Genomic DNA, 53,205 nt, shown 5'->3' with positions numbered 1-53,205 from the left:
ACCTCACACTGCTCTTCCTGTTAGGTTATATATGAACTTCATATAATAATATGACTGTGTGTTATGAAGTTCTCTAAGTTTCTATACTTGGTTGGGTGAAAATATTCTTTCAGTTGACACTCTTAACCCACTTTTACAGCTCCCAGGTGTCTGTTATGCAATAGTACAGATCCTCTCTTCACTGATAATATCTTCCCTAAATTTCTGCTTCCTTTTTTGGATGGTTTTCAAGATGCATTTCCCCATTTGCTCTGCACTGAATCCACTTGATAGCTAATTTTCTTTTGAAAACCTTTAGACATCTGCTGGTACTTTGGGTGAATTTCTGGTTTATGTTTATGCTCCCAGGAGCAGCCCTCACAGTGAGGACTTCACAGGTTTCTTATTAAGTGCATAATGCCTTGTGCAGGTAACTTCCCCTGCTCATCCTGATGAATGCTGCTCTTCCTGTGCCATCCTCCTGTGCCAGTGATGTGTGTACTGTATGTTGCAGTAAAAACCTCTTTTTTCTACAATACAAGACAGGCTTTTCCTCTTTTGTCCCACCTTACTTGCAATATGTCTCAGAAAAGCTGCATCACCAGGTAAATATTCACCTCTGACACCAGAGGTGTCACACAGATGATGCTCCTGCTGCATCTGGGCACATCCTGTGTCATAAAGAAATCAATGACAATCTCGAATGGAAGAGAGGAGAGGAAGCCTCCTAGTTCCCATCCTGGCTTTTGCTTTACACTCCTGTGTTCAGACCAACTGTCCATGTTGCACTGTGATAGGAAGCTTTGCTGAGAATTACTTTGGCTGGCAAAGCACAAACACTTCAAAGTGGCTGACAGAAAGACTGCCTCATGCAGCCCCAAAGTCCATGAAGCTCAAACTGAGTGGGTTTTGCTTGTTGGTATGTGATTTCATAATTATTTTACAGTAAAAATCTGGTCCCCATATGATCTTCCACATAAAAAGCCAGCTTGTGCCAGAATTTAGGTGTTCCAGTAAATAGTTTTTCAAAGACCCTGTTTCACAAGAAAAGCTGTGCTGACATGTCCTTTTTCATACACATATGCACATTTTAGAACCTGGTTTATGTAACGTGTTTCTCCTACTAACACTGATCACATCTGTCTGGGAACAGTCAAACCTTTTGGCTTTTCAGTGTATTGATATTGGTTCTGAAGTATTTCATGATTATTGATCAAGAAGTTTTTCAACAGAGTACACACCTAATTCCTGTTCTCCTTCACGACAGTGTTTTCCCTGAATTTGGAGATGCCTCTGTAACATCAGGAACTCCTAAGGCAAGGAAAGAGGATCCTCAGCTAGGATGCTCTGATACCAAGTGTATCACATACATTACTGTCATCTGAAATCTCTGGATAAACTCAGGGGTGTTAGAAAATGCAGATGGGATTAAACAGCAATTCTGCCAACTTCAAACCATTCCAAACCCATAACTCTGACAGAAGGACTGACTGGAGTCATGAGAGTTTAGAAGATTGCTGTTTGGGGAAGGTTATACTCACTCTGTGGTTTCTGCCACAATTGCCTTGGCTCTTATATTAATCTTCCCCTTTGCCATGATACCTAAAACTGTGCCTATAGTTACCCATTTGTCTCAGGGACCTGGGGCTTAAACCACCCCAAGCACTGCTGGCATTTGTGGCACAGTGTTATGAAAGAACTCCAGATCATCTCTGGGTTCCCATCTTTGTTTCTAACTGATTTTCTTTCTCATGGTTGTTTCTTTTATTGCTCCTCACCCAACTTGTTTGCTGCAGCCTGGTCTAGTTTTCTAGGAAGAAACAATCTGTGATACACAAGGTTGGAAAGAACAATTTCCAAAAGCAGAGCTGGCCTGTAGTTTGTGAGGCATTGATACAGAGATTTCTGTAGCTCAGAAGAGAACAATACAATTTGCAAATGGCTTGTGATGATTGTCACCATTCCAGAAGAATAAATTACAGTAGTCCACAAGGGCATGTAAGTCCCCATGTAATGGGAAAGGAAACGTTGTCCCTAGCAGGAAATATATCCATTAAAACATGTGTTCAAAGTAAAGGAGGATTCTGGGGTGATCTTTAGACTATCTGAATTATCCTGGCCTTGGATAAGGAAATGTTTTGACAGATTTAGCAAACCTTCCCTGTCTTCAAAATGTTTGTTTTCCTGCCTTCAGAATATGATTTTCCCCTGATTAGATGTAAAAAAGTAACTGCAGAGTCATCTCATATGAGATGTTGAAAAGGGCAGAGGTTTCACTGATGGGGAAGGAGATAAGATTCAGAACCATTTTCATCAGTTCTTCATTTAGTCCAGCAGCCCCTCACTAATGATTAGAGACACAGTGATTTTCTTAAAGCTTGTTCTCACTGACCCTGTGCCATTGAGACAACCCAACACCAGTAATTTCCCAAACTTGCACACAGACTGGCAGGAGCCTTTTCCTCCCACTATACTAAATCCTGTCATGGGAGGGATGATTTCATCCCACCTAACCTTAAATCCTTTAACTGAGGTATCCAAAGTACACAGCCTCCCTTCATAATCCATGGAGATGAACAGACACCTCCATTACATGATTCAACACACCTGCAATTGGAACTGTCCTCAAGAAATGCCTCTTTCTCTTCACTGATCAGAAAAGGAGCCCCAGGCCTCCCAACTTCCACACCTCAGCAAATGCCTGTTGTTACTTGTGGTAAATCCAGATCATAGGAGTTAGAAGGCATTTATATAATACAGTTAATGGAACAAGTGTTAGAACATTCTTCCAGAAACCATGAAGATGTGCATTTTCATTTCCTTAACTGAAATCCCAAAGCCACTCGAGTTATTTATGGGAATCCTATAAAGCAGCAAATAACCAACGCAATTATCCCAAATACAGGATAGAGAAAGGTAAGCTGTGGCCTTTCTAGAGTGGGAAGACTTGTATTCCCTGTATTAATTTCTCACTTTTCCTGCTATATCTCTCTAGGCAAAGAACTTGAACCGTCTGGGTATCGTTGAGGAGCACACACTGCTCAGGCTGATCACAGATGGGCTGCCAGTGTTGGGGGATTCCCAGCTCTGCATCAAAGATCTGCATTTTGATGGGGTGCCCGTGAGGATTTACCTCCCAAGAGAAGCATCTGCAGGCAAACGGAGAGGGGTCATCCTCTTCCATGGAGGATGCGGGATTTTCGGAAGCATCAGTAAGGAACTGAAAGAGAAAATATGGTTATTTAGGGTTGTTAACTGCATATTTTTAAAAACTCTCCCGAACCTAAGAAGTGACCGAAGCTTAATCTGAGAGAGTGAGAGATAGAAAGCACTTAATGTTTATTCTGCCTTTTTAAACTCTCTAATCTGCACTTACTTGGAATTTAAATTATTTTTATAGGATATAGCACTTTTTATCGTAGAACCATAGGATCAAAAAATGGTTGGGGTTGGAAAGTACCTTAAAGATCATCTTGTTCCACCCCCTGCCATGGACAGGGACACCTTCCACTAGCCCAGGTTGCTCCAAGCCCCCTCCAACCTGGCCTTGGACACTTCCAGGGATGGGGCAGCCACAGCTTCTCTGGGCAACCTGTGTCAGGGCCTCCCCACCTTCATTGTAAAAAATGTTTTTCCTTACATCCAAACTGATTTCTGCCCTCTCTGTTTAAAACCATTGCTCATTCTCTAATAGTAATGATGATAAATCCTTATTTTCCTCATAGATCAACACTCTCCCTAAATATATGAACCTCACAGTATGTGCTGATGACCAAAGGTCTGGATTATTTTTATCCTAGCAAAAATTTGGGTACTCCCTAAATAGGCAAAGGGCCCACACTCCCTCACGGCAATAAGTCATAAAAAAATAGGGGATGGTGCTGACTGAAGTTTTCTAAGATATTAATTACATCAACAACATTTCTTCCTCAGGAAGCCATGAAAGAGTCTGCCGGTACATAGCCAAAAAATCTGATTCAGTGGTTGTGTCTGTTGGGTAAGTGAGCTCCTCCCAGTGCTAATCCCAGAACTGGAGAACTCTGCTGCTTTCCCCCTGCTCCCCACACAGCCCTGAACTTACATTTCTTTGAATGTAAGAACAGAAACTAAGTGTTGTCCACCCCACACTGCTGATGTGTGGGAGCAAGCACATGCCCTGGGATGGCAATGGGAAATACCTGATCCAGGGGCAGAGTTACAGAAGGAATTTGTTTGCCAGCTCTCTTCAGAAGAACGAAGAGATTTTTTTGGTTTACATTGCTATCACCACCTTTGTTTGATAATAAGGAATTATAAGGCCAATGCCAGGTTTTAATATTTAAGGGGGATATTTAAAATCCCCTGGGGGTGATTTTAAGGAGTAAATAATGAGTCTAAGATCTTTTAAAACCAGCATGGACCACTGCTGCCTTTTAAAGGTGTTTTGCTTGTGGGAAATAGCTGGTGGTAGAAAGAAACTTCAGTTTTTTCCAACAAATTCTTCCGTGAAAAGATTCATTACTAAAGGATTTTATTAAGCTGGGAGGAATTGGTTTTGAGAAGGAAAGGGAGGGGAAGCTGTCCTGGTTTGCTTCAGCATGTGAAACTTTAAACGAGGTAAGTAATACTGGTTTGGGGGAGTTTTTGCAACTGCATGGGATGTATTTAAGACGAGACTCTTAACAATGTGTAACAGCAGCTGTATTTTCTGCCTCTCAGGTATCATTTATCACCTGAGTACAAGTACCCAGCCCAGACTCTGGAATGTCTCGCAGTTACCGTGCACTTCTTGCAGACTGCACACGCCCACGGGGTGGATCCCGCTCGGGTTATTGTTTGTGGGGACAGTGTAGGGGGCACGTACGCTGCCAGTGTTTGCCAGGAACTGGTGCCCAGGACAGATCTGCCAAAGATCCGTGCCCAGGTGCTCATCTCTCCCTTTCTCCAAGCCCTGAACTTCAATCTGCCCTCTCACCACAAAAACGCTTTCGCTGCCTTCCTGTCCCGGGAGCGCACGGTCCGCTACATCCTCAAGTACCTGGGTAAGGATTGCTCCCTGGAGGAACCCATCCTGGCAGGTTCTCATGTCCCTGAGAGTATGAATTTGAAATACAGGAAATGGATAAACCCCGATCTTATCCCGGAGGAGTTTAAACTGGGCTATAAAGCACCGCCCCCCGCTTCATTCTTACCCCGAGTCCACGAGGAGGTCCCAGAGCTGTTTAAGTGCAGGGTTTCCCCTCTGCTGGCAGAGGATGCTGTTGTTTGTCACCTCCCTGACACCTGTATTGTCACCTGCGAGCACGATGTGCTCAGGGACGAGGGGCTGTTGTTCAAGAAACGCTTGGAGGACAACAATGTAAGAGTCACCTGGCACCACGTGGAAAAAGGCTTCCACTGCACAATAGGATTTTTTGGATATGGCATTTTCTCTTTTCCATCATCAACTACAGTGGTGAATCACACTGTAGACTTCATAAAAGGCTATTAAAATATTTTCTTTCATACTGCTATGCAAAGAGAGTGTGTTTCAATTAACTATTTACTAGTTATTCGTACATTAGAACCTAGGCAAGAAATTCTGACGTTAGCATGGTCTGCTCAGTTCTGATTTTTACTGCTATAACTTAGCAACATCGTGTATTTTTATTCTTTATTCTTTATTTTTTTAAGCTTGCTTTGCTGTTCTCTTCTTGCATTGTAAGGATTTGTGTTCTCTTCATGTGTCAAAGAATAAAAACTCACCATATCAAAAAAAACATTCTAAAGCAAGCAGTGTGTGAGTAATCAGCAGCGTGCACACCCATGCCCCCAGAGAGCAAAATCCCCCAAAATCAGCATGGCAGCACAGGGAAGTGCCCCCCAACACCTCTGGAGAGTGAAAATACCTTCACTACTTCAACTGGCTTACCTGGATTTTGGGGAGATAATATGTAAACAGCGTGGGAGCTGCCAAAATAATTCCAAAAAGAGGAAGGAAAAGAAAAATCTGAGCTCAGTTGTTATATTGTTATTAGGACAGATCCAGCTTTGGTAACCACAGATGCCAAGATAATTGCCATTGCATGGCAGCCCTGCTGGGCACGCAGTGCCTCAGCATTGTAAAATATTTGACATTGTGCAACCACCCTGCACCTGTAATATCCATGCATGCACAGCTGTGGAGAGAGGTTGGTAATGTCTGTTCTCTCCCAGGCAAACTGTGAGTAGGAAGAAGATGGTGGGTTAAATTAAATATGGTGACAGGTGGGCTGGTGCAGATTTCTGCAGCAACAAGTCGCTGCTTGTGAATGCTCCTTCTCCAGTCCCTCTCAGCAAAATGAAATTGTATTTCTTCATGTTCTGTTGGCACAACAGAGGGTTTATCTGGTTCATTTTTCCTATTGCAGGTAGTAGCAATTTGCTCTTCAAAGAAATTCTTCCAGGAGTAAATAATGTGATAAGAGTTCCAAATGTTCCACTGTTGGAGGATTTCAGGATTTTCCTTGGTTATGCAAGGGCATGATGTGAAGCTGGGGATTCATTTTGGTTTCTGCTCTCAAGATGTGGCTCAGCAGCTCACAGGTTGGGAGCTGAAGCCAGTCCAGCAGTTGGTGTGTGCTCAAAAGCCATGTGAAAAGCTGGAGAATATTGGAGCAGTTAATCCCTGTCTGTCCCCCCATGGCTGTGCTGTTACCTGGGCTGGAGCAGGATGGCCTAGAGGTAGTTTGGGTGAGACCACATGAACTGCAGTCCAGCCTGTGGGAGTTGTTAGGCTTATCTTTATTCAGATGATTTTCACTCCTGTCTCTCTGTTTGCACCTTCCATAGCAGGCCTGGTTTTTTATGACTCTTGGCAGGTACAGAGAAGGTTGGAAGTGCTGGAAATAAGGATGTCTGTACAATTGCACCTTGGATTTTAAAAGTTATGAGATGGTTACAGATCTCATGCTATTTTACACTCAATCCTTCAGTGCAGTATTATACTCCTTGTCAGTTCAGCAATACTTGTTTTCTTTCCTTTATCCAATTTCTGGACTTACCCCTCATTTATGGGCCAATGTTCAAACTCTGCACTGATCTATTCCTGAGATTCTTCCACAGTCCTTTATCTGTCAGTCGTTAATTTACCACAAAAAATACCAAATTTACCTTTATAATATGGCAGCAGCATTATTAGCTCTCTTGAACACACACATTTTAATCAAGGGTTATAACCATGGAGTGCAGATGGGTAAGCAGAGAACAGCAAGTGCTGAAATAATGTATTCCTTGTTTAGTCACGACTCCCTTATTTTCTAAACTTTAGAAAGTCACAAGATGTAATTGTCTCCATGGAACTTCCTGTCCTCTAATTTATTTTAATTAATTACAGATCTGCTGTGTGTCGTGCTTTGCTAGGATAAGATGTTTGGAGACAGTTTTATAATTTCCAGAACGTGGAACTTTCAAGTACCTAAAACACAGTGAGTGACAATCAACGTGACAATCAGTGACACCTACGGAATTATGCACACCAGTGTCCTTCCAAAAGGAGTGAATACAGGGAAATACACTCGGATACAAGTGTGCACAGGAGTTATGGCACAAAAGAAGCCGTTAACAGCCCTTGTCAGAGCAATCAAGCTCCCGGCTCAGACCAGGCTGGCTCAGGTCTCAAGTTCAGGCTTCCAGCACCAGATGGCTCTCACGCTCTGCAGAACTCAACAGGAGCTTCTTGGCTTGCACAGCACCTTCTCTGAAAGGTTTCCCAGTATCCCAGTACAGGCACCCATTCACAGGGAGTTCCTGGTGCCACCTAATCAGCACCAAGATCCAGAGGGAGAATCCCTGGGACTGCCTGGAGATGAGGTGAGGGAATGTTTCATGTCTGTTACACCCGGCTCAGTCTCTGTGTCCCCCTTGCATGTGCAGCCACAGAACAGAAAAAAATCTTAAGGATTGACAAGATTTCAGGCCCTGACATTTAATTCCTCACTGGAAATTAGTAAGAAAGGTAGTTCCTGGGGTAGGAGAAAACGGGACTTTGGCGTGGTCTATCCTCTGGTCAGTCTCACAGGAGCAAGAGAGAAGGTTAATTAATTCTCAGAAGCTGGAGAGGGCATACATTTGGAAGATTATTTAGGGAATGGTTCTCCACCCTGGGCCTCAAGCTTGTAAATTGCTGAGTCTCAGCTTATAAAACATTAAGTATGACTTTGTGCACCTGCGATGCCCAAAGCAAAAAAACCACATTATTACTTCAGGAACAAACTAGTTTGTTTCTTGTACAGTTTGTACCACATTCCAGCACATCAGGTCTTTGTGTGGAGCCCCTGGGCTTGGTGTGGGGGGAGGATGTGCTGTGATGTCTGGATCTAGTTAACGTGCCTGGAAGAGTCCAAGACCTGCCAGCTGTTGGTGAACTGGCACCAAAAAGATTAAGAACAAAGAAGAACCACAGGTGCTAAGAACCTTAGCACAAAGGATCTGTCACAGGTGTCAGAAGGCTTCTTCTTAGATCCCCAGAGGGGCCAGATCTGATAAGTGTACTCAGACCACACCTAAGTCATTGGCACAGCAGGGTTTAGCCGATTAATTGCTGTCACTACTAAAGAGGGGAGCTGCAATCACGTTTTGTGTAACAGTGTTTCCCAATGCTCTTGTCTGAGCGATAGGAAAGCTGAACCCTCTGTGCACCTCAGTCCTGAGTGGTTTGACTGCACCACTGCCATTGCCCAAGAGCAAAGAGCCTTTCACCAGCATCCCTTATCAAGCTGGGCATCAAATGCCGCCGAGGAGGATAAACCAAAAAGAACCTGATTTTATAATTAGCATGTGAATAAGCTTCTGGCAGTGGAGGGAGGGGCAGGGGGGACACTGGGAAGTGAAAGTCCACAGAGGGTTGTTGGATAAAATGAAGAATCAGTTTGGGCAGAGGGAATCGGCTGCTTCTCAGAAATCACCAGATATGAAGTTTCATCCTGTTTATTCTAAACAGTTAAGAAACAGTTTCTAAAGTCAGGAATCATACCTGAGGTCTTTCATTTGCAGGTCATGGATTATGCACTCTAAAGCTCTGGGGTTCTCTGTGTTGAGTTTCATTTTAATACACAGTTCAAGAGCAGCTCATCCCTTGTATTATTTTTTTATTATTATTTAAGGAAAGAAAAAACCACAGTCATTTTACCCACACTGCTACTTTTCAGAATGAGAATCTGCTGCCTTCACAGTCTGAGCAGACTGCTAAAAAACCACACTGTTCCCAAAGGTGACATCACAGGAGCTGAAAACCTTTGCTTTACAGATCTTTTTGTTTCAGGTTAAATCTTACCACTAATTATTTTTGCATGGAAAAATATGTTAGTTCCAGAGGAAGGCACAGATCCTAAAGCTCTCCACAGAAAGAGTGAGCTCCTGATGTCTAGTCAGTGCCAGTAGCCCTGAAACCATGAAGTCCAAGTGTAGTTTCCATCAGCTGGAATCATATTTGTACCTGGAATGACACCTGTGTGTAATATATCCCAGGGGAGACAGAGACTGCAGCACTGCGAGGCTCAGCCAAGAGGCTGCTAAAAAACCAAACACAAACCAACTAAACACAACAGTTGGTGCAGGAGAAGAGCCTTCAAGGATGAGGCAAGACACAGCCCTCCCAGCAGGCTGCAGGTGCTGCTGGCTCCACTGGACTCAGAGATGCAATGGCACAGCAGCGTCCAAAATCTGTCATCACGGGTGATGAAACGTGTTTGCAACACTGAACCCTGATTTCAATGAAAGTCTGAGGAGGTAAGGCATGGAGGCACAATAAAGCAGCAAACTGAGCAGCTCTGAAGGTGCTCACCAAGAAGGGCTGTTGCTTGGGGACTCACAGGTAACACAGATCTGCCCCTAATCAGGGAACAGGGAGAGACAGGACAAGTTTTTGTCTTCTAAACTTACACTGATCCATCCAGTGGTGGTTCTGCTGTGATGGGCACGGCCTCAAAACACAGCCCTGTGTAGCTGTGAATATGAAAAACTGCTTGTGCAAGTCTCTCCCGTGACTAATTGCTACTGTCTGTTTAATTGTGTGGTTGGGTTGCCACATGTTTTCATCTTCCTATTGGCATTTTTAAGAGCTGGATTATGAGCTGTGAAGGGAACTGCTAATCCCATGCCTTTACCTTCAGGAATCCAAAAGCCTGAAAAAGGGGAGGGAGCCCACAGCTGGTTCCTCCCTGGGCTCCTACCAGCACAGAGATGGAACTCCTCCTGGCCATTTTTCTCTCTGCTTTGACTGTTTTTGTGGCAATAGCATTCTATTATGGACATGACAAGGCAGAAGTTCCTCATGAATTCAGTGAGCGAAGAAAGCTTTATGTTCTTCATTACTTGCTGAACTTTGCATTTGGTATGGTGAGTAAAACTTGATTAAAGCTGGAGTTTTTAATTTAATTTCTGTTCGAGGAATAATGGTTAGAATAAATGTTCGAATATAATCAGCTGGATTAATTTGGTGATGTGAGCAGATGGTGCTATCCAGCACCAAAGGAAATGTGGAAAATGAAATTCTGTGCAATTTCCAGGTTTTTTCTGACAGCCTGTGTTTTAGCTTGTTGTTCCTGTTGCCTCAAGACGGTGCTGGAAGGCTTGGAAGGGAAGTGCACGGGGTATGTGGAATTTCTGCTCTGTATCGCCCCGTGCTGACTTACAGAGGGAGCAATCAGATGATGTCTGTGACCTCCTCTACAGCCCTGTCACTCTGCTCCCGGGCCGCCTGAGAGAGCTGCCACATTCGCAGTCTTTTGCCTTTCAAAGAGCCTAAACGACTTTCTTTTTTGAGCACATAATATATACATTGACTTTCACTGTCGTTGTTTTTGGCACGTTTTGGATCCTCCCTTGCTTTACATCCTTGCTTCTCTTCAAAGCTAGAACAGGACTTGTCTTTCTGTTTCATCAATCATCCTGTCCTGAATTAATTGTTGCCTCTCTCATCTTAAAAACACTTCTCCTGTGATACCTAAACCAAGCTTCTTTTCTTTTACTTGTCTCTTTGGCTTGTGCATTACATTTCACTTCAGTTCTGTGTTCTAATGTTATTAATTCTTCTTTCCTTTCTCTGCTCCATTGCTCATTAAGTTTTGTTTGCAGTCAGGCAGAGAGCTCCCGAGGAGGTGACTCACATCAGCTCTGGAGCCCTGCCCTACCCAGGCCCCAACACTGCTACGACAGCAAAGCACTAAAATAGGATAGTAATTGAAGTCAAATTTAATTTTCTTACCACTGACATACAACATGTGAACTTCCAGATTTTCTAAAAGCTGTGTGTTTACCCTTTATCCATCGAAGTTTTGCCTTTGTGTGATTCATTTGTTAAACTGCAGAATTTAGAAATTTGCTGCTGGTTGATGTAGTTTTTAACTTCTGAACTTACAATTTTGTATCCCTTCTGCTGGCCAGGCACGAGCAACTCAAAGGAGCAGAAAGACAAGGATATTACTGTATAGTTAAACCAGAATTTAAATGCAAGTTCAAGTCGTGTAGCAACTCTTGCTTTTGCTGTTGGGCAAATTCCTTACGCCAAAGTAGCCAAATCCTTTCAAGGGCTGACAATCCATGATGTCAAAACTTCATGGAAAATTAAAGTTTACTAGTATATCCAGTCCCCAGCTGGGACGAAAGCCAACACTAAACACAGAGGAGAGAGAAGTGAGAAGGACTCCTAGGACTCCTATTTTTTTCAGTATTTCTAAGACAAAGAAGATCTCTATATTCTATACCAATAGGTTTAACCTTTGCTGTTACAAAGGTATTAGTGTGAGGAAAGAAGATTCCGGAGGGAGATGGAAGATTAAAGAAATCAAATTATTTTTCCACAGACATAAACCAGGAGTTCTGCAGAAGGATTCAGTTTGAGGCTAAAACTTTGCCATAGGACGATCCTTCCTGCATGTGGGATCAGCTCCTCAGGTGGCCTAAAATAGGATGCCTACACCAAATTTAACAGGACCACATCACTGAGCTGCCTGAGGTCTGTGAGGTGAAAGCCACGAGGGTGGGTTTTTAGGATCCACACAGACCTTTGCAAGGGAAATCCTCTTTGATCTAAGTGAATAACGGCAACACGACTAATTCCAGTGCTGGTTGGAGATGTCTGCTGTGGAAATCACACAAAACTGACTCCAGTGGAGTGGGGACACTGTGATTCCACCTCATCTTCTCCCGTTGAGCAGGAATAGAGCAGAGCAGCCTACAACTGAACCAGCTTAAAGCCATGGGATGCGATGAAGTCGACAAGCTCAGAGTGCCATAAGAACCTTAGCCCGAGTGTTTAATTAAGAATCAGTGAGCTGTGAGAAGATCAAGCCAGGGTTCACAGCTATTCTTGGTCAGGAGGACAGCTGTGGTAAATGCTATGGAATTTTTTTTTTTTTTTCTGCAAGTTTAAAAGTAGTGTGAGCTTGGGAAATGAAATATTGGCCAGGTTTCTTCATCCAAAGATAAAATGCTGTAACTATTCTCTCCTTATTTTGCTCTGAAACACCTGACAAAGTGAAGTATGTGACACCTTCTTCTATCTGCTCTTAATAGCTGCTTTTTTTTCCTACTGAATTAACCATGCAGCTTTAATTTTTTAATGATCAATCTCCAGTTTAGGTGGAAATTTGCACTAATTTTTGGTTTCTTTTATTAACAGGCAACGTTTTTGGACAAAGTAGGTATCGTCTCAGAGGTTCATTTCCTCAGGGCTACAATGGAGAATATACCACCACTGAAAGATAAACATCTTCTTATCAAGGACTTAAGATTTGAAAGGGTTAAAGTAAGAATTTACCAGTCCAAAACATCAAACACTAGCCAAAGAAGAGGAGTCCTTTATTTCCATGGAGGAGTTGGATGGTTGGGAAGCATCCGTAAGTAACCCAAATATAATATGAGCTCTGACTGCACACGAGTCACGGGGTGGGGGAGCCTGGGAGGGACCACAGTGGTCCCACCTTTCTGCTCCAGCAGGGTCATCCCAGAGCCCACGGCACAGGATTGTGTCCTGACAGGTCTGGAATATCTCCAGGGAGGGAGACTCCACACCCACCCTTCACAGAGTTTCTGATCTGATCTGGTATTTCATAAATTACAAGAAGAGTTAGTAGGTTAAGCACTACAAGTAACAAAATTAATTTCAGAACAGCAGAATCATTTGATTTCCATGCAGTAGGCATCATGTTAAATTGCCTTTCTTGTGTCTCTGGAATATTCTCTGATCATTTTTTTCCTTCTTCCTCATGCTTGTGAGGAGAGTTGAAAGTCTCATTAGAACTTTATTTCTAATTTTAAAGCACCCATTTTGTGTTCACACGTGTGTGCAGGCTTCTGTGTGTGTGTCCTGCTGTGGGTCTTTCTAGTGGCCAAACAAGAACAAGACACATTTTGGTGTTTGAAATGGAAATGCCTAAGAGATGAGATGGTGCCTCATGCACAAGAAAAATTCTTGTGCTGGATTTAGCAGGAGTTTTTGTTGGTTTGTTGGTTTTTTTTAAGCAACTTCTCGCTTTCAAAACCACTTTAGAAGTGGCAGCAGTGGTGCTGTCCATTAACTGACTTTTCAAAGAGGGGACCAAAGCAATGCATTGGTGTAAATTCCAGGTTTCTTGCTGGCAAGGAGATTCCCACAGATGCAAGGGAATAATGAGCAATGCCCAGATTAGACCGTGCCACGACGAGAGAATCACAGTGTGGCGTCGGTCACACCACAGAGATCAGGATCTCAGAACATCGAGTTGTTTTTAAAGCGAGTTACAATTCCATGGAAATGTTTTGTTTTCCAGGGGCCTACGAAAGGACGTGCCGCTACTTGGCCAGGAAGAGCAATTCCGTGGTGGTGTCTGTTGGGTGAGTGGAGTCAGACACACGCTGGGAGCAATCTGTGCCTCCTCCTGGCTCTGTAAACATTTAGCCCAGCTCCTTGTAAAGCACCTGCATTTAATGATCCCGTTTCACCAGCACTAATTTCTCTTGAGAAGAATTAGTCAACGAATCCCCACTTGTTTATTTGCAAATGAAATGCATTACAGTAATTTTGTAATTTGTTGCCACCCCTAGGAGCTGAGGATGTTTTTGTTTTCTAGAGCCATATGCAAACCACCTTAAGCTGAAAGCCTGAAGTGTTTCTGTTATAAGCACAGTTGCCCAGGCCACCAAATACTCATTTTAGTAGCTGAGAAAAACTGAAGGGATATCCACATTTAACTTGCAACCAACCTGAGATGAACATTAAAAGTATTTTCCCAATGAATTGTAATGAATTTTTAAGAGAACCAATTTATAAAAGTTCAGGAAAAGAGTTGATGTCTTGAAAATTGATTACAATTGCACTAAATGCTATTTGCAAGCTAAAATACTTGAAGAACCAATACCTCATTGATTCTGTTTAAAGAATTCACCTTACAGAACAGCGCTGTAAACCTTTCAGATTGTCATTATCAATCTTCTATGCTCATATTCTCTAACAATATGTTGGGAAATGGATCTGGAATTGCTGTAACCAACTCAGACACGCCTGCCATGGCAGCTAATTCCAAAAGAACTCTGCATATGCCTTTAGTCACCTAAAAGATAGATAGAGAAGTATTTTGTAAAGATAGAACAGTGTTCTGACTCTCCCAAACATGAATAGCAGCAAATAATACATCAGCAGCACTAATTGGGATCAGTTCCCTTGCTGTAATTATGATTTCAGGATATTCTCCTGTCTTCAGAGAGGAGATGAATGGCAAGAGGCCAAGGGGCCCATTCACTGGTTGTGACTCTGCTAAAACACTTCCACTCCTCTGAACAGGAGCCAGAGAGTGCCCAGGTGGCCAAGAAGGCCAATGGATCCTGGCCTGGCTCAGGAACAGGGTGGCCAACAGGACCAGGGAAGTGATTTTCCCCTGGACTCAGCACTGGTGAGGCCACCCCTGGAGTGCTGTGTCCAGCTCTGGGCCCTCAGCTCAGGAAGGACATTGAGGTCCTGGAGCAGGTCCAGAGAAGAGCAACGAGGCTGGGGAAGGGACTGGAGCACAAGTGCTGTGAGGAGAGGCTGAGGGAGCTGGGGCTGTTCAGCCTGGAGAAGAGGAGGCTCAGGGGAGACCTCCTCACTCTCTACAACTCCCTGACAGGAGGGGGGAACCAGGGGAGGGTTGGTCTCTTTTCCCAGGCAACCATCTTCAGCTGTGCCAGGGGAGGTTTAGGTTTCTTAGGAAAGAATTTTTTTCCAGAGAGGGTGCTCAGCCATTGGAATGGGCTGCCCAGGGAAGTGGTGGATTCTCCATCCCTGGAGGTTTTTAAGGTGAGACTGGATGTGGCATCAGTGCCATGGGCTGGGAACCACAGCGGGGTTGGATCAAGGGTTGGACTTGATGATCTCGGAGGTCCCTTCCAACCCAGCTGATTCTATGATTCTCTTTAGGTATCGTTTGGCTCCCGAGCACCCCTTCCCAGCCCAGTTTGAGGACTGTGTCACTGCCACCATCCACTTCCTGAGGACTGCCCAGGACCACGGCGTCGACCCTTCCCGTGTTGTCGTCTGTGGGGACAGCAGTGGGGGGACACTCGCTGCTGCTGTCGCCCAAGCCCTGGTGAACAGAAGGGATGTCCCAAAGCTGAGAGCACAAATCCTGATCTATCCTTTTCTCCAGTGTGTGGACTTTAATTTGCCTTCTTATCAGCAGAACGAGAGAATCCCCATTTTGTTAAAGGAACGAACTTTGGTTCTGGGCCTGAAGTACATGAATAAAGACTTGTCTGTCCTCCCAGAGCTATTTAAAGGTCGCCACGTTCCAGAAGACCTGAGGCCGAAGTATCAGAAATGGGTGAGTCCTGACTACATCCCTCAGGAGTTTAAAACAAGAGGTTACAAACCAAGTCCAACATATCCAGCCTCAGAAGAAATCTATGCACATACCAAGGCTATTTTTGACCCTGTTTTTTCACCACTGTTGGCTGAAGACAGTGTTGTTGCTCAGGTCCCTGAGACTTTCCTTCTGACCTGTGAATTTGATGTGCTCAGAGATGATGGACTGCTGTACAAGAAACGATTAGAGGATCATGGGATAAAAGTGACCTGGTGCCACCTGCAAGAGGGGTTCCATGGAACAGTGTTCTCAGCAACTTTGGGTGGGGGAGCAGCATTCAAATCTGGAATTAAAGGCCTGGATAAGGTAGTAAATTTTTTAAGATTGATGTAAAATTCACTTTCTTGCTTTCCTTTCCTGAGTCCTATCTTATTGCTTACAAAGATTTTTTTTAAAAAAAATCAATTTTCCTTAAGTCATCACCTTAGATTTCTGCATTGCATCTGTTCTTCTTTTTATCTGATAAGCTGAATTCACGATGGCTTTTGCTTAATTTTCTTCCAGGAGAGGCAAAATCAGGTGGACTTACATTTCCTTCCTCTACCAACTCTTCAGTTTTCTCTTGTAGCCATTAAAGATCCAGTCCACATAGCAAGGGGTTTGCAATGCAGTTTGGTTTAATGAAGTTCTGGTAATATTAAAACTCAAACCACGTTTGAGGACAACCTGGGGCAGGTAACAGGGCATGAAATCTGCAGGGTCAGTGTATAATGAGCACAGGCAATGGTTTAGGAAAGCCTGGTGAAAGCTGAATTTGAAACAAGCTTAAAAAGTTCTCTGTTCTGAATACAGGAGGAAAAATGTGAACATGGACATAAGTGAAAGGAGGGGAAGGAAAGGAAAGGAAAGGAGGAGACAAAAATGGTTAGGCCTGGAATTACAGATGTTATAAGAAGTATTGGTTAAGGAAAACAACACCTCCTAAAAAAAACCCATGCATATATATTTTATATATAGATAAAAGATATGTGGGAATATAAAGCAACATCAGTTCCTTTACAAAGAGCTTGTATTGTTTAGGCCTGCAGTGCCTGGGGCAGGAAGGACTTTTCCATAAAGGGACACTGTAAAGTGCCATCGCAGAGGAAGGACAATGAAGGAGAAAGGAAAAAGAACCAAATCAAAGTTCATGTCAGTCTTAAGCTGTTTACAACAAGAGATGTATGATAAGTAAAACTATACAAAATAAAATGGCATAACAAGGGTGTAAGGTGTTTTCTTAGAAATGTACTCAACATTGTCAATAAATGTCAGTAAATGTTTTAATGACGCTGTGCTGAGGTGAATTTATAACTGTAGAAGAGTGTAATTATTTCAGTTTCTATTATAGTCTTATATCCTGAATTATAATAATTTATCATGTCACTAGACTCTATTGTCCTGAATTCTTCAGTGAGTTATACTTGGAGGCATGATGCAAAAAGGCATGAAGCGGGGTGAGGATGCAATTTTACTTACAGTCAACACTTCTGACTGTCTTTGCTTAAATTAACACCTGGAACACTCCCCACACTAAAATCACCGTCCCTCTTGTCAGGGAAATTTCCAGTTCTGTCATTTACAAATAATATTCTCTGTACTTGATATTATTGTATATATTTCCTGCCCCCCACTGGCTTATTTAAGCTATGACCAAAAGCAAAGTGCTGCAGACAGCTCTGTGAGGAAGGTTATGTTCTGACACAAGACACCCCACAGCCAAGGGAAGGATGTTCTGCAGTGCTCTGCATGGCTGGGATTTATATTCAGCATAAGAGCAAATAAAGCCTGCCAGAACAACATGAGTGACATTTAGTCACACTCACATAGCACAGCCAGGGAAAGAGAGGAAATTTTACAGGGATCTTCCATGTGGCCTCTCCGAGTGAATACAGTGTGAATAAGGAAAAGACCCAGAAAATCTTTCCAATCTTTCCTGATTTCTAGGCACACATCTTCACTAACACTGCTGAATGCTGCCTGGTTTTCACATGGGCAACCCATGCCACTAATGCTGAGGTGACATCAGTGGCACTTTGTCCATGAAGGGATAGACCAGTATATTCCTGACATTGAAATACAGATCCAGTCAGGCTGAGACAAAGGCTGACAACTGGCAAACCTCTCATGGGTATTACAACCCAAAGATGACATGCTGAAGATAACACAGATTTTTATTTTTTTTTTAACCCAGAGAACTGCTGGGTTATCGAGGAGTCTTTACCTTGGAAGAGCTTAGGAAAATATGACCTTGAGAAATAAGTTTTCTTAGATGGGGCAGTTACTTCTCATCTTGACAGAAACAACCAGTTCCTTCCACAGGGGAAGGTGAGGTGCCCGAGGGGATGATTCCCTCTGGAGTTTGCACCCTGACTGAAGAGACAGCCCATGGCATGCTGCTCTCCAGGCAGGAATGGGTGTGGACAAGGCTCGTCCATCCAGAGGTATTAACCCCAAATAACGTGGAGACATGAGCCACATTTCTTATCTGGTCTCTAGACTTTGGCCCAAAGGCACTTACATCCCAAATAAGAGGATCCAGGAACAGATCAACACACTGCCAAGACCTGAAAACAAGTGAAACGCTGGAAAGCTCAGTGCAACTGGGAAGTCTTGACACCCTTTGAGCAGCTCTGTGTTACAGGAAGACGTTGAAGGAAACAGGGAGAGGGCCAGGGAAGGGCCCTGCACTGTTCCATCAGCAGGTGTCAGCACACACCTGGCTTTGCAGTTACCTGGCAAAGCTCCTTTGCCCTGGGCACACCGGGGGAGGGCCTGAAAGGCATCACTGAAGGGCAACCTGTGCTTTAGATTTAAATATTTTACTGAACCTCTCGTTGTGTCCTCATAGCCTGAAGCTGTCTGTTTAATAACAGAGCACATTTTAAGCCATAACAAGTTTAGATTACCTGTTCCAAACCAATCAAGTTTAGAGTGGTTTATTAAGAAGTCTACAACTGCAATTATGCTCTGCTTTGCTGTCTTCACATCACCTCTTTGCACCACTCTAGTTAAAAGTCACATACCACAGAAAGTACTTTTAAAACGAGGAGGGAATTAGCAAACATTCCAAATTTATTGGCTATATTATTTATAAATAATATTATTTACTTAAAAGCATTTAACACTATTTTCTGCCTATGATGCACATTGACTGTACTGCTCCTGAAATAAATAAGCATAATCTTGTAAACTATGGCTGCTTTTATTGGTGTCAGTCTTCCTACTCTGATTGCCCCTTACCTCAGTGATTCACCGTGCTGACAGTGAAGACACTGCTAAACTGAATATTTGGAGCTCTGAGACTCAAGACAAACCTGGCCATGGCAAAACAAGGGCAGTTGCAGTTGTTATATTTACATTCAAATTACCTGTGACTTAATAAAAATACATTTTGGTGTGGTGACCTGCCATGGAAGCCCAGGTGGATGTTCCAGGGCAGCATATTTGGAATTTATTTCCAATTTCTGTGGAGCAGAACTGATCCACTCTGAGGAACAGATCTGCACAGCTACAGAGACACAGACACCCAACAATCCTCCCAGATTTCTAAATGCTACCTACCAAAAACCTCCTGTTGAACCAGCATTTCAAAAATATGTCTGCTCTGAACTATACAGCACAAGATCTGAATTTCCACTGCTGAATGCTAATACACAACATTTGTCATATTTTAATTTTTTTTTTTTTATACAGTGCAGCTTTTTACTCCAGAATTTGTTAGCAGCTGTTTAGCCTATGAGTCATTTGGAAGACTTTCACTTCAAAGAATAACTCCAGAGGAAGAGAGGAAAGGCTAAAATAAAGATTTGTGGCAGACTTAAGTGAAAGATGGCTTTCAGTCGTGAGTAAGAGCAAAACACACAGGGAGTAACTACTAATTTGGGTGGGGAGATGGAGATAAGAAAAAGGGAGGACACCGAAAGGGAGGTGGGAGGCAGAGTAAATGAAGGACATGGATGAAGCAAATACACAGAACCTTTAAACACCAGTATGGCAGAGCATATGCTAAGCTGTAATTTCTTAAAGCTTCTTATTGTCACTGTAAAGGGCATATTAAATCCACCTCACAGATCAGAAGATTCAGGCTTGCACATATGGAGAGGTCTGAGATGCTTTCAGTTATTTGTTTATGTAAAACCAAGAAAAGAAATGTGAACTGAAGGGGGGCAAGTTCCTCACATGCTCTCCTTGGTAAAGCCAAAGTCAGTTAAATTACTCTACAGGGTCTAATTGTCCTACTAAATTACCTAGAGAAAATAATAATAATTTTAAAAAGCCAGACAAATTATATTTACCAGAGTGTTTCACTTTGAAATGAACATTAGAAAAACAAAGGACTGTATCAGAATCTAGTATTTCTGGTTGGTTTGTTTGGTTTTTTTTAATAAATTATTTTTTCCTGTTTCCTTCCAGTCAGTTATTAAGCCTGGCTGTGCCTGATGGAATCAATACCCCAGTCATCACAGTGACTCCTTTATTAGTTACTCACTGTAGGATTTCCTGTGTCACACAGAGAGCTCTGCAATAGTCACCTGACTGCAGGTCACTGTGAGAGGAAAGAGCCTGCAGCCAAAAGTGGAATGTTTTGCACTGTTCTGGAGAAAAACTTGACAAGGAAACCAGTAACACATGACAGTCCCAGGACTCAGCAGCTCCACTGACCCTTCTGCCTTCCTTGCTGTTGGCTTTGGCAGCTGCTGCCTCTGCTGCTGAAAACTGGGGGGAAGTTGATGAGTTTGACACATTCTCAGCCTACAAAGCTGGGTGTGATTCCACAGCTATGAAAGCCTTTGAAAATCCCATGGGTTGAGCCTGGGGAAAACCAGCAAATATGGCATTTCTTTGGATAGGTGGTGTTATTGTACTTCGCCTTCCCATCATTACTGGGACCATTAGAAATATGCTGAAAAATTAATAAGAGAAGGAAGTTTAGAATATCTCTCTACTGCCAGAAAGAGAAGAAGCCTTTCTGTTTGCAAAGATTTAAGGTACTCATTTCATGGAGTGGATTGAAAGGCAATAGAATATTTTTTTTTTGATAATTTAACATCTCAGAAACAATTCAGGGAAAAAAACCCACTGAAAACCTCAATGACTGTTTTATGACAATGTGAGAGACTGACAGTGGTCACAGATATTCCTACCCATCCATCTGCAGGTACAGGAATGGCTGACTGGAAATAGCTGAAATATCTGGAATATAAGGCACCAATAACATGACATAATTGTCAATATGAGCATCCTTAGGAGGAGCAAGCAGCTCTCAGATCATGGGATTTGCTTGATTGTGGACAAACATGGACATTGTAGTAACAGGGCAAACAGCACAGAGGTAGAACATGTTCTAACTGAGCATGCTCTCAGTATCCTCTAAGAGTAACACATTAAGAGATTTAGACATTAAGAATTATTCTGAAACATTACTTCACCACCATTTCTTTAGCAACAGAAAAGCTGTAATGCAGAGCTGAAAGATTTTTGTTCAGATTGCCACGACTGTACAACAGATTCTTACTGATGACAACTGCCAGGGCATAACACCAAAAAGCAAACAATCAAAACCAAACTGCCCCTTTGTAAATTTAATTTTAAATAAAAAAAGACACTCAAGCAGTGTTCCTTCCACTGTGTCAGATCCATTAAGGTTTCAAAACAGAGACGGTGTCTGTGAGGTGTTTTGGTTTTGATTAAAGGTGATTAACTACTGACTCACTGAAAAGGTGAAGAAAAGTCTTGCTGCCAACACGGTGTCAGCAAGAGCTCAGAGAGCCACAGCAGACAGACACGTGCTCTTTGATATGGAGCTTTCACAACGGGAACTGAGCCCTCCCAATATCAGGAGTTTAACCGGCTCTGGTTGCCTTTAGAAGTTTCATTTACTGCCAATGAAGTACTAAGTGCCTTGAGGAATTTATTGTTCTTGATTAGAGGTTCTTTTGAAAGCACAGAAATTGCCTCCTCTGAGGATTCAAATATAAGAAATCATCAAGAAGGCTGAAAGGCAGCCTTCAAAGGTGATCTCCATGTGGGAATTTATTTCAGGGTATTTGGGTTGATGGCACAGACATCAGCAATCAGCACTTAGTAAGATCTGTGCTGTTCTGACAGGAATATTTGGGAAAACAAATAACAGAAACCCACTGGCTGTGCTGTAATATCACAATATTTATATGATATAATGATATAAATATAATATAATATCACAAACTGTTTCTAGAACTAATAACCAGCAGCATCCCTGGGCTGCCCCAGCTGTGCTGCAGAGCCTGTGCAGAACAGCTGAGAGGTTTAGGACAGACTGAGCCCTGGCCACGGGGACCTGAGCTTGGCTTCAACATAACTACCCTAAATTTGTGTAAGGGAAAAGCCCCAGATGAACCAATCTCAGCACAGAAAAGGCCCTTCCTGTGAGCAGCTGATGACCTGCCTCTTTCCCAATATCCCACACATCCTTATCCCACACATTCTGATCTCCACAAGCCAGTGTTGTGCAAATCAGCTGTTGGTACTGCTTTGATTTAAATCAATACTTTGACTTAGCTAACAAAGCTAAGGACTAATTCAGTTTTCTGACTACAGTTCCACTTTAAAAGCCAGGACACTAAAAGGGTTTGTGAGCTGTAAATTTTAAGTAGTGTGGAAAAGGGAATTCTAGCAAGGAGAATACAAACCAGAAAAATTATTTCACCAAACAACTGCCACCAACTGTAATCATCCCTCACCAACACACCTGTATTCATAATGTCTCTACATTGTACTACAGACAAGAATTACAATGAATATAAAACTCTGAGGGTATAGTTAATAACAGTGGTTGGAATCTACAAACACACCACCGTGTGCCTGGAGAGACCTTTCTGTAGGTTAAGGCTTGCACTGATATTATACACTGAGCAAATGTACTCTTACACAAACCAGAATTAAAGCATGACTGAACCTGTGCATTCCCCTATGAAACAATTCATTAAAAAATGTGGATTTGAATATTTTTATTCTCAGAGAAGAATATATAGAGACCTTGATGAGAACTGCAGGTAGCCCCATGTCACTAAAATTTAACACTGCAACATTCATCCATAATGAATCCACAACAAACCAAACAGTCTGCAAATCAGGGCCCTCTAAATACTAATTTCATCTTGTTAGTGAAGAGCTTGTGGTATCAACCAATTCCATATGCCTTGAATCCCACCTTTTGTAAAGGGTACAACCCCCCCCCCCCTGCCCTCTCCTCCTTGTCAGGAAGTGTTGCCAATATTATCATTAGCAAAAGAAGGGTGGAGAAAATTGCATTGCATTGTATTGCAACATTAATAAACTTTATTCCTGCCTATGACCCGAGCTCTTAGTCTCCTGTGAAGACACCTCAGACACACTTGGAAACAAGGCTTGACACAGCAGAGATTTTTGAGATTTCGCTTCCACCGAAGTGCAATGGCATCTGTTTGCACGACTTTAGCAATTATAGGAATGCTTTATATTTCTCCTGTTCTGATACCAGCGCTGCTTTTGGTGGGGGTATTGTATGACCTTTTCAATTCAGAGCTGCCACCTGGGATTGACCAACCTCTAAAGCTCCGTTTTTTCCATGCCATGATGATTTCAGCCATGATCGCGGTAAGTCACCTTCCTTCACACTGGGGTTGCACTTGGATTTGGGAAGGACAGTTGGGAGCTGGAAGATAATGGCTTAAAAAAAATAAAAAAAAAAGGAAGCAATTCAGCCCCCCGAAGCCTGTAAGCACTGATATATGAACCAAACCATGTTAAATTAACTCATAAAACTGATATGACTAATCCTAAAAGCTTCTTTGGATTTTTCAGTCAAACTGCAGCCACTTTTTTCTGGAAAACTGTTTCATATGACAATTTAAAGCAAGGATTTAGATGTATCCTGTACCTATTGAAGTGCATGTACATATAATAATCCTGTCTGTTCAGGAACAAGCCAACATTACTCCTCTTCTTCCAAATTCTTTCTTTCCAACAGGGAAAGATATTGCAGAAAGTGGGGATCTGCAATGATTTCACTGTATTGCGAGTACTGCTCGATGGAATACCCCCCTGGAGAGACTCCAAACTGCTTATCAAAGATCTCAAAGTAGATGAGGTACCCCTGAGGATTTATCAGCCCAAAAACCCACCCACTGGCAAAAGAAGAGGAATTCTGTATTTTCACGGAGGCGCTGGCACATTTGGGAGCATTAGTAAGAAATGGGCAAGTTTTATTTTTCAAGTCAAATCCAAACCTCTACATTTTTACCTTCAGACATGTCAGTCAATGTGTGTGCCCTGTTCTTCCCAATGACACCTGTCTTTGCAGTCTCAGTGCTAGAAAGTGTTTGTGCTCAGTGCTGGAAAGTGTCTCATGTTAGGGGAAGTCACATCTCTGCTTCCTTTGGGCTACAGATCCCAGAGCCCCTCACTCAGCTGTCAGCAGAGGGACTCTGCTCTGCTCAGACTACTCTTCTCCTACATAAAATATATAACATGGGCCCAAGGAAGAATTTAAAGAATACATTTAAAAAAAAAGAATCTGTAAATATATTCCCATTCATGCAAACATGGAATCCAAATGAAGAGAAATACAAATAACGAATGAGCAGTTTGGGGAAGTTTGATTCTTGTGGTGACACAGGATCCTTGACATTTTTTCCCAGAAAGGGAGACAATCCTTGTTGTCTCAGTAGCTGAGAGCTCAGCTCCTGACTGCTCTGGATCCTTTTCTGAGCAACCAAGTCTACGAGTGCTTTGTCTGGAAACCAAGGCCCCTAATATGAAAATCTGGATTTCATTCCAGGGGGCAGATAGGGCAATTTTTAGGGTTCAAATCTTTTATTGTTTCAAAGGGCAGGTCTGCACTAGCACTATATTGGGCAGACTTCAGGTTCCTGGTTCCTTCAGCACCCTGCAGGAACAATGACCTAACTCCCAGTGCCTCAGGTTCCACTCTGCACTGGGCAGAAATAATCTCCCCTGGCTTCACTGCACGTGAGGCTGGGTGGTGTGTCAGGCTCTTTGTCTGGAGCTAGTTTGGGTGGCAGTGAGGACTCAAGAGATGAGCCCCTGTGATCTGAGTGAGAGGTGGATTCCTTTCACTTGGAGAAAAACACACACCACAGGTTGCACAGTGAGTGGTTGTTCACATGCCATGGCTGAATGTAGGAGCCATCCCCAGGCACTGAGTGTGGGACCTGGCCTTTGGCTTCAGTTCCCATTGGAACTCGATAACAGGAAAGCCACCAGCCTGATGACAAGCTTTCAAAAGGACCTGGGGAATCTCCAGCCCAGGAGGCCTGAAGTCTGCAACCAGCAAATTAGCAGAAGCTACAATGAGGAACAGAATCAATGGACAGATAAATATGGCTTATTCCTTAAAATCCATACAAATGGAAGTCATGCTTCATGCACAAACCATAGAATCCCAGAATGGTTTGGGTTGGAAGGGACCTTAAAGTTCATCCAGTGCCACCCCCTGCCATGGGCAGGGACACCTTCCACTAGCCCAGGTTGCTCCAAGCCCTGTCCAACCTGGTCTTGGACACTTCCAGGGATGGGGCAGCCACAGGTTCAGAGTTAATGTCCCCAAATGGAAGTGGTGAATGCCAGGCTCAAAAGGAGCAAATAGAAATGGCTCTTCACACCTTTGTGAGCAAGTGAGGGAACTCCTCCCTGCACAAAGCTGTTAATGTTAAAATCATGGGGTTGAGAAGTGGTTTGGGTAATTCAGAGCAGAAACATTAATTAAGGGAATTAGATGTAAAGACAGTTTCTGTCTCAGAGGGGTGCCCTGAGTCCTGTATGCACTCATAGCCTTGGTTGCTCAGAAGGGGATCCAGAGCAGTCAGGGGCTGAGCTCCCAGCTACTGAGACAACAAGGACTGTCTCCCTTTCTGGGAAAAAATGTCAAGGATCCTGTGTCACCACAAGAATCAAACTTCCCCAAACTGCTCATTCATTATTCCTGTATGCTCCTTATTACTTTATGTTTGTCCTCAGCTTGTGCTCTCCTCAGACAGCTTTTGTTGAGCTCTCACACCAGGTGAGGTGTGAGACCAGACAGATTTCTGGGTTTCCCCAGTATCACCATCCTTACCTGCTCTTGTGATGCCCTGACAGCCGCAGACCAGCAACCAGAGAACATGTTCACATGTAAAGACCACACTGCAGAGCAGAAGTAACTCGCTGGTCTATATTTTCATTTCAAAGGGGTATGTGATTTTCAAATCATCATTTCTGATAAACTTTCTCTTTAGGAGCCTTTGAAAGAATATGCCGCTATATGGCCAAAAAATGCAACTCAGTGGTTGTGTCTGTTGGGTAAGTGTTACTTTTCCATAGAAGTATTTATGGGAATACAGCTCTTAGTTGAAATATTTCTGAAAAATACGCTAAAAATATTTACTATTTTAGATCATGCTCCCTATTTTTCACTTAATTTAGAATTTATTTAATTTAGAAATGTGCTTATGGGCAAAAGAGCTGTAACACCAGTAATTTGGCTTTCCAATCTACACTAGTCAAAAGAATATAATCTTTAAAATCTAGGAAAAAAAGGCCTACATAACTATCACAGCAATCACAAGCATCACAAATTCAGTGTTTGTAACTCTGTTGACAATAACCACAATATCTTTGGCACTTCAGGTACCGTTTGGCTCCGGAACACCCATACCCAGGGCAGTACTTTGACTGTCTCAATGCCACCTTGTACTTCATGAGGAATTTAGAAGAGTACCACGTGGATCCTGCTCTCATCATCGTTAGTGGGGACAGCTGTGGAGCTAATTTTGCTACTGTTATTTGCCAAATACTGCTGAATAGTCAAGATCTGCCAAAAGTACGTGCTCAGGTCTTGCTCTACCCGGGGCTGCAGGGGCTGGATTTCCAGCTGCCCTCCTACCAGCAGAACGCTTCAGTGCCCATCTTGTATCGGAAGCTGGTTCTCTACTTCTGCTTTCGTTACCTTAACAAAGAACCCAAATTTTTGAACGATATCCTACACAACTGTCACGTTTGTGAGAGTGTGAGGTGCAAGTATAAAAAATGGGTGAGTGCTGACCTCGTTCCTGATGAATTTAAGATTAGAGGCTACGTACCCCCGACACCCCCGTCGTACAAACCTGAAGTCTACGAAACTATCAAGGAAGTTTTAGCACTGACATTTTCCCCACTTTTAGCTGAAGATTCTGTTATTTGCCAGCTCCCAGAGGCCTACATTGTGACCTGTGAGTTTGATGTGCTGAGGGATGATGGACTGCTATACAAGAAGAGACTAGAGGACAATGGTGTTCAAGTGACCTGGTATCACTCTGAGAGTGGCTTCCATGGAATTCTAGCCTTTTTTGGCTATGGGATTTTTTCCTTTTTTTCTGGAAAAAAGATAGTGGATAATCTGGTGAATTATATAAACAGTTTATAGAAGGATTTTTCAGAAGAGAGATGCAAGTCTGGCATTGTCCTTGATGAATTTACACTTGGCAAAGAATGTAAGCACTATTAATCTATGGTTTGGATTTTGACTGCATTTTGTACTTTCTAATTTCTGCTTCTGCAGTGACTCTCAAACAAAGGTTAAGATTATTTAAAGCACCACCATTCTAGAAAACACACCAGTAGGACTGAGATGCAAAGGTGAGGCACCTGGCCTCTCCTGTTTCACTAAAACAATTCCAGTATCTTTGCATGGCTGGCACTCACTGAAGGGAAGTGACAGGAATCTTCCTGGAGAGTCTTCAACTGCCCAGAAATGCTGAAGACAACAACTGAGGTCTGCTGTGGCCCTGGTGAGACAGGAGGTGTTTATGGTACCAGATGGAGAACTCAGGTTCTATGAAGTCTTATGGCAGACAGTGGAATTGCAGCCATGAATTTAATTGCTAGGGTTAATCTGCACAAAGACTGCTCTAGAAAAAGGGCAGTCAAAAGGAAGGCTCCTGTCTGGAGCAGAATTCTTAAACTGGAACTAGAATGAGTTTGATTTTGTCTGGAATCTGAAAAAAATAATGTTTCATTTTGGAACTTCATTCTTAAACTGGAATCCCTGAACTTCAGTGAGTGTGTACCTGTTAGGGAAGTGCAGAGCTGAGACTTTTCTTTTCTGTAGCCTTTGTTTTCCTTTCAGGATTATCTTGTGCTCAAGGCTACCTGTTATGCTGTTTGTTGAAAAAGTTCTGAGGGTCATGTAAGAAGGTAGAGAAGCACAACATTATATTATCTGTATTATCACTGTAATGCTGTGGGGATTCTGTGATGCTTTCAACAACAAAAAAATAAAAGCTAGAACTGCAAATATCTGTGTGACAAGAGTAAGAGTTACACTTGCTAAACACATAGTGACTGATAAACCTGACTGAGCCTTGTGGTGAAAGGAACCACAAAACACAGGCAGGCAGAGACAACAAGCTTGCTAATTCCACCTGGTCACATCAGTGCACAGTAATTGGCTAATTAGACAACTGGATATGATCACATAACTGTGGAAACATAACACAAACTGAAAGTCCAGGAACACTGCTGGGTGGACTATTATTTTTTTAGTGAACTTTTGCTGGGTTTAAACAAAATATTACCCTCTACTTCAGAATATTTTATCATGACCATGTGCCTTACTAAAAACACTCAACTTCTCACTGGGAGAAAAATATGAAATTAATTTTTTATAAAGTTTTGTAACTAAAATGACATGGTACTTTCCCCCCCATCACTTACAGTTTAAATTTAAAACAACAATAACAACAACATATAACAAATAGCAAAAACATTGCTGCCTACTAAAACTTAGATTCTTACATCTTTCCTTTCCCTGGGAATTTGCAATTCCAGTGTTCTGACATCCTAGTTGTTTGAAGAGTTGCAGACTTAGATTCACAATTGATTAATTAATTCATTATCAAGCATCATTTAAAGTACACCATCTCTACATTAGCACAATCCTCAGCAAGAACAAGTTAAAGTAGTTTGATTTGAAACTCTTTAATCACTATTATCTTTATTTTATGCTGCACCTGTAGCACGCTGAGTTACTGAAGGTTACCTCCTACGAGGTCGCCCAGTCATGAATCTGAACTTCCTGTGGCTTTTCTTAACCACAGACTTCTGCTAAAAGAAAACACAAACACTAAAAAGACCTGATACTGGGGAAATGACATAATTTTCTAAGTGCACCTTTCCAAAAGAGCACTGGGGTGGATCCATGTGGCCCTTTTGAGTGACAATCATCACAGGCAGGTTCCCAGCTCTGAGGGAACTCTCCTTCAGGTGGGTGTTTTACAGTGTCACAGACTCAAAGCACACAAATGCCCTGTGTCCATTTTCCACCTCCAACTAATTTGATATTAATGCAGTTCATTCTCCCACCTAGGGACTGGTTTCTTGCAAAAATTCCAAAATGGTGCTGGCATAGATCTGTTAATGAATCCAGGACTTGCACCAACTTATCTTTTGTGAGATAACAAGAGTGAGGGAGAAAGAAAGTGGGAGAGGGAAAGATACCTGCTAATGTATTTGTAAAGGGGAGGAGGGGGGGTTTTACCAGAGCAAACAAAGACTTAGGAAGTACTGAGCCAAATATACCTTGGAAAGTCAAATCAAAGACATCTCAGATCACTGCTGTTCAGCACAATGGCAGTGGTACTCACAGTGCTGGTGTTATTCTTAGCAGGTTTTGTTGCTGGATTTATACTGTTGGTCATGGGGGCGATTAATTTTGATTTTTCCAACTCAGAAATTCCTCCTGGAGTGAACCAGCCTGCAAAGCTCCGAATCATTCACATAATTTTAATAAGCACAGCTGTGGTGGTAAGTGAACCTGGTGTGATTTCTGGGGGAGGAACAGCGAACCTGTAGATTTTAAACTTAATGCAGTGCTAGAAGCCTGTCTGGAATTAATTTCCAGAGAGGAGAGCAGGGCTTTGCTGTCCTGCTGCACGTTGTATTTAGCTCAGTTTTGCTAAAGAAACTTTTACCAGACTTTTGACACTGCACTGCTCTAGTCCAGCCCTGCCCAGCTCTGCCTTAGGTGGTACCAAAATGCTGCCTGACACAAATGTGGGAAAGTCTGACTGTGCTTCTGCCATGGCTCGTGCTAACCATGGCAGAAGTTAGCACGAGCTAACTTGGTTTAACCAAGAATGTTTGATGAGGAGTTATGTATTGGTTTTGAACATAAAATGAGAAACTGAACGTTTCAAAATGGGTTTTGTGAAGGGGCAGTTTGTGTTGCACAAGGGACAAAATGAGGTAACGTTGCCCAAGAGGAGCTGAAGGAATTCTGTCTGCCCTAAATACATTTATGTAACTCCTGCAGCAACCAAGCAGGATTGTCTGATGGGAATGAGGGGCTCTGGCCAGCCCAGCTCTTCCAGGTGAACCAGCCTGGGTAGGTAACCAGTCCCCAAAAGCTGCACTGAACAGCTGGTGATCTCTGCTGACAGAGGAGCTCTCTGAATCATGGGTGATTCCATGTAGTGACAGATGTACAGCTGCTCTTGTGACAGGTGCTGTTAGACAGGAGATAGCAGAGGTTGTCCATATATTTAATTTAATTAATTTAATTAAACATCTCCAAGAGGGACAAACTATTTAAAATTTAAACAAGAAAAAAAGGGAAAAAAATTCTTTGTCAGAAATATTCTAGATTACAGTGGACCATAGGAAAGAATTCTAGACATATTTTCTCATGCTTTGGCAGCACAGAGCTTGTAATTAGAAAAAGATTACTTCACCTAAGCTGGAAAAGCCAGTTCTCTCTTGATCATCAATCCACTGCCCACTTCCCTAAACCAGCATTATATGCTGCAATATAAACAACACAGGGTGAAAGAAAACAAGCAAGAAGAATGTGAGAGTGAGAGCAGGCATGGAGAACAATATAAACAGCTGGAGTCACTGAAGAAAAGGCCTGTCATAGGTAAATATATGGAGTCATGACACTGTGCTGACAATCCATGCAAATGTGGATGTGTAGTAAGAAATATTCATAATAGAATATTGAATATTATGAACTTGATCCAAATCTTCCTCAGGAGCAAAGTACTGGTTTGGCATGGCTGCAGAATGTATTTCAAAACAGAGACTATGCCTTTCTTTTTGATTTATGCAAAGTTATGCTGGACCATATTTGATTTGTATTCTTTTCATCTCCCCCTGCCTGGCACGAATATCCCTGTGGCAGAAGAAGGGTCTTCTTGTCAGTACGTTGCACACACCAGTGAGACTTCTGAGATGAATCAAAAAGCAATTATCAAATATATTCTTAACTTAATTCTACTTTGGGCAAGTATCTGTACCATAAAAATCAGCACCGGAATGATCACTTCTGCTCTGGTTTCACATCTTCTGGGGGGCAAGGATAGAGTAACCCCTGAAAACCAATCTCACTTTCAATGTTAGGTAAAGGACCCACTGAGAAAGCAGAGATCTGTCTCACCAGTCTGTTAATGCTGCTCTGTCTGGGGTTCTGGTCCTTGATTCATGTAACTCTCTCATAACCTCTCCTGATGCTGCTGTTACTTGTTCAGCTGTACTTTACCTGTACAACCACTCTGTTAATTTATTACTGCCCTAAAATTCATGACTGAGATACCCTGAGTTTACTGTCCACACAGTTCCTTTACTTTGGAAAGCACAGAATCTTTTCAGTGAACTCTCTGTTCTCTTTGCCTTTGAACAGGGAAAGATTTTGGAAAACATTGGCATCTGCACCCAGGTGAGCTTTGTCCGGTACGTGCAAGGCAGAAAGACCCTGGGAGTGGACCCAAAGCTCTTCATCAAGGATCTGTGGTTTGAGAAAGTGCCTGTAAGGATTTACCAGCCTAAGGCTCTGTCTGCCAGCCAAAGGAGAGGTGTTATGTTTTTCCATGGAGGAGGATGGGTGTTTGGAAGTATTGGTAAGATATCTAACAGAAAACATACTGTAGTTTAGTTAAAGAAATACATACTTCATAAATAGTAAAGTTGGTTGTTGCTTGATCTGTGGCAGTTACAACCTTTGAGTATAACCACAATCTCCTCATTCTTGCTGCCAGAAGAAAGCATCTGCTGTGCTTCATGGAGCTTTTCTTACAGATAAGGACAATTATATGAAGGGAAAAAATAATGAATGAAGGGGTACAAAAGATCTGAGGAGCTGTGTAGGAAGGGGCAGAGAAAAACAGAGTATTTTCTTCTTGCAATTCTTTGACTTATGCAATAGGCAACATGAGTACTCTGGGGAAAAAACCCAACCCAAACCCCACCAACTCTGTTTCTTTCAGAGACCCACGAAAAGCTGTGTCGCTCCATTGCCAGAGACAGTGACTCCGTGGTTGTATCTGTGGGGTGAGTCTCTGCTCCTGCTGCTTTTGAGAAATTAGTTCCCAGCAAATATCACCTTCTGTGGCCCCAGTCATAGCAACAACCTTCCTTGGAGAAATGTCTCTGTGGGACTTGCCAGGGGTGTGATTTACAAATTCACTCTGCTCTTCTCTGGAGCCACTGAAGATTGACTCGGGCTGTTTTCACTGTCTGACTACACCACAAATAATGCTTTGGGATATCTAGCTGGAAAATGAAGGTTTGGATCAATGTTTTCAAATTCCAAACTCAAAAGTGATTGTAAATAGATAGTAAGCCATATGATCTCAATCCTTATTCAAGGAAAGCCTGCTTGATGCTTACAGAAGCATGACATGAATGACAAGCTAATACACCATCAAAATACTGGCATAATGATTCAAATTATGAGGATATAGTTACATAACTTTGCCTAACAAAGACATAAACCAGTAGTATTGCCACTTGTTCCTGACCCATGGAAAGCTAAAGTAGAAAATAACTAAATGATTGTCAGTAAAACCTGCATATAGTTGGCAGCTGAGTACTCCTGTGTTGTTAAAGACCTGAGAGATATCATGAACAAATGATGTGACAAAATAATCTGCACCACCCAGGCACAGTTTATTGATGATCAACCCGTGGAGACAAGGAACATTCTGGGGTGATCAGGGTACTGCTGGTTGCAGGAACGTTTAAAACGAGTGTTTCCTCCTGTTAATTTGTTGTCTCTCTGTGCCCCAGGTACCGCCTGGCCCCTGAGCACAAATACCCCGCTGCCTACGAAGACTGCCTGAACGCCACCCAGCACTTCCTGCACCACCTGGAGCACTACGGCGTGGACCCTGCCCGTGTCACTGTCTGTGGGGACAGTGCTGGGGGCAACCTGGCAGCTGCTGTGAGCCAGACCCTTGCAGGCAGGTCAGACCTCCCCAAACTGCGTGCTCAGATCCTGCTCTACCCGGCCCTTCAGGCCCTGGACTTCAATTTACCATCTTACCAACAGAATCGGGGAGTCCCTTTGTTATTCCGAGAACGTGCTGCTTTCTACGTATTACAGTATCTAAATGGGAATGCAACCAATCTGGAAGAGGTCTTGGAAGGTTCCCATATCCCTATAGACGTTAAATTAAACTACCAGAAGTGGGTGAGTCCAGACAACATCCCTGAGAAATTTAAGGTCAGAGGCTACAAACCACGCGTGCTGCTTGACTGTACAACTGAAGTTTTTGAGAAGGTGAAGAGGTTCTGTGAGCCCAACCTGTGCCCTCTGCTGGCTGAAGACACAATTCTTCAGCAGCTGCCAGAATCTTTCATCCTGACCTGTGAGTACGACGTGCTGCGGGACGACGGCTTGTTGTACAAGAGGAGGCTGGAGAGCAACGGTGTCCGGGTGACCTGGTGCCACCTCGAGGATGGATTCCATGGAATCATAAACCCCTTTGGTAGCGGCTGGTTGTCATTTCCGTCTGGAAAAAGGGGTCTTGACAACGTTATAAACTTTCTGAAAAGCTTGTAGCAACATTTTTCTTCCTTCCTGTAAGAATTGCCAAGTTCCTGTGGTCTTTTAGGCTTCTGAATTCCATATAAGAAGTTCAGATGGGGCAACTGGTTAAAAAGCAATTATGCCAGGATGAATAATGTAAAAGGTATTTCAGGAGTGCTATGAAAGTGTCTTTTAGTGCTGTTTGAAGTATTCCATGCACAGCCTGCCTATTCCAGTGATCTGTTTGGACTAGACACTTGCTATTCTCTCAGTAAATATAAAAAATGCAGTAAAATTTTAAGTCAACATCTGGTCTGACCTATTTTATTCAGTTGCAATTGATGGTTCCATTATTCCTAGAAGGGTGTGTTTTGGCAAAGGAGAGAGGCACTGGCACTGCAGAGCTGTAATGCAGAGCCTGTGCCCTATGCTACAAGTGGCACCCGAGTCTAAGATTCCCAGTCACTCACCTGCAGAAGATGTCTGTGGGTGGGTAACTGGTATTTTAGGCTCAAAAGAAATGAAGTCACAGCTGCAACTGCCCCCAACAGAGATACTCTATTGACAGCTTAGTTTAAATTACAGTGGAGGAAGTGTTGTGTTTTCCTATGTTTATCAAACATATGAGTATGCTGAAAAACTTGTGCTTAAGTAGAATCCTAGAATCAGGGAATGGTTTGGGTTGGAAGGAACACTGAAGCTCATTTCATTCCAAGCCCCTGCCATGGGCAGAGACACCTTCCACTAGACCAGGTTGCTCAAAACCTCAAATACTCTAACAAGAAAATAAGACTGATGCATTTACTTTTGCAGAGCACATTAGTTAGGTGCCCCCTCCCCCTGCACCCCCCCTGTTAGTTCCCATTCTCTTTTCTAAATATCCTTGTTAAAACCATATATTCCAAACTACTTAAAGCATGTCCACAATTCAGGAAGCACTATGTCGTGCCTGCAGATCAGCTGAACGAGACAATTCAACCTCCACATTCACTGGCTCTGCTTGTAAATACACGTCATAAACTAGAACTCCACGCAGGACTCAGCTGCTGCCTCTGAACACTCACTCTTAGCAGCCACACTCCAAGGACTCCCTATAGAATACCAGGCCCTTTATCAGTGCCACAATTACCATAAAGATAAACAGGATATTAAACACCTTGACTCTTTGCCAATGTGGTGAGTGCTGGCCCATTGCATAACACCTCCAAGGACTTTAAAGTGTGTGACACTTGCCAAGATCTCTTGGAACTGGGACAGCTCTAGGGCTTAGAGTTACCTGAGAAAGCCAAACCAAAGAAAGGCATGAAGACATATCATATTTGACTACATGAAATGGCATTTTTGAATCTACTGCCAGTGATACTGCTGGTGATTATTGTTGCTTCATTCATATTAGCAATCATGAGAACAATTCAAACTCAGTTTGCCCATCGCAGCATCCCTCCTGGAGTGAGCCATCCCGGACAACTTCGATTCCTCCTTGCTTTTATGATTGTTACAACTACTCTGGTGAGTAACTCTGCCATGATTTCTGCCAGAAACGTGGGTTAGGTGATATTTTTGTAAAGTTTTATGTGTAAATACCTGAGTCCTGCTGGCTGCATCAATGACTTTTATTTTTGGGGGGCTTACTTGAGAGGACAATTTTTTGTAAAATCATTTCTGTTAGACCTGAAATAGAGTTTCAGACAGATTTTTCCCTAATACACGGGATTAAATCAACCATAAGCACCCAAGCTTTATCAGCTGAGCTTCCTTAATTAAATTTAAAATTAAATATTTATAAAAAGTGAGATTACTTTGATTTCCACTTTAGCTAAGCACACATGATGTTTTTAGGCCATTCTTGGGGCTTTCCAGTAACAAGGACGGCTGGGTAATGGAAGTACCAGTAATGGAAGGCTGGGTGCTTTTTAAGGAGATGAAAACAGAAACCCAGGAAACCTTAGAGGGATGAGAGACACCTGGGCTGTAGGACTGGGGTGAAGCTGTCGGGCTTGATGAGGCAGAGATGGAAACTCCTTTTCCCTGCCCTGACAGAGGGAGTGGGACATGAGGCCCTACCTGCTCCGGGGCACCTGCTCACAGATCCTCTCCAGTTCCCTTCTGGTGGAGAACAACTCTGGTGGAACAGGGAGAGCCCTGCTAACGTGATGCCCTGGTGCCCCTCACCAGGTGCCCCCTCAGGGCTCTCCTGCACCCAGGGGCAGCAGGCGTGGGGTTTTCCCCCCTGCTTTGCCCAGCTCTCCTCCCTCTCCCAACACAGAGGTGGAGGGAGAGGGACAGAGATGATGTCAGAGATGAGATGATGATGAGACAGAGATGGAAACTCCCTGAGACATTTTGTTTGACAGAGGGAGTGGGACACGAGGGCCTACCTGCTCAGGGGCACCTGCTCACCGGGCACCTCATGGCTCCATCTCCTCCGGTGCCTTCTGGAGGGGACCCACTCTGGCAAAGCAGGAAGAACCTCAGCAACATACATGACACCCTGGTGCCCCTCACCAACTGCCCCTTTATCAGCTGCCTCTCACCAGCTGCCCCTCATTATCTGCTCCTCACCAGTTGCCTCTCACCAGCTGCCCCTCATTATCTGCCCCTCACCAGTTCCCCCTCACCATCTGCCCCTCACCAGGTGCCCCCTCAGGGCTCTCCGCCCGTTGGGGCGGCAGGCGCGGGGTCTCTCCCCCTCTCTTGCTCTTCCTGTCTCTCCTCCCTCTCCCCACAGGACAGGATTTTGGAGAAGTTGGGGCTATGCAGCCACTTGGCCATCAAAAGCTGGTCGATGTCAGCCAGGGGTGTGGCAGGAGAAGGCTCTGCCCTCGCCCCTCATCCCTCTTTCCCCCAGGCCGCCGCCTCCCCTCACAGCGCCGGTTCCCCAGGGAAGGTGGATGCGGAGGGTTGGGAAAGGCACGGGCAGGGCAAGGACAGGCAGCTCCCCCTGCCCTGCCCGCAGCACCTGCACACGGAGCGGGCAGCAAACCATCGTCCAGCGTGTTTCAGATACCCATAAAAGGGTCTGCCAGCACATTGCCGAGGAAAGCAGCTCGGTGATGGTGTCTGTGGGGTGACTTATGGCCGGGCTGCCCCCTGGAAGCCTTGTTGCTTCCTGTCACTTCTCAGCACCACGGGGATGCATGGCCTGTGGGAACGCTCCCCATCAGGGATCCATCCCACAGGATCCTCGGTGGCCAGGCAGAATTTCAAGGGGACTATTTTAATTTCTCCCCCTGCCTCATCATCTAACGGTGCACACAGAGCCCACAGTAAGGTCCATGTGTCTCCATGCTGGCACCACACAGAACCAAGGAATGCTTTCCTTAAGAGTGTTTCAGTGTGTTGAGAACTGACTAATAAATCAGCTTGTAAAGTGGTGATTCAGTGATCTGTTGAATTAGGTGTAATCACCCTATTTTGTTGTACAAGAAGAGTCTGGAGGACAATGGTGGTTGAGTGACCTGGTACCACCTCGAGGATGGATTCCACGGAATCATAAACTCATTTGATAGTGACTGGTTGTCATTTTCATCTGGAAAAAGGGCACTGGACAAAACTGTTGCATTCATAAAAAACCTGGAAAAACAACTCTCCCTCTTTTTTTCTCCCATTAACATCTCTGTTTAGGCTCCCAAACATCAGGTAGTGGTTGTCAGAAAAATGTGGCACTCTTTGATGTGTAAAATACTGATTCTGATGTCCATGAACTGCAAATTGCCACTGGAATTTCCTTATAAGACTCCTGACAGTTCACTCTTTAAGGGTTGAATACCTTCCATTTGTTGTGTTTTCTCTGAAATTGGCATCTGATTGATTCCAAAATTATTTACTTCTACATAAATAATCTATGTGGAATTATATGGATTAAATCCTGTAAATTATAGCGGATCAGGATCTTTGTGATGTCCATTTGATAAGCTTCAAAGTATGACTTCATTTAACTAAGAAGTACAAGCTAAGTAGATAGTGAGCTGAAGGGAAGAGTTGGAGGCAAACTGTGGATAAATAGGCAGAGATCAAGGTCTCAGTGAGGAGATTCATATATTCCATGGCTGCAAGAGTAGCAGTGTGAGGCCATAGTTGATTGGGGAAACCTTGGTGGAGGCAAGTAAGGGCTACCCTAACTTTGAAATAATTGTAGCTCTATAAACCCCTATTTAATGTTGGGATGTCTCCCCTATACCCACTTAGGGCAGGAAATACTGTTGAGATGAAATGCTGACAGCAGGTTTTAGAAAGACAGAAAGGATCAGTGATTTGGGCTCCTGAACTGTGTGTACTGAAAGGATCAGCTTAGAGACAAAATATGAAACAAAATGTTTTCGTGTTCTTCCAGATGGTGTTCCCCAGTATATTGTTATCTAGAATCTGTGCTGTGATTGTGTGCTAGAACCTGTGAATCTGTGCTTTCTCCATGGCTTGACAAGGCAGTGTATTCCTTGACATGATGCTTCATTACGCCCTGCTGATGAAAGCACGGAAGAACAGCAGGGAGCACACTCATAACAGCCAGGACACGGAAATCACGGAATCACAGAATTGTTAGGGTTGGAAGGGCCCTCTGGAGATCATTCAGTGCAAGCCCTGGTCACCTGGAGGTGACACAGGAACGCGCCCAGGTGGGTTTGGAATGTCTCCAGAGGGGGAGACTCCACACCCTCCCTGGGCAGCTGTTCCAGTGCTCTGCCACCCTCAACGTGCAGAAGTTGTTCCTCGCGTTTTAGTTTATGGCCATCGCCCCTTGTCCTAAGGAAAAAAAATCCCACAGGACCGAGGAAATCAGAACTTTCCACGAGAAACCCCAAGTGCCGCCTTCCCTTTCTGTTCACCGCGCACGGGGCAGCCCTTCCCCGAGCGAGGCCAGCCCTTCCCCGGGCAGCCTCCCGACGGAGCTGAGGCTCAGACCCGGGGGGCGGTGTCCCCGGGGGCCCCCCGGGCAGCGCAGCCCTTCCGTTCGCCGGGACCGCGCGCAGGTCACGCCGGGCCCTCCCTGAACCGAGATTACCCGGCCGGCGCCTCCGGCCGTTCCGCGCGGCTCCCCCCGGCCGCGGCCGCACCATGACCCCTGCGGCGGCTTTGCGGAGCGGCTGCACTCGGCCCGTGACGGGGCCGCGGCTCTGCCGAGCGGGGCGGGCGGCGCAGCCGGGGGAGCCCCGCGGGGCCGCGGCCGGGCCATGGCGCTGCTGCCCGCGCTGCTGCTGCTGCTCGTTCCCCTGGCGGCGCTGGCGGCGGCCGCGGTGCTGCTCGGCCTGCCCAGCTACGACATCCCGCCCGGGGTGAACCAGCCGGCCAAGCTGCGCCTGGTGCTCGCCGTCCTGCTGGGCACCGCCGCACTGGTGAGTCGCGCTTTGGGGGCAGCGGTTTGGGGGGACCCCGAGGCGCTGCGGGGGATTGGCGGGGGTGCAACGGCTGCGCTAAACGTGGAGAGCCCGGATCGGGACCGGCGGGACCCCGCCCGCTCCCTGGGATGCTGGAGGCGCCGCATCGCCGGGTGGTGCTGCGGGGAGCACCCCCGGGCGGGTCCTGCCCCGACCACCCCTCGTTGGGTTCTGCCTCGAGCATCCCCAGAGCACCCCCGAGCGGGTCTTGCCCCGACCACCCCTCGTTGGGTTCTGCCCAGAGCATCCCCGGAGCACCCCCGGGCGGGTCTTGCCCCGACCACCCCTCGTTGGGTTCTGCCTCGAGCATCCCCAGAGCACCCCCGGGCGGGTCCTGCCCCGGCCACCCCTCGTTGGGTTCTGCCCAGGTCCTGCTTGTCCTGGGCAACCCCGGCGGATTCTGCCCCACGCACCTCCCCTCGGGTTCTCCCCGGGCATCCCCACTCGAGAATGCTGCCCCGGCCATCCCGGTCGGGCTCTGCCTCACGCACCCCCCGTCGGGTTCTGCCCCGAGCATCCCCACTCGAGGATGCTGCCCCGGGCATCCCCACTCGAGGATGCTGCCCCGAGCATCCCCACTCGAGGATGCTTCCCCGAGCATCCCCACTCGAGGATGCTGCCCCGGGCATCCCCACTCGAGGATGCTGCCCCAGCCACCCCGGTCGGGTTCTGACCCGAGCATCCCCACTCGAGGATGCTGCCCCGGGCATCCCCGGCGCGGCGCTGCCCATGTCGCGGGCAGACGCCGTTCGGGAGCGCCGGGCTGTGTTAGCGGTGGTTGCCATTGCAGCCCCGATTTGAGGGCTGGGTGGGGGTTTGCCTGATAACTGCCCGCACCTTTAGGCGAGATCACCTTGCACAAGGAAAGCTGCAGCCCTTCAGCTGTTCCTGCCGTGGCTCTGACATTTATGGCACACAATCCGGTTAGGGCTGCTTTACTTAATCCCTGGACTCCCTTTGGCAGCATTGCATAAACGGCCTTAGAGCCCTCCTCAGCTCTGGCGCTGTCACTCTCTCTGTCTTTGAATTTCTTAAAATCTTCAGTTTCCTCCATCACTCCTTTTGCCACAACACCACCCCTGATATCACACAGACTTTGTTCTCCTCCACACAGGTTCTTAAACCATTTACATCCTCTTTAAATTTGCTGATAAAGCTGCCCAGCTCTCCTGAACCTCCACTATTTTTAATGCCCGGTGAGTCTGTCTTTATCCACTAGCAGGTGACAAGGGAGTTGATAAAGACAGACTCAGTGGGCATTTAAAATAGGGATCTTGTTTAGCCAGTGAACAGTGTAACAGTTTATGTGTTTGATCGCCAACTTCTTTCTTGTTTGTTCACTTATTACATCATATTTATATTCTAGCTTGCAAGAGCATTGCAAGAGCATTGGGAAAGCAAGCAGCTTCATTTTGTTCAGTAGATCTGTTGTGCAAATAAAAAGCAATAACTAACTTGCACAACACAGCTCAGCACTTTAGATTTGCAAATTCACTGAGTTTTATGGTCTAATTCATCAGTATCAGTTTCTGCATTGAAGAACTGGTTCTACATATGGCAGTTCATTGCTGTTACCAAGTGTAAATGAAACAAGAATGAGCACAAAGGTGTGCAGGACAATACTGACAGTTGAAATATATATTGCCAGACAACCAGTTTGGTTGACCTTCACAGAATTTCTGATGTGACATTACAGTGACATCGGAGTTGAGTTGTACAAGTAAATTTTTTTACAGACTGTAGGATGTGAGAACTTGGGAAAATTGTTGTGTTTTTGTTTTTTTTTTCCGAATCAGTGCTCTGTATAATTTCCCTCAAATACAGTTTGATGTAAGTATGATGCAGAGTTTTTATACCTTGCCTGACTCAAGACTTTTAAAGATGCCTTAATCTCTTTTACCTTTAACAGGGAAGGATTTTGGAGAAGACTGGGCTTTGCAGCCAAATCAGTTTTGGCCGATATGTGCGACAGGGACGGAAACTAGGGCTGGATCCAAAGCTCTTCATCCAGGATCTGCAGTTTAATGAAGTACCTGTGAGGGTTTATCAGCCTAAAGCTACCTCTGATGGGCGAAGGAGAGGCATCCTCTTTTTTCATGGAGGAGGCTGGGTATTTGGAAGCCTTGGTAAGATACTTGCTGGAGGAATTGTAGTAAAGTCTTATTACAAAATAGAAATAAGCATGTGATTTGGGAGGAAGTCGGAAGCCTTTCTGGAATGAGCATTCCCTAGGCTGTCTCAAAGATGAGGGCAATAGCAAAGCACTGATGACAGCATCTCTTTTCCAGATACCTATGAAAAGGTGTGTCGCTACCTCTCCAGGGAGAGTGACTCGGTGGTTGTGTCTGTGCAGTAAGTGAACCCTACCCAGTTCTGTTGTTGGGAGATTATTGTTGCTGTGGTGCCACAGCAGAGCTGCACTGGCTTTGGAGATGCTCTTTTTCGTCAGAGAAATTTCTGCAGAAGTCAGTGAAGCCCATAAAGAGACAAAGAGTGATAATGCAGATTTCACAGCCCTCAACTGCTCATGCCCAGAGATGCTCAGGAAAGATACATATGGGAATATTTGGCACATTAAGGAAATACATAAAAGCCAATCAAAAACTTGGATGAAAAACATCTTCCTTATGCTGAACATATGAACATGAAATAAGACCCTCCAAGCAATTGGGATCTATAGGAAAAGAGAGAATAATCACATGTATTCCTCCCATTTTAACATAGGAAGCAGAGGCACAAAATGTTTAATTTTCTTGGCAAGAGTACAGAGGAAGTTTTGAGTGTGACTAAGACTTTGCACAATTCCTTGGTCAGATCTTTAATCAGAGGCAATCCTACTTCAGTGAGTCCTTGTGACTGAATACACAATTTACAGCTTATGTGCAGTCACAGACTGAGGAGTGCCTGCTTAGGAGGCGATGTGGAACAAGGGCACCCCAAAATGATAGGGCTGAAGGACAGAAATATGACACCATTTCCTGATTACTACTGACAACATTTCCTTCTCTTACACTTGTCTCTCTGTGTCCCAGGTACCGTCTGGCCCCTGAGCACAAATACCCCGCTGCCTACGAAGACTGCCTGAACGCCACCCAGCACTTCCTGCACCACCTGGAGCACTACGGCGTGGACCCTGCCCGTGTCACTGTCTGTGGGGACAGTGCTGGGGGCAACCTGGCAGCTGCTGTGAGCCAGACCCTTGCAGGCAGGTCAGACTTCCCCAAACTGCGTGCTCAGATCCTGCTCTACCCGGGCCTTCAGGCCCTGGACTTCAATTTACCATCTTATCATCAAAACCGCGGAGTCCCCTTATTATTCCGAGAACGTGCTGCTTTCTTTGCTTTGCTGTACCTAAATGGAGATGCACTGCACATGCAAGAGGTCTTGGAGGGCTCTCATATTCCTCCAGACATGAGGGTGAAGTACACGAAGTGGGTGAGTCCAGACAACATCCCTGAGAAATTTAAGGTCAGAGGTGTGAGACCACTCAGGCCCACTGATTTCATAGCTGAAGTTTATGAGACGGTGAAGAGGTTCTGTGAGCCCAACCTGTGCCCTCTGTTGGCTGAAGACTCTGTTGTTCAGCAGCTGCCAGAATCTTTCATCCTGACCTGTGAGTACGACGTGCTGCGGGACGACGGCTTGTTGTACAAGAAGAGGCTGGAGGACAACGGTGTCCGGGTGACCTGGTACCACCTCGAGGATGGATTCCATGGAATCATAAGCCTCTATGATTATTGTGGCTTCTCATTTCCATCTGGGAAGAGGGGACTGGACAGCGTTGTTAACTTCCTGAAAAGCTTAGAGTAAACATCTTAGATTCCACGAGTCTGTTCATGCCTCAACCTAGGAAAATATCTTTTTAGGATATTTAATGTCAGGTGATGGGTAGTCAGTCAAGGGCAGCCAATTAAGAATGATAAACAAAGCTCATCAGAACCTCATTCCAGCTGTTAGTTGGAACATGGGATATGCAAACCTTATACAAGCCTGTACCATGCTGCAAGCCCTTATCTTTAGCTCTGCCAGTAAAGGAGAATGGTACTTTGAATGGACATCCTGGTCTGTACCAGCTGTTTAAAATAAAATGTGTGTGTATGAAGAGAAACTGTGTGTTAGCAGGTATGTGTGGTGTGCTGGTGCAGAGGTGTTCTGAACTCTGTTAGATCAAAAAAACCCACCTCAGCTGACTTTAGTGGGTTAGAAGCCACTGTTTTGGTCAACAATAAACATGATGCAACCTAAAATGTGGTCACTGTCACTGTGGGGATAACAAACAAACGGTTCCATGGTAGCTCCACACATCACCCACATTTCTCAGCACACAGGCAGGACTGGAGCCCCTTTCTGCCCCAGTTTTAGCACTGGACTACTGGGTAATGTTTAACCCACATAACTTGAAGGATGGTTCCAACAGCCAGGGAGGGTAGTGCTGGTGAGGCAAAGAAATATGTTTGCATCACAAAAAGGTGGATGGGATTGGTGGAAGATTGAACCCAAACACTCTGCTACAGTTCTCTTTGGAAACTGGCTGGAGAAGAGGACAAGAGGAAGGTTGGGAAAGAAAAAGGGGAAGATCAGGAAGGTGGGAGCAGGAACAGAGGGGTCAGAACCAGTGCTGTGGGGGTAGTACAGGGCTGCAGCCATCAACTGGAGTCCAGGCTCATCCCAGAGGAGTGATAAAAGGGAGAAGGATAAACATCTTGCTTGGCCTATATTAATTCTTTCTCTTTATGATCTGCCATTCCTCTCCCTAAGCCAGGGCAATTAAAAATGCTGTGGCCCCTCTTAGGGCAGTCACTTGAGGCTGCTGTACCACTTACATACAGCTGTTCAACAACACAGACAATACCAACATCATGCAGGAGAGGCTTCATTAATCCTCCAGAATTTTATACTTCTCATAACTTGTATCAGAGGATCTTTAATAACTTGGATATTGGTTTCATTTGCTTCTAGAAACAAGAGCATCTTTACTCTTAGCAGAGCTGCTCGGCAGATTTCATGCCCTGCCTAAGAGCTCAGCAAAATTTTGTCATTAGACATTTAACTTTGTCAAAACATGCCAGTTAGGTTCAATATTGGAGCTGTTCAGGCAAATCCTCCTGACTCTGCTAAAATTACTTCCCTTAGATTTTTTTTTTTTTCCTGGAGCAAAATGCCAGACTGTATTGCAGAGCCTGGCTGCTGCAGCAGAAATGGGAACAAAGGGGGGAAACCAAGTTAATTCATTCTTTTCAGATGGTGGTCCACATGGCAGGTGGAAGTATTTAACACCAAGCCATGGCCAATTTTTCAAGGACTGTACAGTATTTATACTTATATATTTATTAATAATTAACAATTATAAATAATAATTTATAATTAGCAATATTTTATATATCTTACATTTATACTAAGGAACCAATCTGGAATTTTACACTGGCTGATTATACCAGCTGAGACAAAGTTCAGAACCCAGACTTCTTCCCAAAAAAGTGGTTTTTAGATGCATAGAGGAAGAAAGGAGCACTGGGACAGAGCTGCTGTGATGACTGGGCTGCCTTAGCTATACTGAATTTTGTGTATTTCTCATGCCTATAAAAGACACTGTGAAACTCAGCAGCAGCTGAGTTTCCTGATACAGGAAAGTCTTTATCTACTCACAGACCAAACACTGAGGAGAGCCACAATGGAGAAATTTGAGGTAAGGAAAAGAAAATTACAGTGTGGGGCTGTGTGTGCCAGCATTCCAGACAGGGATGATCTGTGACTAATACCTAAATCCTATTTTATATATCCTTAAACAACGTATGTGTAATGTGTATGTGTAATGGAAGGCACTGTAGCTCCGTGGCCATTCCCAGGCCATTCCCAGCTCCCCTGCAGTTCTGATTCCAGAGGGATCCCTTCTGAGGCAAACAAACTGCTTGGTACCCTCTGGATGTCTCCCAGTCTCTGCCTTGGGGGGTGCCCAGGGCACATGAGGAGAACCAGCATGTTCCTACCAGCTGGGACCGGGTATTGTGTCTTCAGGGCCCTCCCTGAGCTCTAATAGGAGCTTGGTGGTAAAATAGGATTATTTGAATCAGCACACCTCCAATTTACACAAACAAACTGCACTTCAATGAGGCCCAGATCTTTCACAATATTTTTCCCACAAGTGTCATCTGCTAGAACATCCCTTCCACCAGGGTGCCTCAGCACCCCCAGATATTATCACTCTCTCCAGACAGACAGCTGGAAGGTAGGATATGCAATGCTACTGCACCTCAAAACACTTAAGCAGCACAAGACAATCAGCTTTTCATTTCCAGCCTTCTTAAATGTGTCTGCAAATCCGTGATGCGTGTGTGGAAATCAGCCTAATCACATCTCATGACATGCAGATGCAGTTGCTTAAGTTAACTGGAAATTTACTTTGCTTGAAATGCAAATGCCCTTATTTTCAGGGATTAAATTTTAAGTAAAAGTAATACAAGGACTGATATCACAGTGTGATATCACTGGCAGTACAGTCAGATCAAAAGCACACTGAGCCACCTGAACGCTGTGCACAAGCAGCACGATTTCATCATGTGCATCTCATTTCAGAGCCTGCCACTGCAGCATTTCTTCACCCATCACAAGGAACAAAGAAGCCAAAATTTAGTATTGGAGTATGGCAATAACTGCAGTAAACATGGTTACAAACTGTGCTGCCTCCCCTCCAGAGCTGAAGTGGATGCAGGTTGGCCTGGATTCCTCAGAAGTCAGATTTCCCCATTCTCAGTAGTTTTTGGAATTATTAATTCAATCAGGTGGAACATGGTGCAGTGGTCAATATATGGATTTAGAGCCAGGAACCTCCTTCTGTTTTAATTCCGAAAATAGATCTTGTGGTGACTTTTGGCTACTTCCTTACCCAGTCAGGAGCTTAGTTTTTGGACTGATAAAGTGGAAACGTTGTCCATACAATACTTAATCACCACAGGGAGCAGTGAAGGAGAGTGTCAATGGGCAGATTTCTCTCCCCTTTTCAATACCAGCTGAAGGCAAGGAGAGCTGTGGGATACAAGTAGCAGGAGAATTCATGGACTGTTATGATGTTTCTAAATTTAAGTGAAATGTAAAGCTGTGCTAACTTTTTTAATATCTACCAGAGAGGCTATGAAGAGTCAGGACTCCTGATTGATGCCATTCCTGCAGTTCCTGTTGATATCTAACAGTGATTTTCCAGCCAGAGGAAGACACACATGCCCTGGGAACAAAGAGATCTGTTTTGCCTTTACTCTGCTGTCAAACTAGTACAAACATCCCCTATGACAACTGTGGAGTAGAAACACCAGAACCAAAAATTTAATTCCGTAATTTCTGACATTTCATCGTGTCTCAGAACCACCCACCAGCTCTGGGCTTCCCGAGCACCTGATGAGAAACTGCACAAGAAATAAGCTGAGTCCAGATTGGTGTCTGGACCAATTCCTGTGAAAGCCCAACAATTTCTGCTTTTGCTCCCTGTCAGCTGAGACAACCAGCTAAAAACTCATGCTCTCCCTTCCAGCCAGGGACATCTTCCCCAAAATGTTGTAGAATCCTGGACTGTAAAGGGGGTCAGAATATCTGTAAGGCTTTGGCCAACTGCTGAGAGACAGAACAGCCAGGGACAACCCTGTGTAAACTGCTTAGGGTGATCTTAAGCACTGCTTAATATAGACTGTTGTGTGAGCTGTGCCATGTAGAAGGGATGAGAATTAGGTTATATAGGCACAGAGCTTTTTACTAGTTAGAGCAAGTTGCTGGATTACATCCTGACCTGCAGGTGGCCAGGAATATTTCAAGAGATATTAAACCACAGAAAACAAATTTTTTATCTTTTGGTTTTTAGTCAATGAATAGTTGCAGTAAGAAAAAAAAACCCCAACAACTGGGATTGAACCTGAAAGGACACAAATCTTGTAATTGCTTTGCCCTTTGTTTTGTCATTTTTACACAGCTTGCTCTGCTTTTTTTTTTTTTTTGAAGAAAGAGCAGAAAAGAACCTTGTGTTATTCCATATTATGCCTGAAACATCCAAGAATAAAGCAAACCTATGAAATAGCTGCATATCCAAGGCCAAGGTGGAACAAGGTTCCTCCCAGTGCAGGAAGCAGGCAGACCTTGATTGCCCTTGGCTTTACACAGGGAACAGCACTTAAGGGTAGATAAGCTGCAGAGTAAACTCCATTAGCTGACCTTGAATTACCAAACTGTAAACACGGAGGGAACAGCTCTGGGTGGCCTTTACAGCCCTGGATAGGCCACCCTGAGACTTCACTCTGTTGAGGAAGTACCTAAACGACCTATGTAAAAAGTGCTGGCAGGAGCCCAAATTCTTCTTGCCCTAATGTGCAACTTCTGCCTTGAAATCACGTTTGGTCCAGAGCAGAGATCTGCAAAGCTCAGCTGCTCTTGGGCTGAGGCTCAACAATAAACCTGCAGCAAGTTAGATTCAATATATCTGGAATTACTTCAACGCAATTCATCATATTTTTTTGCTCAAGATTAGCAATATTACAGTTATTTTTAGGAACAAGATAAAGCATATACCTTAGTCTTGGCATGGACAAGCCCCTGGCCATGGTCTGGAAGGAGTTCTACCTCTGCAACATTTTAGCCACCGTGATTTAGGTTTGCTTTTTCAAGGTTGGGTTTGCAGCTGAAGGGCATTGGCGACTCAGGCGTGTGTGTGCAGAGCAACAGTGGCACCTATAGGCAAAGGGATTCATCCGTGAGACACCCAAAAACGTCCTCGGGACAGGTACGAGCCCCTCAGCTGGGGGCACGAGCCGGAGAGCAGCGTTGTTAATGAAAGCTTTTAGAGATGCAAGAGCCCGGATAATTAGATAAGCGTTATATGGGTTTGGTTTTTTTTAGGCTTCAAAGCCCCAGGGAGATCAAAGGCAATTAGAAAAAATTGAAAGCAAAATAGGTGAAAGCCACTGAATCACAGCCAGCTATTAGTGCTGTGCTATTAAAGGCATTCTCTTGAAAAAACACCTCTAAAATAATCCATAAAGAATGGATTACAATGGAATGAAAACTGGGGGATACAGAAATTCTTGTATCCATAAGGAAGTCCTCCATATTAATTTTTATTGCCAATATAACTATTAAAAGTGTATTTTTCTGTTTGTTCCCACCTGCTAATATTTTTAATGACAATACCAGTCAGGCACCTTTATAGCACAACAGAGCCCAGATAATACCTAGAATGCAGCTCAGAAAATTATACAAAGGTACTCCTAATTTCATACAACTCTGATCAGTTTGCTTAAAAATCTGCTCATCAATCATTCATAATTATTAAATATTTATAAAAAATGAAACATTTATGCTTCTCATCTACTGTGCTTCTAAAAGCAAAGCTTATACATGGAAAAAAATGACTGGCTTGATGTACAGGGAATTACTGAGAGGCACAAGAACCACCTATGAAATTTGTATGAAAACATTAATTCTAAATCTGAAGGCTGCCTGGACAGGGCTCCCCAAGCACAGGCCTGATCTGTTTTTATTGAGCCATTTACAATTAAATACACAACCACAACACCCAGAGGAGCCCAAGGTAACCAGGTGAAATTAATTCTGGTAGGGAGCTTCTTAAGTAGGAAAATGCACAGCTCTACCAGGCCTGTCAGGTGGGATTAGTGATACCTGGTAGCAAAATATCCCCTCTGAGCTGTTTAACTGAGGAGCTGTTTTCACCTGGGCCATCTAAACCTGCCTCACACAGCCCCAGCTTTGTGGGGGCTCCAGCTGAACTCAGGGCAGAACCACTCCAGGCTCCTCCTCAGCTCTTGGCCTGAGTTCAGTGGTGGTGGAACCAAACACCCACCAGCCAGTAACAAAACCTGACTGTATCTTCATCTCAAACATTCCACAAGACAAAATTTCAGACAGAATAGCACTGATAATCAAGGTTTTCCCCTTCTTTCCCCCCCCCCCCCAAACTCAGCTGACCTATATTATTCCAGACAACCCCCCCAAACCCACAAAGCTGAGCCACTGCTGGAAGCAGCGCTGCAAACACGTGGCTACACCAAGAATATCTCATTTATATTTCCTCTCTGACCACTGTGAGTGGGTCTCACTCCAGGTTCTCATCCTGCTCTATCCCCTGGTTTGCTGCCCACAGGGGACAGAAGCACAGACAGTTGTTCCCAAGTACCACACTGCATCTGGCAGAAGTGGGAATGGCAGATAAAACTGAAGGATTCCTACAGCCCCAACTTAGAGACACTAATTCCTGCTGAGACAAGTGGTGCTGTTTAATCAGTTACAGTGTTGCTGTGCTAGAGATTCCCTAAATAATAAATACCCTTGCTGTGTCTACCACAACACTGCCCAGCTCACTCCAACCTTCAGAAATTCCAGACAAACCCACTGAAACAGAGGTTATTTTGCCTGTGCTTCAAGAACATGTGGCAACTGAAGGAATTAAGATGCTCACAGCTGTCATGGAAAGAATTAAGATGCTCACAGCTCATGGAAAAGAGGTGAGAAAATCTGAAATGCCATCATTACAAACCTGCAATAAGTCAGAAATCCATTTACTAGTAAGCAGAAAATGCAGCCAAGTCATGAAAATGTGCAACAGAAATGCTGGGTAACACTGTAAAATGTCCACTTCTCAGGAAGAGGGGATATTAATGATGAAAATAGCATAACCTTATGCTATTATGCATAACCTTATAAAGAAAAGAGATCAACTTGACGTATAGACCTGGAGATAAAACTTCTTGAACTTGGAGACCTTTGAAACACGGATGAAGTCTGGAGTTTAAGTATGTTTCTATCAGACAAGTAAATAGGTAGTGTTTGTTCTGGTCCACTCTGATGTTGTAAGGAGTAATCCCAAGCACTCCGAGGCTCCTGGGTATCATTATATTATGCAAAGGATGACATTTTGCGGATGTGCCAGATTTTTCCAACCTTCTTTTGAGAAATTTTTTTTAATCTCAGGGCCTTGCAGTCACTGAAAAGCAAGAGCTCACCAGGCTCTTCAGTTTTTCAAATAGATGTTTTGATGCAACTCTCTGTTATGAAAACGTTCCAGACAGTCTTGACTCCACGAAATCAGCCTTGTGTTTGAAGTTTCGTGACACTGAAGAGGCTGAACAGTGGTTAGAGTTGATGCACATGTCTCAAGGGCAGCGGATTTCTTGCCTGGAAGGAGACACGTGTCAGCCTGGATGAGCTGAGGGAACAAGAGGCAGATTCCTGGGCCCGAGAGGCTCCGTCAGGGCTGGGGCTGTGACAGGGACACTGATTCTGGCTGGCAAGTGCTGCAATAATTGGGGGCTGCCGAGGCCAGTTGTGGAGTGAGGGTGGTCACAGAGACTAAATGGCAGCGTTTCAGGCAGGAGAGAAATGGGCTGTTGACTAGAAATCGTTCCCAGGGTCAGGAGGCCTCTTCTGGAGTTATAAATATTCCTTGGAAGGTGCTTATAAAGAGCTACCCAGGCCAGTTAACTGGTAAAACAGCCTGGCTGGTCTGAGTTCCAGCACTGCCTAATGGGGGCACAACAGCTGCCAAGTCCTGTCCTCCAAATCTGCACATCCCACTGCTCTGATTCCTTTCAACAGCATCTTTAAGCCTGTTTAGCTCCTGGGACTGGGATTCAGACTCATCCTTCTTCCAAAAGAATATGAAGAAGCTTTCTCTGCTGGCAGTGACATGAGGCACACATTCCTCACAAAGCCTGGTGTGTATTTAAATGTTTATTTTTCACATTGGTGATGAAACATCAAATTGCCATTAGTACCGAGGCTTTTCCTTTTTTAAATCTTTGCACTGTTTGTTGCTCTGAGCTGGTCAGCTCTTAAAAGGTACCATCCTAAAGCCATGCCATTGATGCTCCTTTTTTTCTCTGTTAGTCCAAAGGGATCTCGCTTGCAACACACCTGTGATGATAATCTCAGTGTCATATGGGGTTGTAACACTTCAGGAAAAAATCCATTTACTAAAAAGAAAAAAAAAAAATCAATTCCTTTTCAAAGGAATTCATATTTGGTCCCTCTATTCTAGACAGGGCAGTTTTTCTCATAGGAACATCGTTACCCATCAGCAGGAACTGCAGCTCCCACCAGGATTTTCATCAGACAAAGCAAATTCCTGAAGCAGGAGCTGTGTCACCCAGCTCTGGACAGGGGCACCGAGAGCCACGTCCACTGATTCCACTTAGACCAAGTTAACCAAGGCAGGGTAAGGCTCTGCTTAATCACCTGAACAAAGACTGCATAAACTTCACAAAATGTGACACATCCTTTGCAGAAACATCTTACTAATTTATACTTCACATTTCAAAGGAGCCACTTATCTCCAAGAGCAGCTGCAAGCAACAAAAATGCAGCAGCACATCCTGAACCTGATTTGTGCTATGAGCTGACTCTGGTGAAGACATTCCCTCAGTTCTTTCCCTTTTTCTTGTTTTCTTATGATTTAAAAGCTACACAAGTTCAAAAGGCTATTTGTGGGAATTACTTCACAAATGTATAAGTTTGGGATATTGTAGAACTGCTGGAGAACAGAATTCTATTTTTCTGTATGTAATTGTGAGGTAACTCCTAAGCTTGCTGGTGTAGAGAAGAACTGCCCTGGCAGTGTATAAAGCACTTAATTTGTAGTTGCAGGGATGGGAACGTTTTCTCTGGGTATAGAAGGACCCAAGTTCTATTCAACAATGACCCATAAGGAAACTGTTACATAAATACATAAATACCAGTTGTTTGGGAGCAATAGCGTTTGCTAAGAAGGGAAAAAATCTCAAGGCACAGACATTTTAGAGGGAGTTGCTCTTTATTGTCATATACTTTTATTCTTGCAATTGCAACAACCCCTAAGGAGCCTCCTTGTAAACACACAATGCACAGAGAGCCCCTGGCCCAGAGCTCCCAGACCTCTGAGTGCTTAAACACTCCAGCAGCATTTTAAAAAACACACTGCAACAAGCCAGTCCACTCCTTTAAAATAAGAACCCAGGACTGGCTGTGTAAATATGTACTTACCTGCTTCAGTGCTGTAAATATGTAATTTAGGCTGCTGCCCCATGACATATTTTGTGTCTAATTTAAGGAACTGGGTGTTTGGTCAGGAGGGTCTGGGCTCCTGTCAGGTAAATATAACAAGCTGTAAATTTTCACAGCAGATTTAACACTAAATTTAGTCAGCACTACAAATAAAGTGATCATTGACCTGATGGTAGCCCTTGTCCTTGCCAGTGGTTGGCCTGCGAGGTAGTTAAGGATCCGTGGAGGAACGTGCTGCAGCTCCCTGAGGTTCCAAACAACCACAGTCTGCTGTGGCAACCTGGACATCCTTTATACCAGCACTTGTAGCTTCTAAGCTTGGAAGCTTAGAGCCTTTTCCTCCCAGTTCACCTCAAGGTGGGGAACACTCATACCTGACAGGAAAGTGCTCATGGAGAAGAGCCTTAGAGGCCAGACACTGCCTAAGCTGCTTGGGTGTCTCAGCCTGGCAGCCCATAAAGAGAAAACCTTGGATATTTAAAATTAAAAATAAAGCCATTTTGAATTCCTACAGTGATACAGAAGCCACGGCTCTGCACATGCTGGTTGCTGATAACTGCCCACAGAGTCAGCTTTCTAATTTAAACTCCTCACTTGCAGATACCTGGAGGGATGCTCTCAGCCCCCACTGGTTTGTACAGGCAAACCTGCATTTTTCCTTTGTTCCCTCAAATGCTTGAGCTATGAAAGCACCTTTACTTATGTCACTGCTCTCACTGAACAGCCCAGTCTCCTTCAATATTCCCGATATTTTGTGTTATCAGTAAGTTTCCTTTTAAACATGTACTCAGCACAATCCAAGTGTTTGCTTTTGTAAAGCAGGTGTGGATGTTCTTCACCACATTTATCACTGCATGCTGCAGGGACAGTCTGCATTCCTGCTGGTAATATAAATATTGAAAGCAAAGCAGGTAATTGAGCCTCTCAGGTGTTTTTTTTTTAGGCTTCAACACAACAATCCCACCGGGAAACACAAGCTCGGTAACATCTCAGCCGGGTGGGAGCAGCCCAAGGCTCAGCCCGCAGTGACCAGAAGAGCTGTAGGCGTGGAGGGAGCAGCAGGTGGCAGGATTGGATCTGCTTTAGCGCTCCTGGAAACTGCACCGTGGTCCTTGGGATCTCTGGAACGTGCCAGTGCTGACGGGGAGCTGCCTCCCGACCTGTGCCCGGTGGGCACCGAGGGTCAGGGCAGGGGCTGCAAAGATCCCGGGTCGTCCCCAGTGGC

The 53,205-nt window shown here is 44.4% G+C and overlaps 6 protein-coding genes across 6 annotated transcripts in view; all 6 read left to right on the top strand.

The window, feature by feature from the left end:
* Nucleotides 1-5,449, top strand: part of LOC116797351 (arylacetamide deacetylase-like 4) — a 6,557-nt gene extending 1,108 nt beyond the window's left edge. The window contains exons 2-4 of the mRNA XM_032708752.1: nucleotides 2,975-3,191; nucleotides 3,913-3,976; nucleotides 4,678-5,449. Of these exons, the coding sequence (XP_032564643.1) occupies nucleotides 2,975-3,191; nucleotides 3,913-3,976; nucleotides 4,678-5,449 (1,053 nt within the window). The remainder of the gene's footprint in view (nucleotides 1-2,974; nucleotides 3,192-3,912; nucleotides 3,977-4,677) is intronic.
* Nucleotides 5,450-10,158: 4,709 nt separating this feature from the next.
* Nucleotides 10,159-16,127, top strand: LOC116797350 (arylacetamide deacetylase-like 4). The gene is made up of 4 exons (XM_032708751.1): nucleotides 10,159-10,314; nucleotides 12,599-12,815; nucleotides 13,728-13,791; nucleotides 15,350-16,127. The coding sequence occupies exons 1-4, from the start codon at nucleotides 10,159-10,161 to the stop codon at nucleotides 16,125-16,127; spliced, it is 1,215 nt and encodes a 404-aa protein (XP_032564642.1).
* Nucleotides 16,128-23,372: 7,245 nt separating this feature from the next.
* On the top strand, nucleotides 23,373-27,198 carry LOC116797615 (arylacetamide deacetylase-like 4). Its single transcript, XM_032709316.1, has 4 exons — nucleotides 23,373-23,393; nucleotides 23,767-23,983; nucleotides 26,033-26,096; nucleotides 26,424-27,198. The coding sequence occupies exons 1-4, from the start codon at nucleotides 23,373-23,375 to the stop codon at nucleotides 27,196-27,198; spliced, it is 1,077 nt and encodes a 358-aa protein (XP_032565207.1).
* A 2,192-nt stretch (nucleotides 27,199-29,390) lies between these two features.
* On the top strand, nucleotides 29,391-33,792 carry LOC116797348 (arylacetamide deacetylase-like 4). Its single transcript, XM_032708749.1, has 4 exons — nucleotides 29,391-29,576; nucleotides 31,450-31,666; nucleotides 32,033-32,096; nucleotides 32,835-33,792. Exons 1-4 carry the CDS (start codon nucleotides 29,400-29,402, stop codon nucleotides 33,607-33,609), a joined length of 1,233 nt encoding a protein of 410 aa, XP_032564640.1. The 5' UTR covers nucleotides 29,391-29,399; the 3' UTR covers nucleotides 33,610-33,792.
* Nucleotides 33,793-38,747: 4,955 nt separating this feature from the next.
* Nucleotides 38,748-43,059, top strand: LOC116797349 (arylacetamide deacetylase-like 4). Its single transcript, XM_032708750.1, has 4 exons — nucleotides 38,748-38,909; nucleotides 40,861-41,077; nucleotides 41,240-41,303; nucleotides 41,984-43,059. The coding sequence occupies exons 1-4, from the start codon at nucleotides 38,748-38,750 to the stop codon at nucleotides 42,759-42,761; spliced, it is 1,221 nt and encodes a 406-aa protein (XP_032564641.1). The 3' UTR covers nucleotides 42,762-43,059.
* C22H1orf158 (chromosome 22 C1orf158 homolog) lies at nucleotides 42,868-45,721 on the top strand. Its single transcript, XM_032709315.1, is given in 4 exon segments — nucleotides 42,868-42,903; nucleotides 43,369-43,497; nucleotides 45,525-45,621; nucleotides 45,624-45,721. Coding segments are annotated over 4 exon segments (360 nt in total).
* The last annotated feature ends 7,484 nt before the right edge of the window (nucleotides 45,722-53,205 follow it).

This window comes from Chiroxiphia lanceolata, chromosome 22 (assembly GCF_009829145.1).
Source record: "Chiroxiphia lanceolata isolate bChiLan1 chromosome 22, bChiLan1.pri, whole genome shotgun sequence".
In the NCBI taxonomy this organism is placed as follows: Eukaryota; Metazoa; Chordata; class Aves; order Passeriformes; family Pipridae; genus Chiroxiphia; species Chiroxiphia lanceolata.
This window is presented reverse-complemented; position numbering and strand designations above follow the sequence as displayed.

Excerpts from the sequence above, each read along its gene's own strand:
- LOC116797349 (XM_032708750.1), top strand. The coding sequence starts at position 38,748 with ATGGCGCTGCTGCCCGCGCTGCTGCTGCTGCTCGTTCCCCTGGCGGCG. Across the intron at positions 41,078-41,239 it reads CTGGGTATTTGGAAGCCTTG|ATACCTATGAAAAGGTGTGT; the intron begins GTAAGATACTTG and ends TCTCTTTTCCAG. Across the intron at positions 41,304-41,983 it reads TCGGTGGTTGTGTCTGTGCA|GTACCGTCTGGCCCCTGAGC; the intron begins GTAAGTGAACCC and ends TCTGTGTCCCAG.
- LOC116797350 (XM_032708751.1), top strand. The coding sequence starts at position 10,159 with ATGGAACTCCTCCTGGCCATTTTTCTCTCTGCTTTGACTGTTTTTGTG. Across the intron at positions 10,315-12,598 it reads TGAACTTTGCATTTGGTATG|GCAACGTTTTTGGACAAAGT; the intron begins GTGAGTAAAACT and ends TTTTATTAACAG. Across the intron at positions 12,816-13,727 it reads TGGATGGTTGGGAAGCATCC|GGGCCTACGAAAGGACGTGC; the intron begins GTAAGTAACCCA and ends TTTGTTTTCCAG.
- LOC116797348 (XM_032708749.1), top strand. The coding sequence starts at position 29,400 with ATGGCAGTGGTACTCACAGTGCTGGTGTTATTCTTAGCAGGTTTTGTT. Across the intron at positions 29,577-31,449 it reads TAATAAGCACAGCTGTGGTG|GGAAAGATTTTGGAAAACAT; the intron begins GTAAGTGAACCT and ends GCCTTTGAACAG. Across the intron at positions 31,667-32,032 it reads ATGGGTGTTTGGAAGTATTG|AGACCCACGAAAAGCTGTGT; the intron begins GTAAGATATCTA and ends TGTTTCTTTCAG.
- LOC116797615 (XM_032709316.1), top strand. The coding sequence starts at position 23,373 with ATGATTTCAGCCATGATCGCG. Across the intron at positions 23,394-23,766 it reads TGATTTCAGCCATGATCGCG|GGAAAGATATTGCAGAAAGT; the intron begins GTAAGTCACCTT and ends TCTTTCCAACAG. Across the intron at positions 23,984-26,032 it reads TGGCACATTTGGGAGCATTA|GAGCCTTTGAAAGAATATGC; the intron begins GTAAGAAATGGG and ends CTTTCTCTTTAG.